The 65,774-nt window shown below is 49.2% G+C and overlaps 9 protein-coding genes, 1 long non-coding RNA gene and 2 other non-coding genes across 17 annotated transcripts in view; 7 read left to right on the top strand and 5 right to left on the bottom strand.

Annotated features, from left to right (window-relative positions):
* Positions 1 to 259: 259 nt before the first annotated feature.
* LOC112878183 (proline-rich receptor-like protein kinase PERK5) lies at positions 260 to 2,763 on the top strand. Its single transcript, XM_025942608.1, has 8 exons — positions 260 to 794; positions 880 to 1,371; positions 1,478 to 1,564; positions 1,686 to 1,756; positions 1,837 to 1,913; positions 2,004 to 2,148; positions 2,270 to 2,434; positions 2,519 to 2,763. The coding sequence occupies exons 1-8, from the start codon at positions 260 to 262 to the stop codon at positions 2,753 to 2,755; spliced, it is 1,809 nt and encodes a 602-aa protein (XP_025798393.1). The 3' UTR covers positions 2,756 to 2,763.
* Positions 2,764 to 3,599: 836 nt separating this feature from the next.
* Positions 3,600 to 11,766, top strand: LOC112878180 (coatomer subunit gamma-1). The gene is made up of 18 exons (XM_025942605.1): positions 3,600 to 3,830; positions 4,587 to 4,684; positions 4,814 to 4,864; positions 5,012 to 5,125; positions 5,210 to 5,410; positions 5,482 to 5,583; positions 7,373 to 7,480; positions 7,586 to 7,816; positions 7,900 to 8,150; positions 8,233 to 8,404; positions 9,010 to 9,165; positions 9,260 to 9,310; positions 9,484 to 9,624; positions 9,706 to 9,900; positions 9,969 to 10,100; positions 10,187 to 10,360; positions 10,629 to 10,868; positions 11,288 to 11,766. The coding sequence occupies exons 1-18, from the start codon at positions 3,746 to 3,748 to the stop codon at positions 11,480 to 11,482; spliced, it is 2,697 nt and encodes an 898-aa protein (XP_025798390.1). The 5' UTR covers positions 3,600 to 3,745; the 3' UTR covers positions 11,483 to 11,766.
* A 364-nt stretch (positions 11,767 to 12,130) lies between these two features.
* On the bottom strand, positions 12,131 to 12,204 carry TRNAE-UUC. Its single transcript has one exon. It is a non-coding gene; the product is annotated as a tRNA-Glu (tRNA).
* A 41-nt stretch (positions 12,205 to 12,245) lies between these two features.
* On the top strand, positions 12,246 to 19,585 carry LOC112878189 (DNA polymerase I). Of its 3 annotated transcripts, XR_003225649.1 has the most exons (16): positions 12,453 to 12,551; positions 12,964 to 13,195; positions 13,942 to 14,021; positions 14,477 to 14,515; positions 14,610 to 14,628; positions 15,125 to 15,181; positions 15,781 to 15,908; positions 16,281 to 16,349; positions 16,564 to 16,649; positions 16,730 to 16,839; positions 17,615 to 17,665; positions 18,048 to 18,106; positions 18,324 to 18,368; positions 18,463 to 18,537; positions 18,639 to 18,959; positions 19,111 to 19,585. XR_003225649.1 is itself a non-coding variant. In XM_025942616.1 (15 exons), exons 1-15 carry the CDS (start codon positions 12,453 to 12,455, stop codon positions 18,753 to 18,755), a joined length of 1,266 nt encoding a protein of 421 aa, XP_025798401.1. In that variant the 5' UTR covers positions 12,246 to 12,452; the 3' UTR covers positions 18,756 to 19,095. The 3 variants fall into 3 exon arrangements, 2 of the variants coding, with proteins under 2 accessions (XP_025798401.1, XP_025798402.1); XM_025942616.1 differs by lacking the exon at positions 19,111 to 19,585 and having other exon boundaries at positions 12,246 to 12,551; positions 18,639 to 19,095; XM_025942617.1 differs by lacking the exons at positions 15,125 to 15,181; positions 19,111 to 19,585 and having other exon boundaries at positions 12,246 to 12,551; positions 18,639 to 19,095.
* A 140-nt stretch (positions 19,586 to 19,725) lies between these two features.
* On the bottom strand, positions 19,726 to 23,420 carry LOC112878187 (glucan endo-1,3-beta-glucosidase 7-like). 2 transcript variants are annotated; one of them, XM_025942613.1, is made up of 4 exons: positions 22,868 to 23,420; positions 20,907 to 21,286; positions 20,154 to 20,783; positions 19,726 to 20,057 (listed from the first exon to the last, which is right to left on the bottom strand). In XM_025942613.1, exons 1-4 carry the CDS (start codon positions 22,938 to 22,940, stop codon positions 19,848 to 19,850), a joined length of 1,293 nt encoding a protein of 430 aa, XP_025798398.1. In that variant the 5' UTR covers positions 22,941 to 23,420; the 3' UTR covers positions 19,726 to 19,847. The 2 variants fall into 2 exon arrangements, with proteins under 2 accessions (XP_025798398.1, XP_025798397.1); XM_025942612.1 differs by lacking the exon at positions 22,868 to 23,420 and adding an exon at positions 21,447 to 22,825.
* A 1,630-nt stretch (positions 23,421 to 25,050) lies between these two features.
* LOC112873748 lies at positions 25,051 to 28,028 on the top strand. The gene is made up of 2 exons (XM_025936795.1): positions 25,051 to 25,313; positions 27,709 to 28,028. The coding sequence occupies exons 1-2, from the start codon at positions 25,201 to 25,203 to the stop codon at positions 27,914 to 27,916; spliced, it is 321 nt and encodes a 106-aa protein (XP_025792580.1). The 5' UTR covers positions 25,051 to 25,200; the 3' UTR covers positions 27,917 to 28,028.
* Positions 28,029 to 40,135: 12,107 nt separating this feature from the next.
* On the top strand, positions 40,136 to 45,984 carry LOC112875152 (cytochrome P450 90B2). Its single transcript, XM_025938885.1, has 8 exons — positions 40,136 to 40,660; positions 40,817 to 41,150; positions 41,300 to 41,452; positions 43,253 to 43,504; positions 43,652 to 43,744; positions 44,380 to 44,458; positions 44,574 to 44,680; positions 45,492 to 45,984. Exons 1-8 carry the CDS (start codon positions 40,407 to 40,409, stop codon positions 45,735 to 45,737), a joined length of 1,518 nt encoding a protein of 505 aa, XP_025794670.1. The 5' UTR covers positions 40,136 to 40,406; the 3' UTR covers positions 45,738 to 45,984.
* An 801-nt stretch (positions 45,985 to 46,785) lies between these two features.
* On the top strand, positions 46,786 to 49,542 carry LOC112875153. Of its 2 annotated transcripts, XR_003225130.1 has the most exons (3): positions 46,786 to 47,167; positions 47,264 to 49,296; positions 49,371 to 49,542. It is a non-coding gene; the product is annotated as an uncharacterized LOC112875153 (long non-coding RNA). The 2 variants fall into 2 exon arrangements; XR_003225129.1 differs by having other exon boundaries at positions 47,264 to 49,417.
* Positions 49,543 to 51,777: 2,235 nt separating this feature from the next.
* On the bottom strand, positions 51,778 to 55,246 carry LOC112873871 (probable receptor-like serine/threonine-protein kinase At4g34500). The gene is made up of 5 exons (XM_025936954.1): positions 54,547 to 55,246; positions 53,044 to 53,148; positions 52,812 to 52,934; positions 52,188 to 52,698; positions 51,778 to 52,115 (listed from the first exon to the last, which is right to left on the bottom strand). The coding sequence occupies exons 1-5, from the start codon at positions 55,143 to 55,145 to the stop codon at positions 52,005 to 52,007; spliced, it is 1,449 nt and encodes a 482-aa protein (XP_025792739.1). The 5' UTR covers positions 55,146 to 55,246; the 3' UTR covers positions 51,778 to 52,004.
* Positions 55,247 to 61,064: 5,818 nt separating this feature from the next.
* Positions 61,065 to 63,213, bottom strand: LOC112873872 (uncharacterized protein At1g01500-like). Of its 2 annotated transcripts, XM_025936956.1 has the most exons (4): positions 63,057 to 63,203; positions 62,717 to 62,952; positions 61,796 to 62,549; positions 61,065 to 61,612 (listed from the first exon to the last, which is right to left on the bottom strand). In XM_025936956.1, exons 3-4 carry the CDS (start codon positions 62,447 to 62,449, stop codon positions 61,352 to 61,354), a joined length of 915 nt encoding a protein of 304 aa, XP_025792741.1. In that variant the 5' UTR covers positions 62,450 to 62,549; positions 62,717 to 62,952; positions 63,057 to 63,203; the 3' UTR covers positions 61,065 to 61,351. The 2 variants fall into 2 exon arrangements, with proteins under 2 accessions (XP_025792741.1, XP_025792740.1); XM_025936955.1 differs by lacking the exon at positions 62,717 to 62,952 and having other exon boundaries at positions 63,057 to 63,213.
* Positions 63,214 to 64,585: 1,372 nt separating this feature from the next.
* Positions 64,586 to 64,658, bottom strand: TRNAR-CCU. Its single transcript has one exon. It is a non-coding gene; the product is annotated as a tRNA-Arg (tRNA).
* A 27-nt stretch (positions 64,659 to 64,685) lies between these two features.
* Positions 64,686 to 65,774, top strand: part of LOC112873874 (AP-3 complex subunit sigma) — a 3,347-nt gene continuing 2,258 nt past the window's right edge. The window contains exons 1-4 of the mRNA XM_025936959.1: positions 64,686 to 64,855; positions 65,061 to 65,103; positions 65,184 to 65,245; positions 65,556 to 65,652. Of these exons, the coding sequence (XP_025792744.1) occupies positions 64,787 to 64,855; positions 65,061 to 65,103; positions 65,184 to 65,245; positions 65,556 to 65,652 (271 nt within the window). The 5' untranslated portion in view covers positions 64,686 to 64,786. The remainder of the gene's footprint in view (positions 64,856 to 65,060; positions 65,104 to 65,183; positions 65,246 to 65,555; positions 65,653 to 65,774) is intronic.

Raw genomic sequence — 65,774 nt, forward strand, 5'->3', positions numbered from 1 at the left:
CGTCTCCGCGGTTCGGTTTCAACCCCTTCTCTTCTTCCGCGGAAGAACACGGAGAAAAGGAAGGTACAAACGCCAGGACGACCCCATTTCTTCGCGTTTTGACGCCTTTTGATCTTGCGTCATTTGCTTTGCAGGGGTTCATCACGGCGGCGGCGGCGAGGAGGGGCGCCATTGCAATCCGATCCCGGGCCACCCTCTCGAGGGTGGGGTGATCATCCTCGCCGGGAGAGAACTCCATCCTCGTTAAACATTAATAATCATGGCGTCGCCGCTAGACAACATGCTCGGCGCGTCGGCAGGCTCGGACGATTCCTCGGGGTCACCGTCACCACCGAGCGACGACACGTCGTCGCCGCCACCCTCCAGCTCCCCGCCATCCACGCCGTCGGCGCCACCGTCCAACTCCTCCGGGTCGGGCTCGCCACCGCCTTCACCGCCCTCACCGTCGCAACCCGCGGCGTCGCTGTCGCCTCCAACGGCGACGCCGCAGAATAGCAGCGCGTTGTCACCTCCGGCGCCAGCGGACAGAGGCTTGCCAGCAGCGCCGTCAAGGGACTCCCCGTCCACGCCTGCTGCCAAGCGCGGCGGCGGCGACTCCGACAAGAGTGGCCACAGCAAGAGCGGGAGCAGCAGAAACGGGGCACCGCCGGTGGCCGCCATCGTGGCCGGCGTGGTGATCGGGGTCCTGGCCTTCGGCCTGCTGATGTGCATCGCCGCGTGCGTGTGCTGCGCGAGGAGGAGGAAGAGGAAGAAACCCCCGCACATGAACATGCCCTACTACACCGACCAGCACGGTACACACACCCCTTGCCGTACGCTGGCACGCCGACGGCGAGGGTGAAGTTGGCTAACATGGCGGTGCCGCGCGTGTGCGTGCAGGGAACGTGTTCTACGCGAACAGCATGCCCAAGTGGAAGAACAGCACCGCGATGATGGACCACGGCGGGGGCTGGCACGCGCCGTACTCGCCGGGGAGCGGGAACACGACGAGCGGCTCGCACGGGCCGGGGCAGATGCCGTCGTCGTCGTCCCCGGGCATGCCGTCGCTGGGGTTCTCCAAGAGCTCGTTCTCGTACGACGAGCTGGCGTCCGCGACGGGCGGGTTCGCGTCGGGGAACGTGCTGGGGCAGGGCGGGTTCGGGTACGTGTACAAGGGCGTGCTCCCGGGCAGCGGCAAGGAGGTGGCGGTGAAGCAGCTCAAGGCCGGTAGCGGGCAGGGCGAGCGCGAGTTCCAGGCCGAGGTGGAGATCATCAGCCGCGTCCACCACCGCCACCTCGTCTCCCTCGTCGGCTACTGCATCGCCGGGTCCTCCCAGCGCCTGCTCGTCTACGAGTTCGTGCCCAACAAAACCCTCGAGTACCACCTCCACGGTCAGCACGCGGCGCGTTAAGCTCAGGCGCATTCTGACACGCTGCTCCTGCGATTCGTCCCCTGACCTGATTAGTCGTTGTGATGCTTGCGCGCTGCTGGGTGCAGGGAAGGGTGTGCCGGTGATGAACTGGCCGACGAGGCTCGCCATCGCGCTCGGCTCCGCCAAGGGCCTGGCTTACCTGCACGAAGACTGTAAGCTCCAGAAAGATTGCTCCCTGGTCTTTTCTGATCTTTGACGATTTTATGCGGTATCTGTCTATGTTCATCTCTGACGGTTTTGCTTGCTAATGTGCACGGTGAAACACGAATTAAGGCCACCCCAGGATCATCCACCGAGACATCAAGGCCGCCAACATCCTTTTGGACGAGAATTTCGAGGCTAAGGTAAGCGTTTTACTGAATAAATCAAGACTTGTCGGGGTGAAACTGTAAGAGCTCGCTCGCATTGGTCACCCCAACCCCAGGTCGCGGATTTCGGACTGGCCAAGCTGACCACGGACACCAACACGCACGTCTCCACGCGCGTCATGGGAACATTCGGGTGAGCAGAGTACTGCAGAGAGTTCGGTGTCATGAAGGTTGCGGCAAAGAGCACGGGATGACTGACCGTGATCTGCTCGCGTGCGTGCAGGTACCTGGCCCCGGAGTACGCGTCGAGCGGCAAGCTCACAGACAAGTCGGACGTGTTCTCCTTCGGCGTCATGCTCTTGGAGCTCATCACTGGCAAGCGCCCGGTTGATCCCACCAACTACATGGAGGACAGCCTCGTTGATTGGGTAAGCTAGCCGGTCGCCCTCTCCAAAGCCACCATCTCTGTGTTGCCTCGCCGCTGCCGCGTCATTGCAATGGCGATCGCACGCTCGATCTCACACGTTCGCGGTGGCGATCGATGCACAGGCGAGGCCCCTCCTGGCGCGCGCCTTGTCCGAGGGAGGCACCTTCGACGAGCTGCTGGACCCGCGGCTGGAGAACAACGTCGACCGGCTGGAGCTGGAGCGCATGTGCGCCGCCGCCGCCGCCGCCGTCCGCCACTCCGCCAAGCGGCGCCCCAAGATGAAACAGGTGAGCTGCAGCCTCAACTTCGTATACAGCGCAAGTGATTTTTTTTTTCTCTCTCACATTTTGCCCATGTCGCTGTACGTCCAGATTGTTCGTGCCCTTGAGGGCGACGCGTTGCTGGACGACCTGAACGAGGGGGTGAAGCCGGGGCAGAGCATGATGTTCAGCTCCAGCTCGGAGTACGACGCCGGCGGCGGCAACTACACCTCGGACATGAGCAGGTTCAGGAAGGTGGCCTTCGAGAGCGGCGAGTACAGCAACGAGTACGGCGCGACGAGCGAGTCCGGGGAGGCGGTGGCGACCCGCCGGCAGCAGCATCACTGATCGTCTCGAGCGGCAGCGCGTGAGAGCTCGTCGAGATGCTAGCTTGTGGTGTAACATACCAAAAGTAACCGGCAAGTCGATTGTTGGGTAGTATGAGATGCACCCCCATGTTCGTGACAGCGTGTAATATACGAACCTGTACGTGTGCTTCTATGATGGTCGTACTCCCTGGACGTGAAGACTTGAGGACACACAGAGGCTCGAGGTTCCGAATTTGGAAGGCACTTTTTGGCACCTCCGTGATCGAATCCACGTTCCACCTCTCGCACAATTTGGACTTGAGCATCTCGAACCAAATACAAAGCACCCTTGCTCTTGCTTGAGTCTTGACTTACGGATTATGAATTGACCATTCGTGCAATGCATTCTTCTGGCATTAAATGGATAAGATATATCAGATCGGCGTTGATGAGAGTTGCCGGCTTGTTCATCCGAGGGGCTCGTGACAGTAAGACTGGATTAGTTTTTTTTTAAGGTAGTGTTTGGTTGCATGTATCGAATGATATATGGATGAAAATGGTTAAGGTTGGATGACCATCTGCACATTTGGTTTAGTGACTAATGCATCCAGAATATTCTTTCAACCTAAGAGTACTTGGACGGATCGAGATGGTGTGCCATCCGGTCGGAGGAAAATTGCTGAACCATACCATCTAAGTTCCATAGAGGATATTCCAATTGTTATAAGAAACTAATAAAAATGAAAAAAAAGACAGAAATCAGGCCTAGTTTCTGACAACACGTCCCACCGCCAGTATCACACTCGCCTACTCGATGGACAAGGTCCCAAGTGCAAAAAGGGCGCGCAACCGCCAACCAGCATCCGTGTCCAGCGTCGCGTCGCGTCCCGTCCCGAGTCCCCCCCGGATCGGCGACCCCCACCGCACCGGCGCACGCACCGCGGGGTCACCCTCCTCCCGGGCAAAACGATCTCGGCCCATCGTCCTTCCCCGCCCGAGCCAATACCACCCCGCCACCCGCCAGCAGCCCATGCCTCGATCCCTCGTCGGCGGTGACCTGGCCGCACCGGAGATGGCGCAGCCGTACATGAAGAAGGACGACGACGACGAAGAAGGTGATCCACCTCTCCTCCCTCCTCCTCCACATAAACCCTACCCCCGTGCTTCCTGCTGCCTTCGCCCGGCCACGATCCGCGAGCAGCTGCCTGCGCTAGCGTGCCGGATCTGGCGCGATCTCGCGTCGCGTCGCGTCTCCCTGCGCAATCCGATGCTGCATCGTCAGGGGTGCGGATTATGACGACGCTTTGCTGGTCGGGGAGGGGAGATCGTTCGCGGGATTTGGCTGGGAATTGGGGCGGGGAGGGCTCGGAGTTACCTGGATCTGGAGTGCCTCCCTTCGCGGCATTGCGCCACCTTGGTGCATCTGATCGGGCGGGCGGTTCTGCTTCGCGTTGCTGTTTCCTAGTCCCACTTGCGAGAGGGAGATGCTCTAACCCATTCATCGGAAGTTCGGAACCATTTTTGTTTCAGCATTGGAGCTTCACGCGCAATATTTTCCTTTAGATCCTTAGTCTGTTGGCCTCCTTGTGAATTCCGTGGCACCAGTATAGTCAGGTTCCTAACCAGAAAGCCCCAGTGCTTGATGAAATCAACCTTTTGCTTCCCTTTTTAATACTATAGAATGTTACCTTATAATGGTAAAATATTTATTTAGTAATATCATGTGGGTTTTGCCCCCCCCCCCCCCCAACCTTTGGAGGTCCTAAAACTAATTTTATCCTTCTCTTTTTCTAGATTCAATTCAATTCAGATTGTTACAAAATGCTTTCAACTTGTTTCATCTTTATTAACTGTGCGCATGGTTTTTGCAGTCGAGTATTCGCCATTCTTTGGGATCGAGAAGGGGGCTGTTCTGCAGGAGGCGAGGGCTTTCCACGATCCACAACTTGATGTCAGACGGTGCTCACAAGTAAGAAGTGCTTGCACTTTCTCCCATTTTGTCTCTCTTTACAGCTGAGTATATGAGATATATATTTTGACCATCTTGTCCTAATGACTTTGTTCTTTGCTTCCTGTCGTATTTTGAACTTTGTTACAGGTCATTACCAAGCTATTATATTTGCTTAATCAAGGAGAGACATTCACAAAGGTATGATACACAACAGCTGCATTGTAATGAGTTGTGTAGTTTGTGTGCGCGTGCACATTTGTTTGTTCAAAGAAGCCAAACTGTTTGAATGGGGAGGAGACATATTGAACTACACAATAAATTGAATTGTGCATGTTTCTATTACAGGTTGAGGCCACCGAAGTCTTCTTTGCAGTAACAAAGTTGTTCCAGTCTAGTGATGCTGGTCTTAGGAGGCTGGTGTATTTAATGATCAAAGAGCTTTCTCCATCATCAGATGAGGTTAAATAAATGATGTTTTTCTGATGGATACAACCTTATTTTATGCCTTGTGATTCTAAGATGTTTGAGCTCTATGTTTAACAGGTCATCATAGTCACAAGCTCATTGATGAAAGATATGAACAGCAAAACAGATATGTACCGTGCCAATGCTATTAGAGTTCTTTGTAGAATAATTGATGGCACCCTACTAACACAAATCGAGAGATATTTGAAGCAAGCTATTGTTGACAAAAATCCAGTGGTTGCTAGTGCTGCTCTTGTTAGTGGCATCCACCTTGCTCAGGTACTGGTATAATTCTACTGCATTTATCCATCTCTTGTTTAAGGTTATCTAATAGCATCTTTTATTTACAGGCAAACCCAGAAATTGTGAAAAGATGGAGCAACGAAGTCCAGGAAGCTGTTCAATCAAGAGCTCCCCTTGTCCAATTTCATGGTCTTGCTCTTCTTCACCAGGTATGATCTTATTCTGTGGTTCCAGTTAAATTTAGAAGCAAGTGCAAAGAAAGAGAATACAAAATGCCTATTCTGCATTAAGGGCTGTTCGTGGAATTTATCCTCTTTATCCAAGTGAAGGGTGAATTACATCATGGTATACCTCTCTAGTCTTCGGACGAACGATGGTTTGCCAGATGGAACTGTCGATTGAGTTTGTGTAGTATCAAATATTTTTCTCTGCATATCATACATTTACACACTCACACCCACAAAAAAGGGCAACCTTGTCGTTTTTACTAAACCAGGCATGTTAAAGATGCAACAAAAAATTATAGTTTTGTATCTTCCATTTGCTTGTTAATGTCCTAGGAAGGCATTTTCCTTTTATTCCAATTGAGGCCTTCTCCCTGATGCCTTCTCCCTCTCCTCTCTCTTTCCATCACCGGTCGCCGCCCTGCCCCTACCGGCTCACCCCACGCCCGCTCACGCCTTCCTCGCTCGCCCGCGGCGGCGGGAATCGCCACCACCGCCAAAACTCCTTTCGCCGTGCGCCATGGCCGGCGAAGTCAGCGCCGTCGAGGACAGCGCGCCCCCTCGTCGACGACGGCTTCCTCCGGTTCCTCATCCTGGCGCCCAAGCTGCGCCGCCCGCCGCCGTCGCGCGCTTCGTGCTGCCGCACCGCCTTGTCGCGCTGCTCCGAGTGCCCCTGCCTCTAGTGAGCACTCTTCTCGCCCCCCCCATCTTGTGCGCGCGCCGGAGCTCTCGAGCTCCCTGCCGGAGGCCGGCGGATTCGGGGAAAGGTTGGCGCGGCTCGATTTCGCCGGCAGCAACCCATGCTCAAGCTCGGGGTGGCTAAGAATGAGGTGCCGGGGCTCGATTTGGCCGCCGGTGGACCACGCGTCGAGGATCGGGGCTCGGGCGGCGGGGATGGAGGACTGGAGGAGCGGGGGCACCTCGCCAGCCGCGCGGATGGAGGTGCAGAGGTGCTGCGGCCGGCCCGCGTGACGTCGCAAGGAGGAGTAGGTGCGACGCGGAGGATCTTGATGGCCGCGATGACAGGATGGAGACGGCGATTGAGAGATGGCCGTCAGCATCGGGAGAGGAGAGGAGATAGAGAGAGAGGAGAGAGGTACTGACAGCCCATTGCCACGTGGCGTCCACATCAGCAAACCACCCACCAAAACAGCCTAATGGCCAAATTTGAACGGTTTAAATAGTTGGATGGCCAAATATTTCTGTTTTTGCGGTTCGATGGCCAAAACCAAACCGAGACGATAGTTGGATGGTCAAAAATAGACTTTACTCTAGATTTGGTGATGGTGGGCGCGATCACCGCATGCCATATGCTTTGTAGCATACCTGTCAGAAATAGGTTGTGGTTGCTTTAGCAGAGTGGGTCAGGCATTGCAGGCTACTAACCTGTACGCTACTTGCTGCTGTTAGCAATATCAGTGTTCTGATGCTCAGCTTTTTGAGAAATTTTCTTTTGGAGTTTGGAAGCTGTGCCTGTGGCTGTTTTGTTAATCTTGGTAATGTGGTATGGTAGTTCACACTGATATTTCCCGTAGGTGGTAGCCAATATTCTTTTCAGGTGATCCACTTTACTTGAGTTTTACTCATAACCTATTGCTGGATTTTGTATGTTTGGTTCCATTTTACTGTATGTGGTAAATTATTTGATGTTCCAATTTTTTGGCAAATGGTTAGGTTTTAGTAGGGTGCTTGCATTGTGGAAAACTTGTATTATGATGTAATTTCTCCTAGGTTGAGACACTTATTATTCAGTTGATTCCTCTCCAACTTGCAGATCAGACAGAATGATCGTTTAGCTGTTAGCAAGCTAGTTTCTAGTTTGACAAGGGGATCCGTGCGTTCTCCTCTTGCACAATGTCTCCTGATTCGTTACACAAGTCAGGTAACCCAATAACCTATATCTTGCATTATTTTTGACTGCATATCTTGCATTATTGAAAACCATGCAAAATACTTAAATTACTGAAATACAAAGGGCAATTTGCAGGTTATGCGTGAGTCAAACATAAACAGCCAAACTGGCGACCGTCCACTTTTTGATTTTCTGGAATCATCCCTCAGACATAAATCAGAAATGGTGATTTTAGAAGCTGCACGGAAGATAACTGAGATGGATGTTACAAGTCGTGAATTGGCACCAGCAATTACAGTGTTGCAGTTATTTTTGAGTTCATCCAAGCCTGTGCTTCGCTTTGCTGCTGTCCGGACTCTCAATAAGGTTATCCATATATGTTCCTCAAGCTTAGCTGTTCAAAGATATTTCCGCACTATATGTTTCTTGATTTGCTCATTGTATTGCAGGTTGCCATGACACGCCCTCTGGCGGTGACAACCTGCAACGTGGACTTGGAGGGTTTGATGTCAGACACGAACAGGAGTATAGCAACCCTGGCAATCACTACTCTTCTTAAAACTGGCAATGAATCAAGTGTGGATCGCCTCATAAAACAGATTACCAATTTCATGTCTGACATAGCAGATGAATTCAAGATAGTTGTTGTCGAAGCTATCCGGTCTCTGTGCCTGAAGTTCCCGCTCAAATATCGCTCAATGTATGTGAGCAATTGAAAGAGTGTTGATACAATTTCTTTCTTTTTAAAATTCTTCTGCCTTGACTATTTCTTTTTCTTCTAGGTTGAACTTTTTGAGCAACAGTTTGAGAGAAGAAGGGGGCTTCGAGTATAAAAAGGCCATAGTGGATTCCATAATTACTCTGATAAGTGAGATACCAGATGCCAAAGAAATTGGACTGCTACATCTCTGTGAATTCATTGAAGACTGCGAATTCACGTATCTTTCTAGTCAGGTAACTACAATTATTATGTTATTGCTGTTGATAAAGAATTATTCATTAGCTTCCAGCTATCATAAGCAATCTTCATTTTCTGTGGTTATTCGATATTCTTTAAATGCTTATGCTTAGAAAATACTTCATAGTTGGAAGTTAATTTTCATGTTGTGATTTCTCAATTTGATTACAAAATATTGCACATGAAGAAACTTATCCTGATATACTGATAACTAGTAGAACAATAAAAATGTGCAGCACCGGTAGTGTGTATCTAAAAGCGGACGTCTAGACGAGCATAAGATGTTTTTGCACCAAATGACTTTGGGTGTTTTTCTAATTCATATTGTTGTGGAACTCGTCCGTTTATGGTGCAACAACAGCACTGGGTAAGACAGTTTTTGTTGGAGTCAATTTTGTTAAGGAATCTGTTATCCTCATTTTGGTTGACTTTTTGAAAAGCTAGTTTCTCTATTGTTTAGTGAGAGTAATATTCTATTATGTATGTTAGCAATATGAAAATATGGATGCGGAGCATGTAGCAATTCAATTGCTTAGTGTTGTGTTCATTCGCTGTGATAGTGAGAGGTAAGATGAACTGTTTGGGGATTTTTTTCATGTAGATATTGCATTTTCTGGGAAATGAAGGGCCAAGGACATCAGATCCAAGCAGATATATTCGCTACATCTACAACCGTGTGATATTGGAAAATGCCACTGTTCGTGCTAGTGCTGTCAGCACGCTGGCCAAGTTTGGTGCCCTAGTTGATACACTCAAGGTATGTGACGTCTTAGATTATTTACTGTATTTTTATACCATTGTAATTCCTGTGTATTTCTAGCTCATTTAGGATTTCTGTATTTATGTTTCAGCCTCGGATCTTTGTTCTCTTGCGACGATGCCTGTTTGATACTGAAGATGAGGTATGTGTGGAAATTGACTTGTTTTAATATTCTTTAGAGCGCATGACAAACTTTGAAGAATGCCTGATGTGGTAGTCTTACTCAGCAGAGTACCTGATAAATGGACTCTACAGCATAAAAAAACCCAGAATTCCCATGTGTTGTAAAAGTGCCATTGGTCTTTGTTGTTGTAGGTTCGTGATCGGGCTACACTCTATCTCCAAACTCTTGGTGGTGAAGTTGCCATTGGTAACAATGAGAAGGATGCGAAGGACTTCCTATTTGGATCTTTTGATGTGCCACTTGCCAACTTAGAAGCAAGCCTAAGAACCTATGTATGTTTTGGACGAGCATTAAAATTCTGCATGTTTCAACTGAATGCATACCTTTTGCTTATGTCTTCAAGAACTTGACAGGAACCTTCGGAGGAGCCTTTTGACATTTCATTGGTGTCGAGAGAAGTCAGGTCACTACCACTTCAAGAGAAGAAGGCCCCTGGAAAGAAGGCACCTGCTGCTGCTGCGACCCCTGCACCTGTTTCAGCTGTTGATGCTTATCAGAAGATGCTTTCATCCATTCCTGAGTTCGCTGGGTTTGGAAGGCTGTTCAAGGTTTGCATACTTTTCCATGTATTTTGAATTTCGACAAGAACATATGCTGATTTTCTCAATTTCTGCAGTCCTCTGAACCGGTGGAGCTGACAGAGGCAGAAACTGAATATGCTGTTAATGTGGTTAAGCACATTTATGACAGCTATGTTGTATTGCAGTACAATTGTACAAACACTATAGAGGAACAACTGCTAGAAGATGTAAGCAGTTACATTTCAAGTATTTTTGTCAAGTTGTAAATGTTAACTCAAACTGAACGCCCAGTAAATGTCTTTGCTTCTTTCAGGTCACTGTTTGTGTCGACGCCTCAGATGCTGAGGAGTTTTCAGAAATTTGTTCAAAGCCTCTGGCAAGCTTGCCTTATAATTCTACTGGGCAAATTTTTGTTGCTTTTGAAAAGCCGGAGCATGTACCTGCTATTGGGAAAATTTTAAATTTGCTGAAGTTTACTGTTAAAGAGGTAAATGTAATGTTTCATGTATATAATCTTCTCCCAATATCAAACATTAATCATATCATCTTGTGTTTTCCAATGATTTCTGTATCATATGAATTAGCTCATCTGAAAACCCTCTCAGCAATCAGTAACATTTTAATTTTACCTCCTTTATTTCTATAAGGCCTTTTAATTTAGATGAGATCTGAGATATGGGCTTTAATATAATGTTAAGCCACTGTCTGGGTTGTTCTATAACTATAAAATACTAAATACCTTCCCACTTTGTCAGGTTGACACATCTACAGGGGAAGCTGATGAGGATGGTGTGGAGGATGAATACCAGTTAGAGGAGTTTGAAGTTGCTGCTGCTGATTATATGCTGAGGGTCCCTGTCTCCAACTTCAGGAATGCCTGGGAAAATATGGACCCAGAGAGTGAGCGTGTCGATGAGTATGGTCTTGGGGTTAGAGAGAGCTTGGCTGAGGCCGTCAGTGCTGTCATTAACATCCTTGGGATGCAGCCGTGTGAGGTCAGCTTCCAATTCTCTATACTTATCTGAGAAAAGCAACTATCAACTTCCATGTGCATCATTACATACTTCTTGAGCATCACTAATAAAGCTCAACACAAGAATTTAGAAGCACGCTGCATGTCAAATGGCACCTTATTCATCTACACTTATGTTGGACCTTGATATTCTTATGCTTTGTGGGGGTTGGGACGGTTGTCTGATAGTTGGCTGGTTGATGTTCGTGGGCTATGCCATTTGATCTGTGTGCATTTATTTGGAATATCAGGACACTAAACTTGGCATAGTGAATTAGTGATACTAGATGACTACAATGCCATTACAGTCCAGTGTGGACTAGAGCACATGTCCAAAGCTTGGTTCTCTTGAAATGGGTAATGAAAGGTTGCTAAGTGTGCCAGTAAATCTTTGTTTTTCAGGGCACCGAGGTTGTACCAAAAAATGCAAGATCGCACTCCTGCCTGCTTTCTGGCGTGTTTATCGGTGATGTGAAGGTTCTAGTCAGGTTGTCATTTGGACTCAGTGGGCCTAACGAAGTGGCAATGAAGCTGGCTGTCAGATCAGATGACCCTGAAGTCAGTGACAAGATTCACGAGATTGTTGCCAGTGGATAGATCACAAGACTCGCATCTTCGGCCAGAACAATGTAGAACCGGTAGATAGCCTTCACCTACACTCGTTTGTGCTAGAAATAGTGTTAATATTTCGATGCTTACTGACTCCTCGCCGCTTCGTGAATATTCTCAGATAGCATACTCTGTAATCGTTTCATCTTTTGCTTTCATCTTTTGCTGTACAAATAACTTCTCAGATGGTGGTTTGCGACACTGTTGATTGAAGTACTGATTTCATGGAACATTGGGAACGGAAATGTATACTTATGTCGTCGTTTGCTTTCGATGCTTGCTGAACTGCTGGTGAACTGGAACTCCGTAAGGTGTGTCTATTCCGAGTTTTTAGCTCATGCTGTGTGCTCTTTTGACTTATGCTGTGAATGGTGGTTTGCTTGAACTGGGCCTGTTGGGAGGGCCGTTTTGAGTTTTGACCGGAGGCCGTTGTGAATTACGTGCCTGGGATTTTCTTGGACTTAACGAAGACAAAAGTGTTGCTAATGGTAGGCAAAACAAATAAAAATTGCGACCGAAAATAAATAATGTACTCGACAAGTATCGTGCTCTGGTTTCCAAAAGAACCCCCCCAAAAAAAAACAGAGAGAGAAACGTATCCAGCTTGGCGCACATGGATAATTCTAAAAAAGAACATTCCATTGCCGGGATTTGAACCCGGGTCGCCTGGGTGAAAGCCAGGTATCCTAACCGGACTAGACGACAATGGATTTGTGTTAGGTTTCCTGTAGTACTCTTTGTGGCTCAAACATAGGCTCTCCTCTGCGACTGCCGCTGCAGCTCCTCTTTCCACTCCGCCCGCGCATTCCGTCGAACACCTCTTCCTGTACGGTTCTACCTCAATCTCATCCTCATCTCCGCCTTCCCAATCTCCATCACGTAAACCCTAGCCCTTCTCCCCGCCACTGCCAACCCTCCACCATCTGCGCGGGAGATGCGGAAGAGGTAGCCTCCGCCGATGGCCTGCTGCTTCCTCCGCGCCGCCGCGGCGCCCCGCCTCCTCTACCGCACCGCCGCCTCCAGGCATCTCCCGTCGCCACTCACCGTACTCAGAAAGGTAAATGCTACGCTAAACCCCCTTCCTCCTCTCACTGGCGTGACGACTTGGGGGTTAGGAGGGAGTGAGACAAATTTGCGGGATGCCCATTAGCCCTAGTAGCACCAGGAAGGTCATGAGCCATCTCCTGGCACTTGGATTGTATTGGCATGGTTTACTTGTACTCAAAAGTTCTTCGATGTACAAAATCGGAATTATATAGTTTGATTACTGTGAAGTTAAGGGCAACAAATAGATACTCCACCATTTCCTCCGCACCCCCCCCCCCCCCCCCTAAAAGGGTTGCAGTTGCGTGTTGGGTTGGTCAAACGTTTTACCCGTTCAAAATGATTTTCAAAGGTACATCACCACAATAATTTCAAGGATGTTAGTATCAATTATATGTTGATATAAATTTTCTTTTAAATATCAGGGTTTTTCAGAGCAGTCAGTTCTGCCAATCACAGACTCAGTTGGGAGTTTTCAAGGACCGTCAGTGCAGAACACTCCACGCATTCCACTGTATGATGACAACTTATCCTCAGGCATATTGGACACATTGTCGAACCCGACAGAGGGTGTCCCTCTTGCCGATCCTTCAAATGGCAGAATAATGCTAGTTGATGGAACGTCAGTGATGTACAGATCCTACTACAAGATATTAGGTTAGTACTTTCCTGATTTTTTCTTCACTGCTCCTCTTTGTTGATATGTGTTGTTGCCTTTTGCTTCCTGTTTCTAGTAAACATCTAGAGAGCCTTGATGTCTGCATTTTCATATGTATATATATACTATGCCGATAAATGATATAACTTAACTATATTACAGAACTGTTGGCCTTAGTTTTTTATGATGTTGAAGCCATAAAAGAATGAAATAAGTGACATAGAAACAAAAATGTAATGGACAAAAAGAAAAGGAGAACCTTCACATGTCAACACACTTTTAATTTCATAACATATATCCATTTCTCTTATATCATTTACCCAAAAGATGTGCATTGTCTTTGTATGCTGACAGTTTAGCTGCTGGAATTCCTAGCCTAAGCTACATAAATCTGTTATCCTGAAAATTATATTTCTGGATATAATTTGTGCTGTGCTGTTTAAAGCTTTTGAGTACCAAAATTTGATACTTGATGCCTACCATCTTGTTCTTCTGTAGTTATGTTAGTGTAATCAACTAATCATGTCAAAGTTGTGTCCAATTAATGAAACCGCCTTTAGCTAAACCACCTGAGCTTCCTCCTCCATAATATTGAAATTCACAAAAAAAGGCCACCAAAAGCAACTGCTGGACGTATGTTTTCTATTAGCTTTTTGCCATCATCCTCATTTTCTCTGCATTCTTTTTGCACTTTTTTAAATTACTGGAATCTGCAGCTCATCTATATTTGTTTCTATTGGTGTAGCACAGCTGCAGCATGGCCAGTTGGAGCATGCTGATGGAAATGGGGATTGGGTTTTAACTATATTCAAAGCTCTATCCCTGGTGAGTAGGATTGTTCCATAGTCAAACAGAGTACTTGATCCTAAGAAGTTCAAAACTATACCCTTAGACTTCTATAAATTTTACAGCTTATCTCCTAATTCATTTGTCAATAGAGTAAATGGACTGTGAGCATCAACCCAGTCCACTCTTGCTGTAGCAAAACTCTTATGATGTTATGGAATTTTGGAATAGATAAAGTGTTTACGAAGTCTACTAGCATGGATCTAGATGGCCATTCCATTGCAATTTTGGACTTGCTTGTAAGACTAAAAGTCTAAAAGTAAAATTTGCTGTGCGTAGCTGCCTGTTTTAGGATTAATCTGTTTTGTATGTTCTGTTTTAGCCACAAATCTTTTTAGTAGTGTGGTGCCAAACTACATATTAACATGTTACAACTTTATACTTTGCTTTGTGTGTTATTCATCTTTGTAATTGTTTTAATTTTTTTTCTGCAGCTTCTTGACATGCTGGAGTTCATTCCATCTCATGCTGCGGTATGTTCAGTTCTAGCATGGTTTCTACTGGCATCAAGAGCTGTTTGTTTTCTCATAGCCTTCACCCCTTATGATTTTGTTAACTCATTTGTAGGTCGTGTTTGACCATGATGGTGAGCTGTGCCCAGGATAATTCTTTTATTGAGTATACGCATTCTGTTTAATGTTTTAATATCCATGCAGTGTCTCTTGTTGATCACTCTCCGCAGCAGACACTTGCCACATTTTTTAACTCAATAAGCACTGAAGCCTTGTCATAATATGATGTTTGCATTGTTCAGCTTATAAAGCTTCATAATTGCACTAGACCAGCATATTGATCTGCTGGAAGCTTTACCTTGCTATCTGATTTCTCGTCACCATTCGCTGATAGTTTTTATTCAATATTGTTTTCATCAAAGATGATTGACTAAATTTGAAACAATATATATGTTTTATAGCTTTTTGGGGGGATCTTGTTTTTGTTTTTTCTCCTTGAATTCTTCTCAAAGCTGAACATCCCTGGAGGATTAGATTCAGAGATGGACCTAGTATCTGTGCAAATTTAAAGTGATGTATTTCCTTCAACTTCTGAAAGCAACAAATAAGTTACCAAACTTTTCTTTTCAGGAGTTCCATATGGTCATTATACTGCCATGCCATCCAAAGAATGTCACATGGCAAAAGGTAAGGGTGTGAGATGTCTCAAATTGATGGGATCATGGGAGAATGTAATTTGTGGCTGTCAATTAGCATCTTGGGGCATCAAAGATCTTGGACTGATCCGCGATCCATGTATTGTGTTCACGATGGCCTGGAGCCCTGACTTGGGGACTTGCACATAACCCATGTTTTGCTATACTTCATTCCTTGGCCAAGAAAGTGTCAGGTGGAGAGCCAGTAGGAATGTTTGGGTAAAAACAGATTTTGAATGTTGCATAGCACTGACAACTTTTACTTTCTGTGACTTATGTGGTGCTTAGTTTCTTGATTCTGAATTCCCATTCTCTTTCCAATCGTCCTTTTCTCTACCAAAACTGCGGAGTAGTATATTTGAAGCAACAGAGAGGTCAAGGCCTCAGGGGTTCTTGATGCTTAAATGTTGGAAAGACAACGTGTCAAAACATAATCGTTGATGTTTGCATGAGCGACTTGTCAGAAGATATCTTTGCTTTTGGAGGGTTCGGTGCCAATGAGTGCTTTTCAGTTGCAGCTATTGTATCATGTTTCCTCCCATCTTTTGAACTCCACAAAGAGACAATACCATTATCTGTTTTTCCACGTAGGAATGACCTTTCGCCATATGTTGTACCCTGCTTACAAGAGTAACCGCACCCCAACACCGGACACCGTTGTCCAGGGCATGCAATACTTGAAGGCATCCATTAAGGCGATGTCAATCAAAGTAATTGAGGTAAAAATATATCAGTATGCATTTGCTTACAATCTGGATAGTTATTTACTCCCTCCATCCCATGAAAAATGCAATCCTGCATTTGAAAAAAATCCCACAAAGAGTGCAATCCTAGAAATTGGATCTCAACTACCTGCCTAATTAAGTGGTCAGATTTGATTTGCATGCCAAAACTAACTCCATATGGCAAATAAATGAGGGCATGAGAGTCTTTTCACGTCACCACTAATCTATCTGAAAAAACTAGAATTGCACTCTTCATGGGACGGAGGGAGTACTATTTAGTATGTTGGAAAACACGCAGGAGAGCTCCATCTCTGTTAAATGGGATAGCTGTTGATATTTGGCATTGTCAAATAATTGATGCTGCAGGTTCCAGGTGTTGAAGCTGATGATGTTATTGGTACCCTGGCTGTAAACAGTGTGTCGGCTGGTTACAAGGTAAATACTTGTACCATTTATCTTTTTCAGTTATTTTATCCATCAACTGTTCATCATTGATATGCTTTGAATTGCTTATCCTCTATTCAAACATCAAATCTTGAAAAGAATTGACTAGAAAGTTTGGCACATATGCACAGGATAATTCTCATGTACTTTGGTACTTATTTATGACTAATACCTTTCTGTCTTAAAATGCCCCTGTCATCTGAAGGTACGGATTGTCTCTCCTGATAAAGACTTCTTCCAAATTTTGTCACCTTCTTTGCGTTTGCTCAGGGTTGCTCCACGTGGTTCAGGGTCAGTTTAAATCTTTTGTTACATTTCAAGTGTTTAACCGAACGATTCAAAGAGTTAATTTTCATGATTTTGATGTGCAGGATGGTTTCATTTGGAGTTGAAGATTTCGTTAAAAGATATGGAGCACTGAAACCCTCGCAGTTTGTTGATGTTGTCGCACTTTCAGGAGACAAAGCTGACAATATACCTGGTAGTCTTTTGCTACTCTTTTTTCCTATGATGCATGCCTCGTCTAGCAATTGATCTCCTTTTCCCTCTTCTTTTAATTCCTTACATCCACTGATAAAGAAAGAATTAAGTGTATGAAACATACTTTGGGTTGTTTGGTCTGTTTGCTGCATGAACCTGAGCTATTGTCTTTTCTGATTAATATTGATGAGAAACAAGGAGATCTCATTCTCTTTTGCACGAAGCTAGGCACCAAGCACACTGGTGGCTATTGCCATATAGATACTGCCTTGTGCTTGATTACCTTTATTTTTCTTGTCTACTGTCATCATCTGTAACTGAATTCAGGAGTCCCACTCAGTTAAGGGAAGTGTTTGTAAGAAGTTATTGTGAAGATGGTAAAAAAATTGAAAAGCAAATACAGACATCCAGCATCATGTGCTCTTTTCTGTTGCTGTTCTTTGTTGAGGAGAGGATAATTTATTGATCTTCTATAAATATTGTTTTGTGCTTCTTCTACTTGTTTAGTTATTGCTTCATTTATTCTGTATTGTGTGATTAACTTTACCTGTTGCATAAAGGCCTTCACTGACCTATCAAATGCAAATCCTTCTGTGCCAAAAATTATCTTCTGATTATAACTGTTACCATCCCCCCCCCCCAAAAAAAAAAAAATGTTACCAGTGAGTATTCATCATTCCTTGCCCCAATGCATCTCTCTGATATGAATTTTTCTTTGCTGAAACCCATTGACCGTGAGATGCTTATGATGTGACTGGAAACACTTCCTTTTGCAGGAGTTGAGGGGATTGGAGATGTTAATGCTGTGAAGCTGATAACTAAGTTTGGTAAGTTTCTTACTTTATTTAGAAAAAAACTGCACTTGAAGACTAATATTAAATCTTGATTAATTAGTTTAAGATTTCTATGCTGTAGCAGAGTTTAATTTTTTGGATTTAGCGTTGGTGCAAACTGATTGATCTAAGTACACATGCTGTAAAAGGTGGATAGATTTTAGAACATCTTGCGCGCGCACCACTGTGCCATAGTGAAAAAGATTACCAAGGTCCCTTCATGAATCCACCTGAGTCTTTTATAGATCATTCACCTGTTTAGTCTTGTTTGTCAACCTTTTCTTAGGGAGCATTCAGCATATCTGTCACCCTGACTATTTTGGGAGGTTTTAAAAGGACAACAATGATGTTTCTTATTTTTAAAAATTTTAAATAGGTTCCTTAGAGAATCTACTGAAATCTGTGGATGAAGTTGAGGATGAACGAATTAAACAGGTAAGGTGTACATGATAACTCCTCTCCTTTGTCTGCATGTATGCATCCACGTGTCTTTACACAGAACTCTAGCAAAAATGCTGATATGATTTCACTTCATTTGGTTATATGGTGCCCTTTTTTTCAGCAATGGATTTTTCAACCACCTGAAACGCTAAATACAATTTGTGTTCGTACACTTGAAATCATTGAACTGAGTTTATGTGGCTCTTCTCAGGTTCTGATATCTCAAGCGGAACAGGCAATCCTTTGCAAAAGCCTGGTATTGTTTATTGTTATTTCTGTGAAAAATTCTTGCTTCCTTTCTAATTGTTAAGAGACCACCTATCAACCAAACTCTTTTCATCCAACTGTAGGCCACACTGCGTTCTGATCTTCCTTCTTATATGGTTCCTTTCAAGACAGCTGACCTTGTATTTCAGAAGCCGCAGGTGACTTACAACTTAGCACCATATCTTTTTAGTAACTACAGCTAAAAGTGCGCTCATTTGATGCTTCTCCCTGCATAAATTCCTGTCACTTACTGCTTCAGGATGATGGGACCAAATTCATAAAGCTTTTACGAGCTTTGGAAGCATACGCAGAAGGTTCCTCAGCAGACCCAATCATCAGAAGAGCAACCTATATTTGGAACAAGCTTAAATCGTGATGACGCTGATGTTTCCAGCAGTGATTATAAAGGAATTTTTGCCAAGGTTAAGGTTCGGATTAGAAGATCGGAAGCCCAGCCGGCGCCATTCTGGTTCCAAAATATTCGATGCCTTCGACTTCATGCGGACTCTGCGCTGAGCCATATCCAGATTGCAAAAAATCAAATTGTTGGCATAGGAGTGCCGAAGTGCATAAATCCAAGGTACCGCTGCTTAGGCAAGCAGCTCAAGTGTTCATATCACGAAACTGACTTTAGTTAGCTCTGTAGATAAAATGCACAACATTGCCCATGTATCTTTTTTTTAAGAGGAAGGCTCACGCAATCCATCTTATCTTTATGTCTACTTGCAAAGGGTTGCCGTGCAGATGGAGCCGTCGAGGCAAAGGCAAGGCAACAGATCGGCCCAACGTTTCGGGGGTGTGTCTATTCATCCCTTTCAGCGATTTTCGCCACCCCCGTCGCAGAAGGCCGCGGGTGCTGTTCCCCCCCTCCCACGCCTCCCCCGGCTGGCGCCTCCACTGCTGCTAACCACTCTCGCCGCTGCATTGCCTGTCCACCACCGTTGCCTTCTTGCTCCCGCCGCCAGCCACCGCCCACTGGATGTCCGGCCTGGCTGGCCAAGCGCCATCTTGCCTCCGCCGCCGGCCCAACTGCCACCACCGCCGGGTCGCCGCCAACCTCTTCCTCTAGGGCTGATGGATATTGGAGCTCCAGGACCTCAAATTCTAAGCTCCGTCGGCTCGACTATCACCCTAGCCGCCGGCGACCTCGCCGGTGGCCGCTCCTCTCACCTCCCACCCCTCGTCGGCGGCCGCTCCACCCCCTCCCCCTCCCCTAGCTCACCAGCGGCCGCTCTTCCCTCCCCTGGCTCGGGGAAAAGGATGAACAGGGCCTCCAGCCCTTGTAGCATCGCGCGCAGCAACTCGCGTGATGAATAGATTTTCTCACGTTCTGTGTCACCGTATGCAGTAGTTTTGGTGAAATCTACTAATATGGTGGTGAATCCGTATGCACAGCTGTGGTAGCGAGTGGGTAGCGAAAAAGCCTGTACTGTACTGTACTTGTTCCGTCACGTTACAAACGCTGTTACTACATGCCTGCTACCATTGCCATGCACAGCAAAACACCAAACCAAACAAGCTGCCAAGTGCCAGCGTCAGCTCGCCGCGGCACGGCTCCGGCCGGGATGTAGCACGAGCTGCTCAGCGGCACCTGCCGGCCTTGCGTGCTGCCCGGCACGGCGGCCGTCGTCTGACAGAACCCCGTCGGCGTCGCCCCCCTGCTCGGCTGCAGCGTGCTCTGCAAAGTCAGATGGCATAGATCAGTAACGCCTCGTTCCATCGATCAGACGCAGCAGATAGATAGAATTGGCGAGCAGCAATCTCGTAGAAGAACCTGCGGTGGAGATGGAGTCAAAATGGTCGGAGCCGCGGTGCTGCCACTCTTGGACAGCCCGGCGTCGTAGTTCGCCGTGAGGTCCGTCTTGTACAGCCCGAAGGAGCGCTCCGACTCCGGCCCTCCCTTGAGGTCCTCGTCGTAGAGCGCGAAGATGTAGGTGTCCACCGACTTGCCGGGCGTCCGCGGCGTGCCGGCCTGGGACCTGAGGTGCGCCACGAGGTTGCTGGTGTAGGCCTTGGCGTTGTCCACGGTGGCGCCGGCCTCGTCGGCGTCCCCCTTGTACGGCCACCCGGTCTCGGCGATGACGATGTCCACGTCGCCGTAGCCCTTGGCGTCCAGCGCCGCGCGGATGGCGTCCAGCTGCGCGTCGAACATGTTGGTGTAGGTGAGCCCGGACACGGCGTCAACGCGGCCGGCGTTGGGCTGGAAGAGGCAGAACGCCAGCGTCTCCGGCCGCGTGTCGGAGGCGTAGGCGAAGTAGGGGTACGGGTTGATCATGAAGGGCGCGCCGTTCTGGTGGAGGAAGTCCAGCACCGGGTCCAGGCTGCCGGCGAGGTCCGGGTGGAATGCGCCGGACGACGGCGGGTCCGACGCCGACAGCACGGCCATGGAGTGCACGGTGGAGATCTGTTCGTAGGTGCCAACTTGACACGCTCAACAACCGTCCGGCCAACCACGCGTAGTATATGTTCTGCTTTAGTTAAGGCATTGTGCCACCCATGGGTGACGAGAGGCGATACCGATACGTGCCTTGGTGGTCGAGCCGGCCGGGAGCGCGGCGAGGAGGTTCTGCATGGCGGGGAGGAGCTGGGGCGCGAGGGTGGGGTCTCCGGAGTTGAGCAGCTCGTTGCCGACGGAGATGGCGGAGACGGGCACCGTGGTGGGGATGTTGGCGGCGGCCCAGGACGCCGCGGCGGCGGGGGAGGACGCGAGGTTCGGCACGTCGCCGTTGGGGATGCCCAGCAGGATGGAGATGTTGGAGCCCGCGAGCGCGGCGACCAGCTCCGGCTGGGGCTCGTAGAGGCGGAGCTTGCCGATGGACGTGGACATGAGCAGGCTGGCCGTCGACGCCGGCGGCGGGAGGTTGTCCGCGATCGTCCCGTAGTTGACGCCGATGAACGACTGCGACGCTGTAAACAGTTCATGTTCAGTTCAGTTCATGAGTTCAGCTGTTGCAGAAAATCAGCTTAAAAACTGGAGCCGTTGCAGAAAGCTTTGCCATGACCTCCAGAACTGATGATGACACGAACCAGACTTTAAAGTTTCAGAGAAAAAAGTATCAGTTCTTGCCTTCTTGGGATGGAGCCAAATGGAAGTGATCATGAATGCATGAACGCATGATTTGTGGGGGACGACGGGTGACGCGTTTGTTCACATGCAAATGTACCATAGGAGCGAGCGGTGGTTAGATGGCAACGATACGCACAGTTGTATAGCCGTGGGCGCCATCATCTGGCACGCACGTACGCCACGCCGCGACATGGTGGATCATCTCTGCTTCGGCGGCCTTAGCTAGCACTGGTTGCTGCTGCAACTACTCTTGGCCTTGGGTTTTGTCCACGAGCCGTTGATTTATTTGTTTATTTTGATCAGAAGAGTTGTTGATTTCCTACGCGTTGATGATTGGGCAATATAATTAGCATGCCCCTGCTAGATTCCCTGACCAACCGGTTTGGTGGACTCGATGTGTGATCCACGGGTCAAAGTCACCTTCATGCCAGTCCACTCTGAGCATGACCCCATTCCAGAGCCAATCAACAGTTCGCGTGAAGTTGCTTAGCAACTACTACCTTCATAACTCAGTCCTGTAATAATGCACGGTTGCTGCTGGTCACACAACAGAACATGCTACTACTCTGTTCTACCGCGCAGAGATGCAGCATTCAGTTAGAGTCATGCACGCAGGGGGCTTGGTAAGAACTTCTCCCCCGATTCGACATGGTTTGGCTTTGTGTGGTTCGTCAGCACCGCCTTTCAGAGCAATTCCAACTTGACATGATCCCTTTCTTTATCCAGGCGTTAAGAATAGGACTACGACACATGGAAAAAGAGGAGAAGCTTCACTTCTCAGCAGTTATTTTTCTTAATTATTTTTGTTGCTGGAGGAATTTCATTTTCATAGGGAGCAAAAGCAAAGATCTCAGCAAATCCGTCCCACCTTCAGAATAGCGAAAAATTGTACCATCAGTCGCCATCGGCTTTACGCGCCACCTGCATTGGGGAGCTAGCTAGCAGCAAAGCCCGGCAACGAAACCACCCGCACTGATGAGTCAGCTGCGTACGTATGCGTAACGTCTGAAGTATAACGAACTTTGTCGCTGCAGAAATGACAAAGTGATGTACTACAGTAGTACTACGCTCGTTGGAGAAACGAAGCAGCAGCATACCGAAAGTGAAGCCACGCACTCTCCAAAGCGAACTAAATTGAGTACGCAAACGCAACTAGGCTAGAAGTAGAGATTTCAGCGAATAATCTTTACTACTCCAAAGGGGGAAAAGAGCTACTGATGTGGTTCAGTGGTAGCCTGTATGCATGCCAATGTTAACCCCTTTAGGAGACAACTCCTGTAGCCTAAAGAATCAAAGGAGATGACAAGTAGAAGCATAGCAAATATGCATGCTCGACAACACAAATTCCAGGCTCATGAGGACGAGCTCTGAACTCTGAAGTATGCTTATTAGCAGGGGAAGTGATGGCAGCATGAACTTACTCGCGGAGTGGAAGAGGACCTGCAGGAGGCCCAGGATCGTAGCAGCAGCTTCCTGCCGCCTCCTGATCCCCATGCTACCGCTGCTCACCGCAGCCGGCCTACGGCGTCTCCAATGGCAGGTCGAGGAAGACGAAGGCGCGCGCTGAGGAAAGCGAGCGAGGCGAGGTAGGCGGGGGGCGGGAGACGCACGCAACGCAGGGGCTCGCGCCGTCGCTGGCTGCGGGGAGTCTTTCCGCCTACCGCGCGCGCGTAAAAGAACACCGTGGGGGTGGGGCGCGGCAGGACGCCGTGCGCTGTACGCGCAGTAGAAAGAGGAGCCCCCCCGGTCACCGTCCCCGTCCGCCCCTTTTGCGCGCGCGTATCTGAAATTCCGATTCCGCCTGCACGAGCTGTGCCTCGCAGCCCTGCTGGCCTCCACGTCCGGAATCTTTTTATCGGTGCTCGGCGCTGCTCACCGTAGGCAAGAGGCCGGCCGGGGTTGCTTCAGGTGTACGTGTGGTGCTCTTGAGACGAGAAAGGAGGAGGAGGGGAATGGGACCGGACGACAGAGGGTCGCTTGCGTCGGACAGTGGCAGCGCATTGCAGGCTTTGCTGCCGCGACCGGACTTTCTCGTCTTCGCGGAAATTTTGGGGAATCATTCGCCCGTCCGGCCGTCCAGGGAAGATGTGGCTGCGCCCTGTGTTGCGTGCCTGTCCGTGTCCCGTCGGGCGAAATCAGCAGGCTCGTCGCGAGGTCGTGGTGATGGCGATCTGCTCTTATAGCCATGGACCTCGTCCAAGTTTTGCAGTCGAGTGCCGTGCCATACAGCTAGCTATAGGCCGGCGTGTCATGAGCAGGATTTGAGTGGATCCTATGCGCGATCACGGTGTGGCGTCGGAGCGGCCACACGTGGTGTTAATATGGCGCTAATTATCAGTCGAGGCGGGGACAGGAGGGAGTGCCTCAATGATCAAACGAACCCGCGCGCTGAGGTCAGGTGAGAGGGAGAAGGGTTGGGTGACGTGCGTCAGGGCAGCAGCGCGAGAGGGCGACGGAGACCGCGTCGCCCGCTGGCCACTCCGCTGCAGCCATGACCATGATGAGCCGGCCCGAGAACCCGTGGATCATCATCGCTGCCCATGGAGGTGAGAAGCTGCAGAAAAGCACAGTGACAAGGTTACCGAATGTACTTCCCGAGCTGGTCTCTCAGCTTTGGTCTAGCTGGGGCTGGTCCACGCAAGCGTCCAAAAAATCGCAGGTTATATGCATACTCCATCAGGCCGACATGCCAAGTATGGCGAACTTGCCACGATCGTGGTAGGTGACAGCGAGCAAGTCCAAGAGGGACCACGGACGACTTGCAAAGTGTGGCCCATCCAGTTCAAACAAGAAAAGAAGCCAGCCCATCATCACCTGCGGGCGCCGGGCTGCAGCAGCTTAGGTGAAGCCCGTGGCCCATGGGCTCCGCCGCGCCTAGCAGCGCGCCGTGGAAAGGAAACTTCCTCGGTCGATCTTCTTTGACGAGCTCGATGATGAGTTGATGATCGGGGTTTGTTTCCATTATTTTGATCGGAATGCTGTTCGGAGAAGAGAGTCAGAGACAGACAGCTTGGAAAGGCTGGTTGGTTGGTGCCGTCACGTGCAGATGCAGGGCCGTCCCAAACACAAACCGTGTAACCGTTCCTTTCGCAAATAGATTTGCTGGGCTCGATTCCAAACTATTGATCGTTTTAGATTTTTTTAATTAATAGATTTTGCCGTGCAGAATAGACGTAATATATATGCAGCTGCGTAGCAAAAATTATGAATCTACAAAATTTAAAGCGACTAATAATTTAAGACGAATGGAGTATTTTATAATCCCTTCCAATTTTCACAAATGGGATGTTCAAGTTCGGCGATTTTTTTTCTTTTTTGCTTGGGAGATTGATCCGTTGACATGCTGATCGCAAACAATCCTCATCTCAACAGGTGAAAATGTTTGCGATGTAGCATAAATTTTGCATAAAATATTATAATTTGTTCAGGGACCTTACGAGCTCCAGATGTGATATCAGGTGTCAAAGAGACATGATAACCCCAAACTGAGCCTCCAAACTGCATGTTTCTTGCAGACGAGATCAGGAGCGTTCATCTCCGATCCAACGGTGGTACGCGCGCAACAGTAGGAGGGAGGATACGAGCTCCTCTTCTTCCTCCAAGGCTCCAACCAATCCCTCCTCTTCCCCTCCTGGCTCCCGCGGTTCCTCCTCCTCGTCTCCGGCAATTCGAGGATACTTCTCGCCGTGGTGGGACCAAGAGATCAGCCGTCAGGTGAGTCGGGAGGAGCGGCTGCCCGCGGGCGGGAGAGGAGATGATCACGCGAGCCAAGCTCGTGGAGCAGCTGCGGGAGCACCAGATCCGGTCGGCCCAGTCCTACTCCTCCGCGCTCGCCGTCTTTTCGCCCAGCCCCCACATCGCCTCCAGGTCAGCCTCCCATCAACCTGCTCACGTCCGATTTCCAATTCGGTGCGCTTGACTGTTAACGGGACGCGTAGGAAGTAGGGATCGCCCAGATGGCCAGATTCGCGCGGTATAGACTGCGCCTTAATCTTGTGCAGACATGATCTTGTGGATCTTGGCTGGTCTGTATGAGCCTTAGTTGCATCCTTTTTGCTTTGTTAGTTAAGGATAGGAGCCAGCAGGGATGCACGAGATGATAATGAGCAGTTAGAGATTTGATTCAAGAAAACTGTCAAATTTATGGCCTCATTGGAGAGACGGAATATGTTTACTTACAGGCATAACATCGTGCAAAATGTTACTAAAAGACCTATGCTTGGAGTTAATAGAAAACTGTACTTTTGAAGATAGTAATTCTTGAGAAGTGTTGGCGTGGAACTCGTTTTTTCTCCAAGTATTAAATTTTTCATCACGCTAGATTGTTTGCTGGAACTCTGGAAGCATGATACGTGGGTGTAAGTTAAAAGACAGGGGTTGCTTTTTGTGTGAAGACAATAGCTTAACTACTGTGCTTGGTTGGCATTTGGGTGGAACATATGGATTTCTTTTTTAGTGCAACTCTGACCAACTGAAACACTGTTAAACCATGGACCTTTCTCTGATGGATTCGCCAGTTACTGAAGAAATGAATTCTTGAACGTAAAAGGAGTTAGGAACAAAATGGATGCCACCACCACCACTTTATTAAACTTGTGAGTGGAGCTCTTTTCAGGCTTGCTTCTGGCCAGATTCTTGTTGAGCCAGTTGACATTATTCAGGTAAACAGGTATAGCCCAAAGGCCAGCTGAGTTAGCCAACTGCCTTGCCTCTGACCCTAGCTCCTGGCTTGCCTCTGACCCTAGCTCCTGGCTTAAGCCTGAGCCAAGCCTGTTGATGTCGGGTGAGTGTTTAATTTGCTCGGGTCTAAGTTGTGCCGTTGCTTCGCTTAGATCCAGATACTCAGATTATGCCTAGTATGTTGGTAATCTTGTATAGGGCTAGCTCTTGGCACTAATAATCCATATCCTGCTTAAGTAATGTAACGGAATTTACAAAGATTTAATAGGATGCCATGTTGGAAGCTTGAAGCGAAATTTAAAGGAAATTGTTGTACTCCATTTTGTTGGAAGGGCAGAACATCATTGTTCCTGCAACTTGGCAGCATTTGATAGTTTGACAGCTTGTTTTGTTGGGTGCCATTCCTTTTTCTATCCATGCAAATATGCGCAGAATATTGACCAGCATAGTCTATTGATGATCTAGATGGACATAAGTGGGCATGATGCCACATGGCTCATCGAGGTTGAATGCAAAAACACCAGTCATGTTTGCACGGCTCCCAGTGAACACTCTCAGTTGAGTTTTTTTAGTAAACAAGTAGTGGTTAACCAATTTTTAATTGTGTATTACTTATCAAGCTTGCCCCAACTTGTGTGGAACTAAAAGGCTCTGTTGTTATTGTTGTATTTCTTATCAGTTTTTAATATTTTAAATTGAACTTTAACACAAACTCATGCCCTCTAGTATTAGAAAACATTTGGCTCACTCTTGAATATCTCCACACAACTGAAGGAACAAATTCATGGCCTGCAACATTTCAGTGGGTCTTACAAGTTACTACAATATAATATCTACATGAATGAGAATAACTGCTGTCTTTGCAACTTGAAGTAAAAGCTTGTTCATTTCAACCTATGTAACAACCATATGATCTGCATTTCGATGCATTTTAGGGTGTTGCATTTGTTGATGTCCTCAAGTGCTAGACTGCTAGTATATTCTAATAACATCAATACTTCATGTACATGAAATGAGAATAACTGCCAACCTTCTAATTTCAACCAGTCACTGAAAGTAAACTATATTTTTAGTGTCATAAATAACTGCTACACTGATCTGCACACTAATTTGGTACTATAAAATATAGATCCCTGTAGCTACTGGAACTAGCTTATTTGACTGACAATAAATGCCTTTGTATTTATTATAATAAAGGAATATCATTTTATCATTAGCTCCCATCCTGAACCTAATTAGTTAAGGCAGTTTCTGAAAAAAATGTCTGAACTTTGTTCAGATATGCATCGGCTTCCTAGTGCCAGCAATTTTTTTGTGTGGTAGTGGAATGTGACTATCATCAAAGGGATTCATTATGCGTCAAGCCACTGTCACAGCAAATGTAGTATATAGTTGGTGCAAATGAGCAATAAAATTACAAATTTGTAAATCCCAACTGATATTTTGGTTAGTGTAAAAGCTATGTATGTTGCTTATGTTATATCCTGTTTGTGCCTAAGTTGTGAGACCAGTGTGATTGCTCTTGCATTTAGTCGGTTTTTAATAAGTTATGCTTAAATTATTTTATGTTTTTGTTTTGCAGAAAGGATCTCAAGGTTGCTCTCATCTATGCAGTCTTGTTTTGTTTTCTCATGGTGACCTGCTATGTTGCCCTTTACTTGAAATGGTTCAAACTTTCAGCCATGTTTGTAATTTTCGGAATTCTGCTTCCAGTGAGTCTCAAAATCTCTAGGCATAGAAGGCTCAAGAGGAAAAGAGAAAGGAGATTACTGTTACCACTGTCCATGTGAATATGTTTCTATATCATGTAACATTTCAGTAAAGTTGCTCAACTACAGATAGGAAATTCCCGGCAGATTAACTCAATTCACAGCCCCAGGTTACACTTTCCAGTTTCCAGAATGTTGTATGTCTCCTGTTTTTGCTGTTATGCGCATCCACACATATGTGCCGACACATGGGGTTTTGCCTTTTTCCCCCTTTTTTTTTCTCTCAAACCCCATCCTTTGAAAGTTAATGCACATTGTTGAAGTTTCTGAGGGCAAATCTTGGGCAAATCCCGTAGCTTGTTTGTCCAGTGCATTTGCTGGTGGCTGCAATCATGCGAAAAATTTCTGGTCAATTGTGGCGTCAGTTGGAATCAGTTCTTGTTCAGTGTACTCGGTTAAGCCGCTTTGCCAGTTCTATCCTCCCCGTGTGTGAATACGGTGTCAAATGATCAGAGTCCATGCTGCTAATTTCCGTTCTTGTAGATTTTGTTTTGCAGGACTAAAGCATATGAAGTCCCAAAAACTTGAGACTGTATGCTTCCAAAGTATCCAGTGCTCCTGATGTCTGGTTTTAAGTTGTATTGAGCGTTGTCGGCCTGACGTCCACTGTTGTGCGTTCCCGCAACCGCAGTCTTTCCAGACACTGTTTTGTGCAGGGTGTCTTGCTTGCTGTGTGTCGAGCCCGGAGGACCTGGTAAAGGCAGCTCCAGGAACCAGGATAACTTATATTTCACTAGCTGATCAGGCCAGCAAAAGTTCAGTCCGGAGTCCAGACGCATTGTTGCTGCTTACGTAGTAGATTGGAGCTAGCTCACCGTGCCTGCCAAGCTGCCACCCGCCAGGATAAGAGATCTTTATCGCTGGTTCGGCACAGCACCACTGACACTGTCTGTCTGTCTTGTAAACTCATAAACTGTTACCCCGGGATGCGATCGGAGTGATGATATAGTATGATGCAACGAAGGATTCGGGTTATCCGCAGCAGCGACACTCACACACGGCCGGACGAGCTGGTTCCCTTCCCGGCCACGCTGCCGCTCGATCGCACGTTCAGATGCGCAACCCACACGGCTGGGGCACGAAGAAGAAGAAGGTGCGTGGCCGTGTGGGCGGCCATGTTGGAGCTGAACGCGGGCCGCGCGGGATTCCATTCCCATCCATCCCACGCACGGTCCAGGCGGCGGCCCACGCCCCACAACTCGGGCTGAGCCTGAGAGCACGAAACGAACACGCCCGGTCCAGGGTACTTGCTTGGCTGTGACGCCGCCGCATCCGTGCATGCGTCTGCCGCCGGCAGGATCGACCAGACGACCAGGGCGGTACCGCACGGGCACGCCGCACGCCTGTGCCTGTGCGTGCGCCCACCAAGTTGGGGCCATCCGCCATCATCCCCTTCCCGGCGAATCTCCCTCCATCGTGGCCCGGCGGACGTTGATCTGCACTGCTCGCGCGGCAGCCTTTTGTTTTGACCCCCATCCCCATCCGGCATCCGCTGTGCACTGCCGATACCCGGGAGCGCCCTTCCCCAGTGGCATCCCATTTCTTACCACAAGTGTCAAGTGGGCGCCCTTCCCCAGCAAACGCAGAGATCATGTCGACCGCACTTGCACGCGCGCACAGCCACAGCCATTCATTCCGCTGCACGCCCCTTACCGGCCGGAGTTCCAGAACCCAGGCTCGCCGGGGACGACGACGACGAGCACGACCGAAATATCCGAGCCGCTTCTCCTACTCCAATTCCCGCACGTGCACGCACAGGGCGCCCCGCTGGGTGGTTGCGTATTTGACCTGCAGCCTCGCGTGCACTACCGCCGCGCGCGCGCGCACTGGCCGCCCACGGCCCGGTCCGGCCGGCCGGCCGGCCGGCATGTTACCTGAGCCTACTCATTGTGTACGCACCACCGGGGCTCTAGTTTAAGCGGCGGCTTTGCACTCCCGCGCACGCTCCATTCGCCACGCTTTTCTGCCACTACCGGCGAGAGGCTGCTTTGGACCTCCCGGCGGTGTCCAAGTTGGGCAACAAGGTGGTGGTGGGCCGCAAAGCCAGCAGCCTCGCTCTTCTTTTCGAGCAGAGGGGGAAAAATAACAGGCCAGCCCCTTGCGGCTGCCACGTCCGTTGCGGCGTCGCTCGGGCGCACGAGCCCGACGTTTTTTAGTAGGTAGGTCACCAGATCGCAGGCCAGTTCGTCTCTCTCTTCTATGCTCCTCCAATCCAGTAAGTGTGCCATTGACTACCAACTAGCCAGTCGTCTCGCTTGGCACCATCTTCTGCCGCTCACGATGGAATTGTTGCCCCGGCGCCCCCAACCTGGGCGGCTACGTGTCCGTCGCTGTCCGAAGACGGAGTACCACGGGCACGGAGGAGTATCTCGCGCCGGATTAGCGAAAAGGCAGAGCCCCATCAGAATCGTGCCGCACGAGCGAGTGCCCAATGGGGACGACGACCGAACGAGCCCTCGACAGGTGCCCGCGGCGAATGATGGCCCGCGCTTTCGATGAGTTCGCCGCCGCCCGCCGGCGACGCAACCCCGCACGCCTCGGCGAGAGCACTAGCTGCTCCGTCCGTCGACCCGCCTGGGTCACATCACATCCTGCGCGCGCGCGGGCGGGCGCAATAAACTAAGCCCAATGGCGAGCTCATCGAGTTGCCCGTTGATCCCGGGCGCCATCTGTCTCTCCAGCAGTCGACACATCTTCGTGCACTCGGGGCTAGTATAGTTGCGTTTTTAGGTAAAAGGCTAGGAGCAGAGTTGGAGAGGCCGGCCTCCTTTTCGTCCGTCGACGCCCGGCCGGCGTCATCTTTTTCTCACTCACGGCACATTCATGGTGTCGACGGACATCGAAATGTCTTTCCGGGGTCCTGCTGCCGCCGCAGTTCTAACAGAAATATTATAATTCAGACCGAATGTTGAGGTGGAGAAAAGAGCAGAGGAGAGAGGAGAAAGAGCATAGGAGAGAGGAGAAATAGGTTGTAATCTTATAACCGGGTTCGACATAAAAAATTAAAAAAATTATAACAGTGATAAGTGGGCCATATTTTAATGGTAAAGAGCTGACTATTATGCGGATGGACTGAGAGATAAACTGCAAACATCTAGCAACCGCCGGCTATTATTATCCTTGCTCTAACATTTTCCCTTCGGACTTTTTAACCTGTTTGTGTATAGTTGCCAGGAACAGGGCTGCCGACATGTCATCCAGTAAACTCGCATCAGATCAACGTTAAATCAGACATGATCAGGCACTGTGGTATATAGTTTGCACTCTGCAGAAAGTAGGTCGGCCCGAAACAGAACAGGCCGAAGAAGAACTGTTTTTAGGAGGGGCAAGAAAACAGTTCGGTATTTGCTGAAACCTTTTCCTGATACTACGAGCTAGCTAGGCACTCGCAGGCCTTTTTTCCCCTGATTTTTTACGGGATAGGAGGGATCGGAGATAGGTATTGTTGCTTGCAAGGGCCAATGCAAGGACGACCGCAGGGCACTCATGGGCGTCTCTAGTCATAAGAAATGATGCAAAATGTGTGTAATCCATATCCACGCAACGGCACGGCAGGGCCTCCTTTTCCCGGTCAAAGGCTTTCGTTCGTCGCCGGCCCCATCCCTACGCATGGCGCTGTGCGACCTGCTTTCTCGATGTCCATGCACATTTGTAGCCCCAATAGTACGAGCACTGGAACCATGCTGCCACGGCCATGTATCGTCTCTGGCATGTAAAAGGGAGGAAGATGTTGAAAAGAAGACGAGGCCAACGGACAACGGTGCAGGCGCGGAAGGGCCGCCGCTGTGCTAGGATCAAACTTTGGATCTGCAATTCAATGGTCAGAGACCGGAACAAAGACTATTGATATCTGTACTAGAGACTAAGAGCTGTCAGCCATTGTACTGGAGATTAGAGTCGTCAGCATTTGGATCTTTCGTGGAGAAACAACCATGGATTGGATTAGCAGCACATTTGTGGGTCGGAGAAAATGACCAGCTAGCCTTCTAATAATTCAGTGGAACAGTGCACTTGTATCATCCAGGTAACCAAATCAAGAACAAAAAGAGCGACAGCAGAGTCGTACCAGCAGCCAGCATCTGCTTGGGTAGAATTAGTACGATTAACATGGACCTTGCGGTGGTTGAATTTAAGGAACCAGCTACCCTGCGACCTCAACCAGCGCGTTCATTCTGCAGCCATAATTAGTCTCTAGTCCTTGCTGACTGACCTGCTTTGCTTTCATCAGGATATGTAATGTAATGTGATGTAGCACCATGCGTGTGTCGTCGTCATGTACGTTCAGTGGGTACCTAGCTCCTTCCGATCTCATCATCTCGAGCTCCGCCCGTCGCCGCTCACCGAAACCTCGTGGAAACCTTCGTGCACACGTATAAAGTTCTGAACGCGTGTGAACAGGAGAAAAAATGCGTGCATGTCAGGAGCATGCATGATCAGCTGAGATGAGGTCGGCGATCGCCCTCCGATGGAACAATGAACAGTGTCGGTGAACAAAACTGGCGCTAGGTAGGACGACCCGGCACAGTCCGTTCCTGTAGATGGCGGACGCCATCGCTCGCGTACGGGATCATCAGGCAACGCGTGCACTGTACGTGCATGCACCCAATCAGTCGGAACATCTGATCCGATCCGTCCTCGTCCATCGTTGGGCGATCACGCGAGTTCTTGGTACACTGTCCGGTCATAATTGTCGACGGAGCTTGCGCAGACACCGAGATGGGCGCCCCGGCTCCACTTCGCCGAGCGGGGGCAGCCCCAATGATAGGCAGGACCGGTAGCTCTCGGGCTCATGAATGGCCCCCGCGCCGCGCGAACGGCCGGCCAGCTAGGCTGGAGAGTGGAGGCCTCCCCGCCATGCCATGCCATGGCTCCGCGAGATCTGCGGCCTGATACCCTGGCGTGGCCCGGGAGAGCGACGTCGCGAGCCGTACGGCATCGCGCGGTCTGGTCTCCGACCCGATGATACCCGCCGCGGGCGGGGAGACGGAGGAGGCTGGCGCGTCGCTCTCGCGCCCCCGCCCCGCGCGTCGGGGTCGCCGCGCCTGCCCATTCGGTCGCTGGCACGGGCTGGCTGGTGGATCCCCGCGCGGCGCGGGATCGGCTCCGCCCGACCTCACGTGCGTCACCGAGTGCGTGCGCGCGCGACGGCGACGCGCCCGGCGGCGAGAGCGACGCGGGTACGGGGAGGAGCCACGCCCATGCGCGACCGACGCGTCGCGGCAACATAAACTAGTGCTCTCCCCGGCCACCACGCGGGCGCAACTTGCGTCGGCCGAGGAGGCCGTGTCCGTGTCCGCGTCCATGCACCGGTGGCGGTGGGTCGCCGTGAGGTTCCATTCCACCCGGGGCGGCCCGACTCCGTCGTCCTCCTGCCACCTCTCGGGATATAGATAGATCGATCGGATAAGGCCATCTTCAGGTCGCGGCTGGAGCAGTAATGGCAGGTCACGGTGGCCGCCGCTAGACCAGAGGATGCGCGCATGGGCGGGTGATCGAGGAACGAGCACGGAACTCTCTCGTGCGCGTGGAGCGTGGTGCGTAGTGTGTTGACTCCAAGCAGATCAATGATCACCTCCATGCTTGCACAGGCCGAGCCAGAGCAGCAACTGTGCCATGCACCACGGTGCCGTACGTACAGTGGCTGCCTCCCCTGCACCCGCATGCCCCCGAGCTGTTCACACAACTGCATTCTATCTCCGCCGGATGGGCGGCTGCCGCGTGCAGAGGAGCAGCGATCGCGTGGGAAAAGTTGTGCGCGTGAAAATGTCCGTCACGGGCGGTGGCCTGCGCTGCAGCCCTGTACTGCCACGGACCACAGCAGCTCGCAGCTGTGTATTGTTGACCGTGCCGGTCACTCGTCCTGCTGTGCTGCAAGATCCGCAGTGTGTCAGTGCACATGTGGTCGCGGCGCATGGGAAACCTGGCTCGCACGCTTTTGCACGTTCGACCACCATCTTTTCGATCAACAAAATAACACAATGTCTTGATTGTAGGTGCCTTGCTTAAGAAGATACCATTACTAGAAACCGACACTGTGAGCCTAACTCCCCAACTTATGAGGTCTTAGTTTACATAAACACACAGCCAGGGAGGGACTATGATTATATCCTGAAAGGACTCTGAATAAGCAGCCAACAGATCGACCTCTTTGGCCCAGGTGAACAACAAAGGAAGTCACATCATCCACCATCTTGTCGATCAACAAACAGCCACACCCCTCGGCTCTATTCTCCCCACGTAACCTTGCTATCCTTCACTTGCGTTGCATGTATAGGAGTTTTCCCAATGCCAAAAGCAACACCCGAGAACAGCAATAGTGGTGTTGGCCCGACGCTAGGACCGGGACTGTTCCGGCCGTTTTCAGCTGTAGCCTGTAGGCATGCACGGCTACGGCTTAGCAACGCCGGCGCTTTCCGCCGTGGCTTGGCCGGAGCCGGCAGACTCGGAGCTCGTCGTGTTGCAGCTGCCCACGTAAAGAGACAGCACCCTTATCTGCCGAGCCGAGCGAGACGCGGCCGGCCCCGTATCTGCGTGGAACGTGAAGCCGGGGCTGAGCCAGGTCTCTTTACTGCTCGGCTCTCGCCGGCTGTGGGTGGAAAAGGAAACGAGAGCGTACAGCGCGGGAGGGAGATAGAACGCTATCAGCTATCTCCCATGTGGCCGTGTGTGAGCCGACGACTAGCCGCTGCACGATGACGCGACGTCCCTTTCGGTTCGGGCGCTGTCTCGTCGCGACCAGCTTGGCGCTATTGGGGGCGCAGTGCATGCGCCACAGGAGATGGCGCCAAGACCAAGGCCTCTGTTTTGTTTGTACCTGCCAGTGCGACTAGGGAGCAGTGGCGAAGATGATCGAGGAGGCATCGAGCCCGTGTGCTTCAATGGAGGAGCTGTAGGAGCAGGTATCTGGAAGTTTCTCTGCCTAGGACTGTGTAGATATTAGTGATATTTTCTTGCTTAGGATTAACTCGCTATAGCTGACACGACCTGCGGATTGGCTCGGTTTCGGACGGTGGAATGGTCGGATTGGACGGCATGCTTCCGATCAAAGTTTCGTCGCCGCCGATCTTGCCAGGGCGTCGATCCGGGCCTGCGTGAAATCATGGGGGCAGCAGCGGCATCATTGCACGTAGCAGCGAGAGCAATCGATGGATGGACGTGATGCGCGGGGTGAGAGATCAGTCGGGTCACGCACCCACTGATTGGTACGACCGCGTGCCGGCGTGCGGGCTGCGACGGCGGAGAGCCGGAGAGGCGAGGCGCCGGTTTTGTTCGGACGCGCTCCAAGGGTGGTACGGTTGACCGGGATAGCGACCTGACGGCGCGCCCCCGGAAAAAGGAGATTCGTTCTGATGGGTGGATGCCCTGCCATGTGGTCGCCCAAGTACCCTTACTTATCCGTTGTTTATGCAGAGCTATAAGGCTGTCTCCAGCGATATCCTCCAAATCCCATCCTCTACATCCTTCATTTACAGAATTCTCTACAAGATTCTCTCCTCTATATCTCATTTCTCTTCAACAACGTTCTCTAAATCTCGTTCTCTATACATTAAACCCTATATTAGAAACATATTTTGTTCTAAATTTTTGTACGTACGTATTTATCATACCTCAAACGCTATGGACATATTTTATTTTTATTTAATTCAGTGTTTGAAACGTAAAGAAAAAATAGAGAAGAGGAGAGAGAATCTCTATATATAGAGGAAACCTGTAGTGTTCTCTATTTTAGAGGACCATTTAGAGAACGCTGCTGGAACAATAGAGAACGGAATCTTTCTCTATATATAGAGTACAGAACGCTGCTGGAGACAGCCTAAGCTTGTGAGTTTCGAATTTGGTGTCCTGATTGAGATTTTTTTTATTCACTTGCATCTCGGAGAGAGCACTTTTAAATCCGTTACGAAGGGTGTTGGGGGGAGAGAGAGAGAGAGAGTATTTGCATGGACGCTTTGATACGAATTACGAAACAAGTCTAAGGATTTTTTTAAGAAAAAAGTATAGAAAATACTGCAGTTCGTAGTAAAACGAAGAAAAAATCTAGCAATTTTGGCGTCAAACGGCGTCGTTGCTTAACTGTATGACGGAGCAAGTTGTCTTTGTTAATAGCCTTGCAAGCGGTGGGGATTACCGAAGTCCGAACCTGGAGGGCTCCTCCACCGGATGAGATTAGAGGCGGTGTCAGTCATCAGTGTGTGAGGGGGAAAAAAAAGCTACCAGTGGGGGATCCATCCACCACCCGGCCCGGTCCTTTTGATGATTCCACGGCACGACCAGCTGACATCCCCACACGTGTGGTCGTCCCGCGGGGCCCGCCACGTCGCGTCACCGGCTTTACACGTGTCGAGGCGTGACTGGGCTGGGGGCGCCCGCACGGGTGCCTGGTCGCGTCCTGGCCCGTCGCTCGCCGGAGGTGCGCATCAGCACTGCCGCTTTCGTCCCGCCCTTGTTTCTAGCGCGCCGGGCGGGTCGACGATGATGGATCATCCCCCCCGGCGATGATAATCTGAGGATCGTTTTCGCGACTAACGGCAAGAAACAAAAAAGTGGTCGCGGATCGTGTAGGATGCCCAATCCTGATTATCGGGATGGATTGGATGGTAATCGATCGTCGCGACCGCGTCGGCGCCGGCAAGGTTTCTAGAACGAGGTCACTGCTTTGCCATGGTTTGTATTATTAGGGCTTCTTGGTAAGTTTGCAGCACGAGAGTCATCGTTCAGTTCACGGGCAACAATTATATCACCCAGAGATTCCGGTACTCCTGCAGTTCCGAATTATATGTCGTTTTGAGTTTTCTAAATTTATAGTTAGAAAAAACAAACAATTTATATTTGGGACCAAAAGAGTAATTCTTATGCCCACAAGAACTAAGCAAAATGTTAACTCCTTTGCTTACCTGAGATTCAGATTAATGCTTTGCTTACTAGTATTATCGGACAACGACGTTCGTCATGATTTGAGGTCAGCTAAATTAGGATTTGTCACATTGTACGTCCCAATCTTAACAGGATATAAGGGTGGCAATAGCACAAGAACACTATATTTGGGCAGCAAGTAATAAGAAGGCAATATGTGCCGACATGACAAGGCAACTGACCAATGGGATAAGCGAGGTTGGTGCCAACTAGAGGAATGATGGTGGCAGAAACAACAGGATACGAGACTGAAGATGGCTAGCTATAAAGACGGCATCAATGGCGTACAAGATGAAGAAATTGGATTCAATTAAGTACATACTAGAAAAAAAAATTGAGAATAGTTGTTTAGGAGTGCTCATCTCCTGGGTTGTTGCATAATCTCGATTCTATATTCTAAATAAAGTGAACAAGATGCCTCACCTAAACAACCTAGTTCTGCCCCCAAGTCTTGCTTCGTGGCATGTTTTTTTCTTGTGAGCTGTATCTCTTTCGAACAAGACCTCAAGGTGTTTGTTTATTGTCATGGTTATCGTTGCTGGAGAATGTTGGTAGGAGAGACTAAAGGCAATCTATAGATTTGTGAATATAAAAATTCATTCTCTGAAAATTGATCTAATGGTACTAAGGATTTTTTTTTTTACAAAATCCATTTGCTTCCCATGATTGACTTCTGTTAGTCTCAGCCTGCGCAACAAATGCTATTTTGCAACTCTGTCAATCCTAAAAGGTACACCACCACACCATTATTAGATGGGACCACAGCACCAGCCACTGAATTATGCACACGATTTAAAAAATTGTCGGTAAACATCACCCTAATCATCTACCCATGGCCCCAGATTAACAATGATGCTGGCCTATCTGGAAATCTGGGTCCAGACCCCTCCTTTTGATGATTTCATTTCCATGCTCCCTCACGCCAGGGGCCATCTCCGCCATTCATCCACCGGAAAGACTATCAATGCTGCATGAACATGACCGATCAATCAGCTCCAGAGCCACTCGATTTCGTTATTGAGCTGGAACCAATAGAAAGGTGGCGGTATTTAATTCAAATACTATTAGTATCGAACATATTCCAAAAGCACAACTGCTCGAGCCCCCCTGACAGAGCAGCAGCTTATGATATTCAAGTTCCACAATGCATCTTTACTGTTATGCTTCTCATCGATGCGGCCTGCGGGAATCTCTTTTAGTGAAGGTGTATTATTTTGCTTAACTAGTCTTGCTTTGTTAAACGTCATTTACTATTTCCATTCTCTGCTTAGAATGCGTTCGAGTAATATTTTGGAACCTTGTTTATATTATATACTTGAAAATATTTGAAATCGGAGTTTTTTATTATTAGTACTTTGACACTTAAAATAGAATTTATATTTTTTCCTAAAATTAAATAAATGAAAAATGGGATTATATATATTTTTTGGCGGGTAGGATGGAGACATTTTTTTCTTGCGGCTCATGCCTCGTACAGCTAATCTGTCAACGTCTGATAAAATCTAGTTCCAAGTAAACTATTTGTGTGTCAGATGACACAGAGATATGTCTCTGTAGGGTTTAGATTGATAATAAGATCCTGTTTGGTTCCATGGACTAAAAATAAGTCTTCGGATGTTTGGATACCAATCAGAAGTATTAAATATAGTCTAATCACAAAACCTATTGCATAAATGGATGCTAATTCGCGAGACGAATTTATTAAGCCTAATTAGTCCATGATTTGATAATATTGTGCTACAGTATATATGTGCTAATGATGGATTAATTAGGCTTCATAGATTCATCTCATGAATTAGTCTCCATTTATGCAATTAGTTTTATAGTTTAATCATATTTAGTCCCTCTAATTAGCATCCAAACATCTAATACGACACGGACCGAAAATAAGTCACGGCATCCGGATATCCCCTAGCTCCAGAGCTCTGCCAGGAGATGTGATATAAACCGTTCCTCGGTAAACGTATCGTCCAAAAACCTTTGGGCTTTGGTCTTTTCCGTCAATACTGAACATCATCAAGTAATTAGACTGATCAGGCGATACTGTTCTGACCGGCTGGATCATTCCTTTTGCAGCCATCCATGCGGACAGCAGAAATTGTATGCAATGATAAATATAGGTCATCGTTCATTATTGAATAGGACTGTATGTTTCTGTGTATACCTAAATTAAACTTGTACGGATTATTAGTCGTCCTTGAGTCCCAAAATGAATAATAGTTTTAGACTTGGTGCATAGGAATTCTGCAGGCGCTAGGCGTACCCGTGTTAGGATACCAGTTTCATGTTTCTGCGTGAATAAGTAGAAATGATTTTCTATTCACTTAAATATGCATACATCTTTTACAATAGATGATTTTTTTTGTTTTATTTCTCTAGCAACTAAAACATAAGGGCACACATTCACTCACACCATAATGTTGTATGCCACCCTTTGAAGGATTTATAGAGTAAAAAGGTATTAACACCAATATCTTGTCAGAAATCTAGCCGATCCCGCTAGGTGTTTGATGGTATATGAGGAATTAATTTAATTAACCTAGAAAAATAAAGAGTGGCACTATAGCCCTATTTGGAACCGCATTTGCAGCAAGGTGTGAAGAAAACGTGAGAGAATCCCACCGAAGGGTACACGTCTAGAGTGGTCTCCATGTGTGAAAAAGTAAGATTTCAGCGTGTCGTGCCACGCGCAAATATGAGAAACGATTCTGGACCATATCTAGCTTCCCCGTGACTGCAGGGAGACATTATTCCAAATAGAACCTAAATTGATGCTATGAGTTGAGCTTCCTTGTACCTCCTACTATCTTGTACAAACATTTGCACCTCTATCACCTAACTCTCCCGCGTCGCTGCTCCTCTCCTATCTTCGGCGACGGATGTGCTACCGAATCCACAACCATTGCCTCTACCATATTAGTTTCTTTGTTTTGCTGTCCACTCCCTTTCCTAGCAATCAATGGCTTAACGAGGAATTATCGTTCAGTAGTGTTCCCGTATCATCGCCCTTGCCTCTTCCTCACTCGGTAGTCGGTTTTGCTATGGGATTTCTTAAAAACCCTAAACTCTCAACCTTCCGTGAGTAGCTAAGCTGGTCGGTCACCGAAATGGTGTGCTCACGCACATTCAAAACTGTGATTTCAGTCGACCTAAGCTTGGGAAGCAAGAGAAATTAAACACTGGAGATGCACTGTACCGACCACCCTGCTCCGTGCGCCGCACCAAAAAAAGAAAAAAAACTCTGGCTAAAGAGCGCCCCCCCCCCCCCCACCCCAACCACCTCTCCCCCGTCGCACGTCTCAAAAACTTATATAAGAACACCACAGCACAGAAGAGCCGAGAGAGAGGGGGCGAAGTGGTCGGGCGCGTAGCTTCCTACCAATTTTTTCCTTGCGCAAAGCTTGCACTTGCAGAGAGAGAAATCCAGAGCTAAAAGCGCCCCTTTAATTTAGCTCGCCCCTCTCCTGCTTTCTCTCTCTAACCCATCCCCTCCAACGCACACACAAAAACCAACAAAGCGGGCGTGTGATCGGGCAGGGCAAGCGGCAGGAAATAAATTTCATCAAAGCTAGAGGGCCTCCGATCAGTAGGAGCGCTCATGGGTGCCATGATGGCCTCCATAACCAGCGAGCTCCTCTTCTTCCTCCCCTTCATCCTGCTGGCCCTCCTCACCTTCTACACCACCACCGTCGCCCAATGCCACGGCGCCCGGCGGTGGCGCCCGACGAAGAAGAAGCGGCCGAACCTGCCGCCGGGCGCCCCCGGGTGGCCCTTTGTCGGCGAGACCTTCGGCTACCTCCGCCCCCACCCGGCCACCTCCGTCGGCCGCTTCATGGAGCAGCACGTCGCACGGTGCGTCGCCGTCGTCGCCGCCGTCGGTAGCAGCAGCACACGTGCACGATATACCAGCAGCTAGCCACCACGCGTGCATAGTAGAATTGTTAGGTGGCCTGATGAGCTGAGACTGAGAGAGCTTGTTGCTAACGGCGGCGATCGACGGCCATGCAGGTACGGGAAGATATACCGGTCGAGCCTGTTCGGGGAGCGGACGGTGGTGTCGGCGGACGCGGGTCTGAACCGGTACATCCTGCAGAACGAGGGGCGGCTGTTCGAGTGCAGCTACCCGCGCAGCATCGGCGGCATCCTGGGCAAGTGGTCGATGCTGGTGCTAGTCGGCGACGCGCACCGCGAGATGCGCGCCATCTCGCTCAACTTCCTCAGCTCCGTCCGCCTCCGCGCCGTGCTCCTCCCGGAGGTCGAGCGGCACATCCTGCTGGTCCTCCGCTCCTGGCCGCCCTCCGGCGGCGGCGCCTGCTTCTCCGCCCAGCACGAGGCCAAGAAGGTACCTCTCCGACCCCCGTCGCTGGCGACAGCAATCTTTCTGACGCTTTGCGTCCACGCATGCCATCCATCCATGCAAGCGAACAAGGATCGCCGCCGCGCTAACCACCGTGCCGCCGCGCGCGTGCGTGCGGATGATGACGCGTGCAGTTCACGTTTAACCTGATGGCGAGGAACATAATGAGCATGGACCCCGGCGAGGAGGAGACGGAGCGGCTGCGGCTGGAGTACATCACCTTCATGAAGGGCGTCGTGTCCGCGCCGCTCAACTTCCCGGGCACGGCCTACTGGAAGGCGCTCAAGGTGCGTGGGCCGTCTCGTCTCGTCTCGTCTCACCCTCTCCCCCCTCTCGTGCGTGCCCCCCGTGCGCCCTAGCACCCTCGCGCTGCCTGCGCACGGTTTTTTGTTTCCTTGTTTCCAAAAATAGGCGGCAGCTAACGTTTCAGCAGAGGCCGCTGCACGCGACGACAGCCACTACGGCGATCCATACATCCGTCTGAACATATATGATGCACACGAGCGGGAGCTACAGGAACTAGCAGCAGGGATCGGAGATGCATAGATGTATTCACATTAATTTATAGACGATCCCTAGCTAGCCTGTCGACGTTTTGTTTGGTGCCCTCGCTCTCAGGAAAACAGAAAAAAAAAATACGAAAACTAGCCAGTAGAGAGAGATAGGTTGTTAAGTTTTCGTTTGGTAGTTTGTGTGTAGGCGCCGCCCGCATGGTCCATCGAGCAGCTGAGTGTGGGTTTCAGATTGGTGTGGATGGTCCAAGCAAGGATCGCTGTATGTGTTGCTATGCACACGTCCTAGTAAAGAGACCAGCCGCGGATCATCCCTTTCCTGCTACAGGCACGCACTTGGCCTCGTGTGTTCTTTTCTGCACAGCGGGTTTATGCATCCACAGAACGGGAAAAACAAAACAGCAGTGGTAGATAATTGCTACGCGTTTATGCGTTGCAGCTTATTTTCTTTAGTTTCCATTCCCTACTAGCTAGCTACATCTATCATACTTTCTCCCCACACCACTCGTGGCCCCATAAAAATGCTGCCCGCTTTTCACTGCCTGGGAGGTCACCCTCAAACGATCTTTAGCTAGTGACTGCTCCCGGCTGCAGCGTGCATGCTAGCTTGCTTTATTCACTGGATCTTTGCATCATACAATTGCATTGCGGGGATTTCTACTCTTTTTTTGAGGCGATTCTAGACTATTCAGAGGGGAATTGAAAAAAAACTAATGATCAATCTCCACAGCTAGCTTCACATGATTATGTGTTGGGAGGATCCATCATTTCGCATGATTCGATTGCTGACCAACACTTGACACGCTAGAGCCGCATGCATTCATTTGGTTAAGCGGGCGTTTAGCGACTTCATAATTTGCTCTTAGCAGTTAATGAAATAGCGCTGGCTGTTTCGTTAGCTGAAGTCAATCATGGCCATGCATCCTCCATATATACCTGAAAAAGCAAAACTTTCTTAGCCCTCTTTTTTTAATTAAATGGATGAACACGAGAGAAGGAACGTGTAGAATTATGAAAAATCCATTCTACACACGCTTGTAGCTACTCCTACATTTGCATCTCATGACGTAGGGCGTATCTGACCCGACTAAAGGTACATACGAGGTGTACGTGATCATATTAGATCATCTGTGATGGTATATACTTTAAGTACATGATCATTCTAAGGTACTGTATCTTAGAATTAGTATATGAATATACTCAAAGTGATAAATGAGTATGCGGATATACGCATGGCGGTATACTGATGATCAGAGTAGCTACACGCGAGTTTAGAAAAAAATCATCCTACATATGTACATACATACTGAACCCTCTCTATCCATATTTGGCGGTGGTTACATGTCATTTTTACTTCCAAATGCAAAAGGACACAGTTTTCTCCGAAACGGGCAACAGCTATGAGAAGAGACATTGCCCTAGACCAATAGGCAGTTAGGCAACACCTAAATGATAGTACCGACGTCCAATATTTTCTTCAAAATTAAACTAGAGGGACTTTGTACAAAAAAAATAAAGCTTGCTTTCATTGATCTCAAATTCACATCATGCAATTGCTGTGTTTTTTTTTTGCAGTCACGCGCGTCCATACTTGGTGTAATAGAGAGGAAAATGGAAGATAGGCTTCAGAAGATGAGCAAGGAGAACTCAAGTGTAGAGGAAGACGATCTTCTTGGATGGGCGCTGAAGCAATCCAATCTCTCAAAGGAACAGATCCTGGACCTCCTGCTGAGCCTGCTCTTTGCCGGACATGAGACGTCGTCAATGGCGCTGGCCCTCGCCATCTTCTTCCTTGAAGGATGCCCTAAGGCCGTCCAAGAACTCCGGGTACAAATCCAAAGCCAACTATCATACACCCACCTAGCTAGCTTCACTGATCATTTTCAAACTTTCCACAGTAAACTAGATGTTGGTCAAAAAAAGAATATAAATCATGGAATTATATACACAGTTACACTGACATACGAGTTGCAGGAAGAGCATCTCGAGATTGCTAGGAGACAAAGGCTACGCGGGGCGTCCAGATTGAGCTGGGAAGACTACAAGGAGATGGTTTTCACGCAATGTGTAAGGCCCCTTGTTCTGATCGTTCATTCCACTGCAATGCTAGTGCGAGATCGCTGTACGCTCTGCTGTTTGCTACCTGGCCTGCTCCCGTCCAACTCGGACAGGCACAAACCGCCTCGTCTAGTTGCGTGGTGCACGATAGCAACTTCCCGAAATTGTCATGTACGAACGGGGACCCGAGGCTCGGCAGAATAATTGGCTGGCCAATTTTGGAGTGCTTGGCGTCCGCTTGCTCTCCGACCAGAGTTTTTTTTCTTCTTCTGTTTTTTTTTTTGTTTTGTTTTGGAGGCTTTTAGAGGGTGAGGCCAGGCAGTCCAGATGCGTTGAGAAGTACACATTGTTCTCGCATAGCATACAACAAGAAGGTATCTGTGTCGTATCTCGCTGTTCAAACGGGACAAGCTGAACTCGCATGCATGTCAAGCATCGCTCAGCAAATTATCAACTGATCAGGGGGTTAAGAACTGGTCAGGTCTAAACAAAACAGAGCGCCAAAGATGCTGAAAGCTTGTCGCTAACCCTGAAACGTAGTGGTAGATGCCAAATGCCTTGTCAGATGGCTGCTAGAAGCACTTCGAAACCGTAGAAAATGGAAGGTGCGTTTTCGTTTAACAGTTTCGTTTTGTTTCTTGCAGGTCATAAATGAGACATTGCGGCTTGGCAACGTTGTCAGGTTCCTGCACCGGAAGGTCATCCGAGATGTGCACTACAATGGTAGCTAGCTTCAACTTTAGCCTAATAAGCTCCCAGTTCTGAATTCGATCGCACAGGCAGCAACAGCATGTACTGAGCATTTCTCTCCTTGCATACTGTCTCCGTCAAAATGAAGGGTACGACATACCAAAGGGATGGAAAATTCTGCCGGTGTTAGCGGCGGTTCATCTGGATTCGTCGTTGTACGAGGACCCCAATCAGTTCAACCCTTGGAGATGGAAGGTCAGTGCCTCCCCCCTGCAGTTCTGCAAACTAAGTTTTAGTCTGCACAAATGAACTGAAACCAATTAGTAGATGTCACATGAACACTGATCGCAAACCCATCATGGAGAGAAAATATCTGAGCATGCGGATGCAGTCTCGATCCGGCTCTATGTGAAGTGAATCCTACGCTAACCTTCACGTCTGGCACATCAGAATCTGGAAAAGGAGCATGCATGAGATAAATGTGCCACCTCTGAGGATTGAAGAATATCCAGCACGACACCTATTCTTCTGACATCCATTATTGATAAGAGCATGGACCTTACATGAAAGGGAATGTTCGGCACCCACGCGTGTGCCCGATCTCGTCGTGGTCCGATCGACGGCGACGCGCTAGATTGATAGATTGACAGCTGCACTCTCCCTCCGGCGGCGAGAGGCGGCCGGGCTTCGCGGCGAGCGAGACTGCAAGAGCATGGTCCAAATGGAAAACGAACGGCACCTTGGAAGCATGGAACCCAGCCGTCGCCAACACATCTTTCTTATCCGTCGCAAACCGGTAGGGAAGTCCATTGTAAATTCTTGGATGCGACGCGCCGTAGGCTCAGAAGACGGCGCCGTCTTCAGTAACCCTAAGACTAGCGATCGTGGCAGTACGATCTCCATTCACTGATGAACCAAGAAGACAGATGAACCATAGGATAGATGATCTAGATTCTCTGAACAATGGAGCCTGTGCTTCTCTAGTAGCCTTGTTTTTTTCGGCGACTTTTGTGTCATTGACCATGCTCGCCGGTGTCTAACTCTGCTGCTGCTGCTGCTGTTGCAGAGCAACGCGCCGAGCAGCTTCATGCCGTACGGCGGCGGGCCGCGGCTGTGCGCCGGGTCGGAGCTGGCCAAGCTGGAGATCGCCATCTTCCTGCACCACCTGGTGCTCAACTTCCGGTGGGAGCTGGCGGAGCCGGACCAGGCCTTCGTCTACCCCTTCGTGGACTTCCCCAAGGGCCTGCCGATCAGGGTCCAGAGGATCGCCAGCGAGCACAGCGTTTTGACCAACGAGAGCACAGCAATGTAGCGGCACGGTACGTGTCTCGCAGGGAGTACAGAGGATCGTACAATTTTCCGTTGCATTTTGGGGCTTGGTGGTTCGTGTTCATGTAGATGCATGTGATAGTAAAGAAGAAGATAGGAGGAGGATATGTGTACAGACAGAGTAAAGAAGAGGGGGATGATGATGGTTGCAAAATGTAGTAGGTTGTAATAAGGCCGGCCCACGGCCCATTCAAGTAATAATAGAGATATAGGCCCTGTTCGTTTCCTAACTTCTAAACTTTAGACCCATCACATCAAAGAGAATCTTGCTATTTAAAAGTATTAAATAAAATCTGTTTATAAAACTTTTTGCACAGCTGGGTGCTAATTCGCGAGACAAATTTAATGAGCCTAATTAATCCATAATTTGCCACAGTGATGCTACAGTAATCATCCGCTAATCATGGACTAATATACCTCATTAGATTCGTCTCGCGAATTAGCACTGGGATTCTAAAATTAGTTTTGTAATTAGACTTTATTTAATACTTCTAAATGACAAGATTCTCTTTGATGTGACCCCTCTAAACTTTAGGCTGTAGCAAACGAACAGCGTAGGATGTCGCAAAGTCTCGTCTCGAACATAATTCTCTTTTTCCGAGGTCGCATGTAGAAATCTTGCCACATCGCATCAAAGATCTATCTTTTATGATGTTATAAAAGCAACTTCTGTCAATTGATTTCATCTCGATGCACACATCTTGTGCATGATTTATCAGACCGCGGCCATAACCGGAGGCCCAAAAGCCCAGTTTGAGGGTTGGTGGCAACTGGCAACCGCCACGAACCAACCAATCAGGACCATTGACCACGGTAACCACAACAAGGTTTCCGTCCGCAATGGATCCTGGAAGAACCGTGACGCATGCACTGACGCTAATTCCCCGCAAGTTGCGGTCGGCCGGTCGCCCACGCAATCGACGTGGCACCGCCAATGATCTTCCGACACGTGCCCACCATAGTGCCCGTCCGATTCGAACCGCCTCATCTCTGCCGTCAGATCCCTCCAACCGGACAATAAATACATTGGATTCCTCTGCTAATCCTCCCGCAGCGCCCGCCAGCCCTAGCCTTGTTTGCCTACCCGCCTCGCCTTTCCTTTCCATGGTCCTGAAGTTGCCGCGCTCCCATGCCGGAAATCCCCTTCTCGTCTAGATCTTTGATCAAACTACTTTCCTTTTTCCATGCTGATCTCGTCTAGATCTATATTGTTCCGATCGAGGAGACGGGGAACGGTGAATCTCTCTCTCTTGGTATATATATGTTCGAAACACATGGATTTGTTTTGTGATGTGCAGTTTCCATCTAATTAATTGATGAGCGCGTGCGCCGACTCGGATCGAGATGAGGCTGCGTCCATATGGGCACGGTGGCGTCTGAACCTCGTGTTTGGGCGCGTCGGTTCTGATGTTGGTTAGTCCTTTGCTCAAGGAAACCTCCTGGTGATTCAGTTCGTTTTGGTTGGTCGTGTGGTGCTGATCCGTGGATTTGTTTTCTGCTGACCTTCAGAGCTGGGACGTTTCGGATAGGTTGGATGTTCTCGGCGGATTCGGAGGCATCGAAACGTCGCTGCGGCGTGGTCGGATCCTGGATCTGCTCCAACTCGCGTGATGATGTCTCTTTGTATTGATAATTATTGGATGAAACTTCGATAATTATTAGATCCGAGAGATGTTGCTCGGAGCGATCCGTGCCCAACTGAAGCCGAGGTAAGCTACACACATGTAACCTCCGAGTTGCTCGCGTGTGGAGTGGGAAGGAGGGAAAAAAGATGTGAAAAGAAGAGAAAAGATGTGAAAAAAAGAGAGATGTGACATCTTGAAGGCCTTTGCCATGATGGGTGCGCTCGCATGGCAGGCCACCGTAATAAAGATTTTGATTTTGTGCCTTGGGTGGGAGATCGCACGGGGGAGCTTTTATTTCAATCCCCCCGGGTTCTCCCTCCCTTTTGTGTCCCTGTGCCCTGCTTCCTATTGTTGGCGCACGTCTTTCCGATACACCTCTTGGCATGCTACAAATTGGCAAGGAGCTACAGCGCAACACGCAAGGTACACTTGGTAATTCGAAATTTACAGTCTGAAGTAATTTTAGTACAGAACTAAATTTATTGTCGTCCATAACTCCTACAATTGGTAATTCGAAATTTACAGGCTGAAATTGCAATTTATAGTACAGACTAGCTAAATATTTTTATTGTCGTCCATAACTCCGCGCAAAGTCATGCTTGCTAATTTTAACCCGTGCATAGTTATGCTACCATCCATGCGTAAAGTTGCACCGCACTATGCTTGGCCATGCGCAGGAAGGTGTATAACGTTTCCAATTGCTTACAGTATAACGTTTCCAATTGCTTACAGTATAACGTTTCCAATTGCTTACAATATAACGTTTCCCATATAAAAGCTTTTGCGATGGATATTTTCTGTAGTTGGTGTACATTTAGATATCACACACTCTTGTGAGAATGAAGTAAATGAAATGGTCAGCTTTGCATCCCTTTAGATTGCAGAAGAACAGCCCGAACTCACGACTGTTCAAATGTACATCTGATGAAATTTCTAGCAATTTCGACTTCGCACCCCATGAAAATAAACTATGAAAACCGTGCTGATTTGTTCAATTTCCAACTGCTGATCCACAGATTTATCTTCTTTGTTTCAACTGTTATGCTTTTATTATCAATCGTTATCTGCTACATGTTTGATATTACAAGTTAATTATCTGGTATTTTGTTCTAGTGGTTATTTTCCAAATTAAGATGTATTTATTATTATTTTATCTGAGAACGACCAAATGTTGCAAGGTACTGAGGTAGCTGTACTGTTTCCTCATGTATCCTTTCTTACACAGGTTGCCTCATGGCAACTATTAGTTCTTTGTAATCAGCCTGTGTAAGTGCGGATTGTCTCACTTGTATGCTGTATGAAGATCTAGTCTCAACCTACATGGTGGTATTGAATTGAACAAGGATGTGGGGAAGGTCTTGAGCTCTGCGCCTGTTATTGCTGAAGCTTCTCCTGTGCTGAAGGTTCCTGCTGTTCTTGCTCCCGGAATTTGGCAGTTCACGCATGCTGTTTGATGGCGATCACCATGATGATGGGTAATATGTAGTTTGTCCTCGGTTCATTGCTGAAGATTACTGTTTTCCCACGGAGGATGCCGTTTACATGTGTAGTTTCTCCTGAAGGTTGCTGCTGTTCTTCTCCCAGCATTCTGCAGTTAAAACATGCTGGTTGAGCGCGAGATACACTTCATTGCCGTGGCAGGCTCATTGGCTGCATGGCAGGCTTCAACATGGCTATGTTAACTCAAGTCTAGCGGTTGAGACCCAATATTAAGTTAATTTCATTGTTAGTATGGCTTTACCTTATTTGGATACTTAATTATGAGGTGGTTGAGCTGTAACAACTGTTATCTGGAGACTATTCTGTTATCTATGGTTCGGATAAGTTGCCAGCTTCGTGTCGGCTGCAAATATTGGAGCTGTCTGCAAATTATGGAGGCTGGATACAAATTATGGAGCAGAACGACGCTTTATGAAGGTATATATGATTAGAACCTCATTTCCACTGTTTCTTCTTATGACTGGGGCCATTGTAATTTGTTGCAACTGCAGCTCACCAAATGTACGAAGTCGTTTATGGCGAAGCTATAGTTTCAAAACCTAAGCTCTTAACTTCGTACTCGTTGAGGCCATGGGGGCAATCGATCTGTCCACGTTGCTAGGTTGGAGAAACCCATATCTTATTGAGTAATTAATCTTTCTAAAGTGCACCAAAAATTAAGCATCAGAAGTGTCGCGTAGTGTTCCGTATATTCCGTGGAGTGTGCCCTAACTGTGGATCTTATCTCGACACGGTGAGGTCCTCCGTGGACTGTCAAGCTTTACAGTCCCGGACGGAAGGTGGTTCGACTCCACCAAGATCCTGTAGTTTGTGTTATTTTGTAATTTCGTCGGTCGGGTATACTTTTCGTCCAGCACCTAGCGGATTTTTAATAAGCTGGAGCAACTTCATTATTAATATGCATGCTAACTTCCAGATTAAAATTAGTTTACTAATTTTCTAAATTAGAGTAATTTATAAACGCCTCTGATTTCTTAAATAAAATGAATGTTAAGTTGCACGATTATCCAAAACAATTTTTTTAGTTTAGTTAGTTTCATCCAGTAGCTATATTACAGACTTACTGTTCTTTATTTCACTTACAGTAAGTCATTTTGGATTTTTCTTTTCAAAACTTTAACATCATTTATAGGTTTTAAAATTTAAATAATCTCCAATTTTTAAGTCGAACCAATTAACTTGTCCTATTTTCGGAGGCAAGTCATGTCACCCAAGACTACTCTCGATATGAGTAAAGGTTTAAAAGTGAACGATTTGTGCTGGTTTGTTAGTCCAGAGTCAAAAGGTGAACGGAGTATAGGATAGGATTAGTGTTTTAAAAAAATAGTGGTAGTATGGTAGCGGTTTCATGGAGCTGCTACAGTAAAAAAAGTATGTTACAGTGATGCTATTAGCGGTTTCTTGGACACTTAAATTTTCTTATGGATGATGTATTCGAAATTGAAATTCTTACTCTGAAAGTGGCTACCGAGAAAAGCACGAGACTTCTGTTTGTAATATATGACTACCTATTTCTTATGTGATATACCCTGATCAGCTGCGCTAATCCTACGTATCTGACCGTGACCTTCACGATCTGTACCGCCACTGAGGTACTCCCTCATTTCTAAAACAAATGCGACTCTTCACTTTCTGAGAACTTAAATATTTTTAAATTTAATCAAATTTATAAAAAAAAATTATTAATATTTATATCCTAAATAGATTTAGTATGAAAATATATTACATGATTGATCTAATAATACTTATTTTGTAATATAAATACTAATAATATTTTTATAATTTTGATGGAAGTTGAAATTATTTGACTATTCTTTTATGAGATGTGGGAGCATGCAGGAGGGCTTTTGTGCGGGAGAAGAGAGGTTTTCCTTCTGTTCAAATGTGCGTTGAGAAGCATTGGAAAAGTCAGGTTTTGCACCAGGATGTGCAAGGGGACGCTTGTTTTGGTAGCGAGAAGCGGTCAACAGATGGAACATTTTGTCCCCCGCAAGCAGAAGCCAGGGAAACGAGTGGCCAACGGAGCATGGCAGTACGCGTCCAGCCAAAAGAGCCGTCTCCACGGACCAAAGGTCCTGGTCCTCTGCAATGGTGAAGGTGAAACCAATGCTCTGGCTGTACCGGCCGCTGCAGTGTGTCTGCATGAACAAGCCTCTGCAGTGCGCCATTGCTCTGGTTTCATTGCACTGCCTAGCATCTACTGTTCACCGGCGCTGATCCAAGCCATCCGAGTCTGACTGCTCGCCGCGCCTCTTGCTTTTCTGCATTTCCTTCCTTCTTCCCTGCAAAGCATCGTGGCCAACTGTGAGTGATAGCCAAGCGGACGGACCAGGAAGCCCGCTTCGGTCGACGGCCTTCTCCTCCCTGTCGCCCGTTTTATGCGCTGACGGCTGGCCACAGCAGCCCATCCTCGCTCGAGTACAGGCAGGCCTACTGGGCACATGAGACGTGGAACCTGGTTACCAGCGGCCCAAACATTTGCCCGTTCGGTATGAGTCGTACGTATTGTTCACGTGAACCCACAGGCCGGATCAGGCTCAGGGCCTGGCCTGACCGCTCTGGGCATTACTGATGCTTGAATGCTCGGAGCTCATCCGGGCTGCCTCCTCGCCGCCGCGCGCACCGCCCTGCTCCATGTCGTCCTGCGGCGCGGACCGAACGCCGAACGCGTGATCTCTCTCACGCCCCCGTTCGCTCGACCACGGCAGCGGCCGGGCAGGGGATCGACCGCTGGGCGGAGGAATAATTGCCCGCGGTGGGGTTGAAGCCAGACCACGCGTGCGCGCGTGATGGCGGAGCAGAGCCGCGACAGAAACAATTCAAACCATCATCTGCCTATGGCCTTATGGCTACCATGATCGTGGCGCCTGGCATGGTAACAAGAGCACGAAAAAAAAATTATCAACCCCGTGGCAAACCATACATTACGGCAAACGCCATCAAACCTACCGAAGCGGGCGGCATCACGAATTCAACATTTAAACCCCCCGCATCCCCGCCGCGAATAAACAACAAAAATTTACACCCGGTGAAAAAAAAGGTCAGTGCAGCTCCAGCTCCAGCTCCAGCTCCTCGCACGATCGTGTCAGGTGCGTGCGCGGTTGCTTGCAGCTCCGATCGGTCGCTCATCTCCACATCGACTTGTCCGAGTCGTCGGCGCCCCCGACGTTCTCCGACAGGAGCGACGGCCGCGTCCCCGTCGACGTCCGCTGCGACGCCCGCGGCGACCGGTGCTCCTGCATCGCCAAGGACCAGCCGTGCGTCAAGTCACTGCCGCCAGTTACCACCGAAGGGGAACTCGTACGTACCGTGCGGAAGGGGAACTCGTCGCCCTCGAGCATGTGCACGATCTGCCCCATCCGGGGCCGCTTGTGCGCGTCGGCGTCGATGCAGCGGAGGCACACCAGCAGCACCCGGTTGAGCACCCGCGGCGGCGGCGGCGCGGCCACGCGCGGGTCCACCAGGTCCTCCACGCGCCGGCTGCCCACCATGCCCCGGAACCACTCCACCAGGTTCACCTCGCCGGCGGGGCGGTTGTAGTCCACGGGGCTGCGCCCGGAGATGAGCTCCATCAGCAGCACGCCGAAGCTGTACACGTCGCTGCTCTCGTTCAGCATCCCCGTCGACGCGTACTCGGGGGCCACGTACCCGAACGTGCCCATCACCCGGGTCGTCACGTAGCTGGACCCGGACCCCAGCACCTTGGCCATCCCGAAGTCCGACACCTTGGGGTTCCACTTCTTGTCCAGCAGGATGTTGCTCGACTTGATGTCGCGGTGAACCACCTTGGGCTCGAGCCCTTCGTGCAGGTACGCGATGCTGCATCGAGTTCGTCGAGGGTACAGGAGCAGCGAAAAGTGGAGACATTAGCATTCACAATCGAAGATCAACAGTAAACTGTCTGCACTCTGCAGAAAAAAATAAAAAAATACCCTTTGGCTGTTCCGACGGCGATCTTCATCCGTATGTCCCATGTCAACGGGCTGACAGGCCCGACGTCGCCGTGGAGCCACTGCTCCAAGTTGCCGTTTTCGACGAACTCGTACAGGAGCATCCTGTGAACGCAAGTTTATGTCATTGCCATCGAGCATTAGTAGCAACCATCCGTCAGTGGCCGACAGTTATTCAGGTGAATTCAGAAGTAGTACTTGTGTTACCACTCACCTTTTAGGCCCTTCTGCGCAGTAACCGATGAGCCCGACAAGGTGCTTGTGCCTCACTTTGCCGATGGCTTCGACCTCCACCTTGAACTCCTTCTCGGCCTGGCCCCTAAAACAAATTGTAATCTCCGATTACTGAAGGTTATCAGACTGATTTTTTTTCTGCTCATCCGCCGTTTTTCATCTTGATCATTTGCCCTAACTGTCCTAGCATGGTATGGTGAGGGTAAAGAAACAGAAATAACTGTTGCTTCTGCGCCAACCATCAGGGATCCACGTGCATGCATTTGATTTGCTTGAAAGCAAACACTGCTCCAAAGTTCATGGCACTGCAAATTTTAGCTGGATATTTTGTCCATGAAACTGAAAAGGGAAAGTTTGGTCGTCGCTTTGCCTTTCCTCTGCTTTATCTTTTCTTGAAAGAAAGGATTTGATCGGTGGCGCATATGACTGCGGACGGAGCTCAACCAACAGGTAGATGGATACATACAGGCCATCACACAAAAGCACAAAAAGACCCACCTACCCATATCACAAACATACGTAGCCTTGGAAAGAAAATAAATTTATATCTTTTTTTTTAAAAAAAAGATCATTGACTCTAACCTGTGGACATTGTGGGCATGCACACGCTACATTAAATCCGTTCACAGGATCATCGAGACCAATAATATGAATGCAAGCAGATCGGTGAAGGTCAAGGTGTGGACATGTCTGCATTGTTTATGAATTTTCTCTCCAATAAAAATGTTTCCTTCAGCCACCTGTGGGTGTTCAGTCAGAACGACGACCGAAGATTGTGAACCCCACTACTAACTTTAAAGGTATCAGAGATCAACTCTTTTTTTTTATCTTTTGGCAAAGACGAAAAGGATTCAGCTATTAAACCTTTTCATCTTGTGATTGGAGAAACAAAAATGCACAGAACTCGTTGATCTTGTCGAAAGGAAATGCTGCTGTCGCGAATGGTTAGTCGCTGAGCAGTCGATTTGTTTAATCTGTGCAATTCACTTGTCCAGAAAACTGAAGGCGCACATTATATTGGTAATTATAAAGGCGGAAGCATTGCTTTTAAGCTAACAAAAACATGTTTTACAAGCTGTTTTACATGGCCATGATACTTGACAATCTTGAAGCCACATCAACAGCAAAACTACAACCACCCTGACGTAATGTGACAATTGACCAAGAAAGGCATTCAGTCTAGGAAAGCATCAAGTGTTTACCCCTTGTGCACATCTTAGTCCCCATGGAGTACCACTATGAATGAACAGGTACCCATTTTCAAGCATTTACACCAAAAAGAACAAGGGAACATAATTGTACTAGTCAGTACGACGGCGTTTAATATGTTTTACACACGTCCATTAAGTAGATGCACAGATAATGAGCAGCACATTTTTTTTATCCGAAAGTTAACGCATGAGTTCTATGCTTTTACCATGATCTGGGATAGAAAAAGCAACTAAGCAAGGTAGAAAAGGACAGAGGAGAACAGGGCACTCACTTGTGATCAAACAGGTCCTTGACGGCGACCACCTCGCCGCCGGCGAGCACGCCGCGGTACACCGTGCCGTAGCCTCCCTCCCCGACCACGTTCTCCGCGCAGAACCCTCCCGTGGCGACCTCGAGCTCTGCCAGATCGTACCACCTCCCCCACCCCATCTCCACCCCCGCCGCCTTCCTCTTCACCGGCGACTCGAGCGAGCTCGCGGCCGCGGACGAGCTGGCCGCGTCGGAGGTGCTGGCGCCCGCGCCCGCGGCGGCGCCGGTGACCCGGTCCGCGCCGGCCCCGGGCTTGTCCTTGCGCGCGGACGACGCCGGGCGGGAGGAGCCGGAGCCGGAGCCCGAGGCGGAGGATGGCGCGTGCTCGACGCGCGACAGCGCGGGCGCCCCGGCGCCCCGGCGGCGCGCGAGGTACCCGGCGGCGGCGGCCACTGCGGCGAGGACGACGAGCGCGGCCAGGGCCGCGGCGGCGCCCGCCGCGACGGGAACCGGCATGCCGAGGAGGAGGGAAGTCCTGGCGCCGCCGCCGCCGGCGTCGGCCGGGGCGCCGCTGCCGCTGCCGACGTCGGCGGAGGCCGATGCCGGCCCGGCGGCGTCCATTGGCGGTTGGAAGGAGCCCCGAGCTCAGGGCGGTGGGTCCGGCTCCGTCTCCTACCCGTTGGGCAGAGCGGAGCGGAGGGGGGTGGTGGTGGCGAGGGAGTGCGAGCTGAGCCTGAGAGAGGCGCGGGCGGCAGCCACCTCCGTTTTATGGCGCTGTGGGAGTTTTGTTTTCGTTAACGTTGGTGGACTCGGCGTCCCGTGGGCCCGGCCCGTCAACTTCGTTTTCGAGCCTCGCTTTCTTTTTCTACGATCATTTTCCTCTTTTCCTCGCACCGTTTTGCCTAGCATTTATAAAGTTTATTACCATATCTAAATTTGCACTCATGAAACAAAAAGCTCAGTTTCCCGTATACGACCCACTGTTGATGCGGATGCAGGGCGCGCGTTGATTGCTCTCGAGCGACGTCCAAACAGCAGCGATTGGAGGGACATCCAAACAGAAAGCACTCGATCTCGCCAAGGCAGATGATGGCGGCGGGCCAGGCCTTCCCGTGTTAGTCCCCGGCGGCCGTTCCACGGGCGGCGTGTGTGTTTTGTTCCGGTGCGGGCATGCGTGGAGCGGTCGTTGGGCGGAGGCCGTCCCGTGAGCGGCCGGCGAGGTTTAGTAGGGCCCCGTGAAGGCTCTGTAGCGCCCGTTGCGTTGGTTTCTGGTGGGCTTTCGATCATCGCCGGAGTCTGTTGCGTGCCCCCGCTGCTTTCTACGTACGAGAAGATGCTTACGCATGTACTGGTATACGCTGTACGTGCGTATTTATACGTCTACAGTATACAGCCGCTGGTAGTATCTACTGCAGACTACAGTGTGTTGCTGTTTTCATTACGGCAGCTGAGCTCTACGCTTTACTCTCCTTGGGTCATTACATTATCCGGGCAATCATGCCTACAACACAAAATGAAAAATTGATGATGGCAATGATGTATAGTACACACGCACTTCCCTGTTCATCCAAGAAGCAATACACGTCTCAGCCAGCAGTATTGCTTGTGTCTGCCGTATGCTAGCTCACCCGTTTATGTATCTTCCATATGACCATATACATATGCTCAAATTTTAGTTAAATTTTAGCCTAGATAATTTAAAAACCAGGGTGTTAAGGGCCGGACTCTAATCTTATACAACTTTGAGCTAAAACAAATTAAGGAAGTATTACCACCCGTGCTCCTAGCTTACGGTATACCAGGCCGCACGGGCAATTAAATTATACTACTAGCAATCGCTAGCAAAATAAATAAATAAATAATCTGCCCCGTTTTTTCTTTTAGAAAAAAACAAACGGCCCCGTCCCCTGATGAGCGAGCTACCGACAGTATCCGATGGATCACCGTCGTCCGAGACATTCCTGGTCCTAGCACACACCTCACGATCGACTTCTCCATGAACAGGTCAATCCATCCATTCATTTAATCTCACTTCTGTATCACGGTCTCCGTTTCATGCATGATGCATGGGTCCCACAACAAGGACATTTTAAATTTGGTAAACCCCACATCGATCAGAGATCCTGCAGGGCGTCTGCACTCTGCTCCAGCAGTTCTCCTCGCAGACAGACGATTAAACCCCGGGACGCCTAGCCTAATAAATAAAAGTAATCTTGGATTATGCTTTTGGATCAAGAGGCCTGGCCAGCAGCTGAGCAACGTTCAGGTTCGGTGAGGAAGGTTAAGGTTGCCGGGAAAGCGACGAGGCCACGCAGCGGATGCTGCTGCGGCTCTCGGGGTGTCTGCCGCCACAAGGTTGGTGGATAAAAAAAAACAGGCCCGTGGCTCTGGCAGCCTGCCCTGTCCGCCGCGCCGGTTGATTGGCTTGGAAACCAAGCGTGCAAAAGAGTCGGGGAGGTGCGTGTGCCCATGCTCTCCTCCGGACCTTTCTCTAGTTCAGTGTCATCAAATTAATTAATTAGCAGTAGCAGCCGGTTCAAAAAAAATGGGCGATCATGTGTTAACCAAAACGCTGTTTCATGTCTCACACTCTTCAGCGCCTCCCAGTGAACTTGTTTTTACCATGCATTGCCTCCCGGTAAAGCTGCTCACGGTCACGGGTAAACAAATGATTCAGGGTGGCCTAGCTGTGATTAGCTCGTCGGCATCCCTGGAGCACGTACCTGAAGATGCCTACAGGCTACCTCCAGCTTTAATCGGGAATGGGGAACGTGGCAGCGCCCCCCTGTCCAGAACGGTACGCGTTGCTCGCCACCAAATTAGAAAACCGAATCTACGATATGAGGTGGAAGACAAAAATGACACGCGTGCACGCGCCGTTAAACGGATCACGACTTCACGAGCGGGACTGGCATCGATCAGCCCCGCGCCACGCACGCGGGCATGAATGGTCACCGGCGCCGCCACCTCATCCAGTCATTCATTCTCATTCCTTCACTGTCAATTGCATCGCTTGCTGCTCACATGCGCGCGCCAATCATTGATCGATCATGCATCCCCGCACGGATTCACTATCATCTCTTCGCGATGACCACCATCCCGGAATGTGCAGCTCAGAACAAGCGTACCATGTAACAGGCGACGGAGAGTACACGAGCCTCTTCGCCGTAGCACGCTCGCAATGCTAACCTCCTAACGAAAGAGTGGCAGCAATGGCAGCCGGCCGGCGGGGCGCGCGGCGGGACACGTACGCCGGCGGCATGCGCGCGCGTGGCACAGGTGTCGATCGAGCGCCCGATGCCGGCGGCCGGGGGATTAATGGCCGAGCTCGGGGGGTAGCTCGATCCGGTCGGGGGTGTAGCGAAGTCGTCGTACGCCTTTTGCCCGGGGGCGACTGTTCACTGGACCCTCCGGGTCTCTCTTTCCCCGGGCTTGCAATTAGTCGGCGCTGTCCGGGGTCATATCAGATCACCAACGATCATGCGACGGCGTCGATGGGGAACGAGGCTAATTCGCTGGATAAATTTAAGTTATTAGGGGCCTCTAATCTTCCCGTTCCCGGCCCGGGAGTTACCGAGCATGGGCAATTCTACTGGCTTTCTTCTGAAACCACTTGTTCTCAACATGCGCGTTCAGTTGTTCAGAGCAGGCGTAGGTGTGCACCAAACGATGCAGAGACGCTTGAATTCAAGCGTCCGGCCACCGGCCTGTTGCTTTGTCGAGTAACTTGAAGGTAAAGACACGCAGTCGCAGTCGCAGTCGCGGAGAGATTCTTGGCAGTTGGCACCTTTGTCAGTTCCTTACCCCTTCCTTCGTAGTTTGTACATACCTGCACTGCACTGCAGTTGTCCTGGTTCCTGAGGGGCTGAGGGCCATCCATGTAAGAACGCATCCAAAGAGCTCAGCCTGCCTCTGACTGCTGGTTGTCGTGCAGAGACAAAGCTTTCGATCTGTTCCGCGAGAGGAAGATGGCAACAAAAAGTAGAAAGCACAAGAGTGTATGTTTTCAGCGAATCCCCAAAACTATTAGAAAAACCGGTTGTTGTAGATACTTACAGATCAAACTCCCACAGAAGAAGCAGCCTTTCCTGAGACGTGCTACTGCCAATTTATACAAGTCAGTACGAAGGACTACGCATCAAAATAATTGATGATGAACTGGACCGCTAGTATTTTAATCTGGTCAGCAAATAAACGTCACAATAAAAACGAAAAGAATTCAAAACCCTCGTTTTGATGCAAAACTAAGACTGATTGGAAACAAATTAGAACCAGCCATACAGTTGATGAATGAAGGCGGACACAGCCGTGGAACGTGAGCAAACGCATCTCCGATTGATCGGCTTTGAAACTGAAAGTTACGTGACGGCACTGTCGTTGCATCCCGCGCCATCCCGCAGTCCAATCGGTTGTTAGACCAACTTCAGCAGGGGTGCCCTTCCGGCCTCCCATATTGGGGGAAAAGAGCGCGGGCCCCATATTTATCCGCAAGAAGGCAGCCGAGCGTTTCCAGCGGTGGCTCGCATCCATCCCTCCATCCGGCTGGCGGCGCGGACGGCCGTTGGTTCCCGCGGTGGCTCGCATCCATCCCTCCTTCTCCAGCTCGCGGCAGATCCACGCCGGTGCGGCCAGTACCAGCAGGGGCAGGAGCTCCACACCGCCTCGGCCTCGAGCGCCGCCCCACCCGCTGCAGATCCACGCCGGTGCAGCCAGGAGCAGGGGGAAGAGCTCCACGCCGGCGCGGTTCCGCCTCGAGCTCGCCGCCATCGAGGAGATCTTCCACCTCTCCATTGATCTGACGCCCAAGGCGGAGGAGGAGCTCGCGCGCGCGGCTGACGCGGCCAGATCCGGCGACGGCCACGGCGGATCTCGCGGCCAGGGAAGCCGGCGTTCTCCACCTCGGCCACGGCGGCGCGGCTCCACGGAGGTCCACGCCTGCGGCCTCCTCGGCAGTTCCAACGGCCAGCGGGCCCACTGCCCCACGTGTCGCAAGGAGAGAGGCACGGCTCGGATAGGAGAGAGATGGTAATCCCGTAGCTACGGGCAATCGTGGGAGGCTCTCGGGAAATGGGGGTGGGATGGGGGAGTTGCTGGAGCCATAAATAGTAGTTAAAATCCCTCATTTTCCTTTTGGGAGGCTAGATGAGGAACTGCTGAAGTTGGTCTTACTAGATGGATTGGGCGGTTGCAGAGGGGGGAAAGCCTGGGATCCAGGCCAAGCGATGCTGGTGGGAGGTCGTCCTCGCCGGACGCCTGACGGGCTGGCTCCGAGGCTCATGATGATTGCGAACATCAGGAAGTTCAAGACGGACCGTCCCATCGGATTGCATTCCAGTAAGCAACGGGAGCTACATTATGTGCTGTCACCATTAGGTGGCCTTAAACCCCTCGGCTTCTTTCGGCGTCTGGATGGAATGATTGGTGAACAGGGCTCCTAGCTGATCGTAGAGGTCTGTGTGGATACCTGACGTCTCTGGATTCTTGACACCTGTTTGGGCACCTTGCCATTTCTTCCTCAGTTTCTGCCGTATCCCTGTGCTTGCTGGTGCTGCATTTGGGTTGTTAGTTTCAGTGGGACTCGGAGTGACAGGACATTAAGATATCACATAGTCTTATTATTCAAAATCGTATATCCAAATTAAAATTCGACTGCACCACTGTGTTCTTATGACGAAATCTTCAAAACAAGATTACATTTAGATGATTTTTTTAAATATTTTTTCTAAATATGAAACATTTATTTTTTAAGCTGGAATAATTATTCCAACAATATAAAAAATATTTCATGGTTTGACTGTCAGTCACGTAGGCGACTGCTAGTATTTCCAGCGCTTCACTCCGCAGCCCAGACAATTTCACCCAAGGCCCAACCAAATAAAAAATGGGCCGCCTACGACAGTCGAGACAGGCCCATAGAGGCCCTCTAGTTCAACCCTGCTCGCCTTATGCGAGTTGTTTTTTTTTGCGAAGCACACTCTACGCTGAAACTCTGAAAGGCAGTCTCACATTCACACACATCCCGCAATCCACGACGATCAAACGAGAGCTGAAGATAGAATATGTTTGTCGAAGAAGAGAGCACATCACCGGAGCTTTTCGGAATGGAAATCACAAATCAGATCATGGATGAACACAATATCACGGCGGGTGTTCAGCAGCAGCCTAGCATAGCATCTGCCCTGCGCCGGCCACGAGTCCACGACGACCGCCTCCCCTGTCCTCTCCCTCTTCGTCTCCGATAGCGAGCAGCGGCCGCGCAGCCTCGCCCGTCCGGGGCGCGGGTCCGGTCAGCACGCCCCAGAGCAGCGGCCTCGCATTTGCGCAACCAAGCTGAGATGACGACGACGGCGACGGGCGACCACGCGCCGCCGCACTCGCCGCAGCCGTCTCTGGCCGGGGACTGTCACCTGGCACGTGCTCGCCAGGCCCTGGTAGAGTGGTAGTTGGCAGCACCATGGCACGCACCTACATGACTCTCTGCCCGTGGGCCCCACCGGGCACCGCCGGAGTCAATCCCCAATCCCAATGCCCGCCGCCAGAAGCCAGAACCAACATGTCATACATGAAACGATCAGGGTTCAGGTCAGCGACGACTTGGAAAAAGTAGCTCCGCCGCCTGGCTGGCGTCGGAAGCGGCAGGACGGCAGCATCGCCATGGCACGCACACTGCCAATACGCCATACCAACTGCACGAGGATATACTACAATAGGGTGCGTCCGGCACAGCGCACAACGTTTCGTCATCTACATCCTTCTTTTTTTTCATCATCATCACTAAGAAAGTTTTAGGAGCCACCCAGATGGGCGCTCGAACTGCAGTGGGTTGTTCATCCGAGCAGGTTCGAGATGAGCCGCCGCTTGAGGGTCCTGGAGGTGGACTGGTACGAGCGGAACAGGAGGCCGGCCCCGATGCCGACGCCGAGGCAGATGCCCAGGCTGATGCCGACGCCGACCCGCACCCCGGCGGTGAACCACGACAGCTCGCTGTACTCTTCGTCTTCGTCGAGCCCCGCGGGTCTCTTGCAGAGGCTGTCCTCGTGATCGTCGTCCGCGTCCGGGTCGGGCTTGTAGCACCTGTACTCCGATTCCTGCACGAGACGCAGCAAGCAGTTCAGGCGTTTTCAGTTCAGAGTGGCTGCTAAAAGAAAGAAAGAAACTATTCTGAATTTCAACGGACTGACGGAATGAACGTAATGTGATCAGAATTCAGATTCTACAAAGAAATACTAATCGGCAGGCAAAGATTGCGACTTCTCTGATCTGATGACTACCTGCGGTTCTTGCTTCGGAGGCGTTTGGCTCATGTCCTCCGCCTGCTCGGCGCACTCAGGGATCGGGTCCATGAACGCCTTCACCTGGCGCCGCCTCCTGAACCGCAGCTGCATGGCCTTGGTGAACACGATCGGCGTGCCCCGGAATACGCCGGCCACGTACACCTCCACCGCCGGCGGCTTCATCTCCGTGTCCCTGCTGCACCTCAGGAACCCCGACCCGCGCTGCGTCGCGACCTGGCACTTCATCACCCAGCTCTTCTTGCCCTTGCCCTCCGCGTCGCACATCTCCAGGATCCCCACGAGGAGCCGCTCGTCCCTGTTGTGGACCTCGAACCGCACGCTGCCGGACATCCTGACGGTCCCCGTGCTGACGAAGGTGGCCTCCTCCGACTTCGCGTCGACGCGGTCGCGGCGGAGGGAGCACGACACGGTGCTGCCTGCTTTGCCGCTGCTGATGCTTGGCTTCTGACCGGCGCCGCTCACTTCCAGCTCGGTGTCAGGGGTGAGCGGGATGTGGGTGAGTGTGAGGGTGTCCAGCAAGGACTCGTCGACCTCGCACCTGCTCACCCTCAGGTAGAAGACTCGCAGGGTGAGGCAAGACGACGGCTCCGGCACGGCCATGGCAGCTTCCGGCTCGGGAATGTCACCCATGTTCAGAGAATTTGGGGCTAAGTTTTTCACATGAGACGATGGGATTGAATTGGATGTAGTTTCTGAACAATCAGGAATTGGGCATTACAGAGTATTCCATCTGCACAAAAAAATTGCAGTGGTTAGATTGGCAGGACAAATTACAGTCAGTGATCAGCCAAGAACTACAGTAAATTCTCTCTCAAACTCTTAAGGGATAAGGGATGAACGTCTACAAATTCGCAGGGAAACTGTCAGGAAATTTACATATTAGAGATGAAACTCTACCTGACTCTCTGACTTAAACCTAGTGGTCGGGGGTGCAGATTAAAGATTTCTTCGACCTTCTAACATGGAAGGTGCAAGAAAACGAAGATGAAATCAAGCTTGCCCGCAATATTAGGATCGGTGCCACCAATTCCGGATGATTTCATACAGAAACAACTCTTCATCCACAATTGCATAGACCAACAGCTCCCAGAGGAAGAAAGGACAAGAAACGGATTTTCGATTGTGTGCCAGAACTGTACCCACGGACGCAGCCGCAACCATATGAGAAGTTTGCAATAGCACTAGGAGAATTCAGCGGAGTAGAGACCAGAGGGGGATTGAGTCATGAACTGCTTACCTGATCGAGCTCCGAAATTGTGGGATGCCTCCCTCCTTCAGTCCCTCTCCCGTTCAGCTCTTCAGTGTGATGGTATGGTACAGGCCTGGCAGAGTGGCAGAGATTTTCTGTTCTGCTATATATCCTAGGGACTTTTTTTTTTTGGAGCTGAGGACCCGGAAATCCCTCAACTGACACCTCACACAATGCACACCAGAGTCCAAAACCACCGCTTCATGCATGACAGCATGAAGTCCTATTGCAACCTAGGAGAAAAATATATAAAAACGCCATGACGACAAAGCGAGCATTCTTCCGTTCCTATTTTTGTAGCTCATAATGAAGCAGCGAATAAATTGTCTAACGTAACTAATTATCAAAATTTAATGTGAATTCAATTCATACTAATGTTGCATATATTTTTTTGAAAGGTGATAATGTTGTAAATTACAGGCTTTTAATTGGGGCAAAAAATGAACGAGCCCTATTCTCCTGAGATTCAAAATTTCTGCCGATGTGTCATTGTTTTAGAAGTGTCAGGAGAATGCCGTCGATAGTTATCCACGCAACCAAAAAAAGAAAGAGCGATGAATTTTGGTGGTTGGCAGCAAAAGAGTATCTACTGACTCCTCCTACCTTGTGACCAGGATCTCAAACTAGGTAATGGCAGTCCCACTAGTCCACATCAAATATCTCTCACCACAAGGAATTAGTGATGGAAAATTATGCTTGCAAATTTCCACGACCTGCGGGCTAGAGTGTTCAGCAAGTCAATATCAAACTTGTTAAAATCTGCAACAGGCAAGCTGTTTGTCCTAATAAAATCGGACCCAATCTTTATACCTTCCACAAAAAATGAAACAAGAGTTTGTTGTAATGAGTTTGCTGTAACATTTAGAGTGGCAAATTAAAAAACCGTGAAAGATGTTTCGGACATATATATATATATACACATATATATAGAGCCTATGTTTTATGTTCGAGATACAGAGCCTCGCTGGCACGTACGTGCATGTTCTTTAGGATTTTACAGAAAAATCATCATATTATGCTAGTTCTGGTATTTGATTCACTATCATAAACGAAACACATCTAATCGACAACATGTTGCCATCGTTAGTTACAAAATTTGAAAGTGAAATAAACATTTTGTAAGCGTACTTATAGCAAAAAAATGTTGCTAATTTGATATGAACATGTTAGAGTAAAAATAATTTACCCAGCAGGAACTCTACAAAAAATTATCCAGCAGACCGTTAGAGTACAAAACTGCTACTAAATCAGTACAGAGGATCAAAATCGATATAATGTTGCTGTCTGTGTAGGAAGCTGAAAGTGAAACAAAACACTAATCAAGCAACAAGAGTTTTAGCCTTTACTAAATTGATCCAAACAACTTGAAATAAAACATTTTATCTGCCACACCAAGAATCTAAAAAATGCTACTAAAATGGTATCAACATTTCTAAAAACTTTTAAAAAATGAGACCTCCAGCTACATGGGAGACTAAAACAATTGAACGACAAGTTATCAAAACCCAAAAAATATACGCGCCAGGTAGGGGTCGAACCTACGGCCTTCTGCTTAGGAAACAGACGCTCTATCCACTGAGCTACAGGCGCCTTTGGTGTTAGATTTTCTCACTATCATTTCACTATCCTCATTACATCGTCGGCTTCCTCTGCTGACTAGCACTCGCGATCTGATCGTTACCCTTCCAGCCACCTCCGCCGCCTCCTCGTCGCCGGCCATGATTCAAGCGGTGATGGTGATAAGCACCCAGGCCAAGCCCCGCCTCCTCAAGTTCTACAATTTCCAGGTTCCAAACCCTCTTATCTCTTCTCTACAGTCACCCCTTACTCCCCCTCTCCCCTCTTCACCCACCCAACAAGTGCTCGGTCGATTTCCCCACCCAGATCAAGCACCGCTTCATCCATGGATCCTTCGGTTCTCGAAAAATTATGCCTAGTGAAGCAAATTCGTCTCAACCTTTATTCACTTCCACCTCCGTTTCATGACTGCAGCCACCGGAGAAGCATCAGGACCTCGTCCGCAGTGTCTTCCAATGTATGCACGGTTCGCTTCCTCATTTCTTCCCCAATTTTGTATGGATGATGTACTTAGAACTATTGAGTCTCTTGTTTCAGTACTCTCTGCAAGGCCCGACAGCGTGAGCAATTTCGTTGAGGTGGACTCGATCTTTGGCCCGGTAAGGACTGATCTAGGAGTAAATCTTATGCAAAAGGGACGGGGTATGCAAATGCTAGCAATGGAAAAAAGGAAAGGATTTAATTACTATGCCAATTGATTTCTGTGGCTTTAGATATACAGATTGATATCATAAGTCATCTGCATGTAGCCTAACTGTGCTAACTGCCCAGTGGTATGCAAATGTTGTAAATTAAGTTTTCCTTGGTAGGTTTACGATTTCTGTTCCATCAAGGTTAAATCTGGCCACATTATCGACAACAAGTCGATGAAAGTCAGAAATGTTTGATTTTCTTCTTTGTGCTTTGCAGGGAACAAAAATGGTCTACAAGCATTTGGCCACACTATACTTTGTTTTTGTCTTTGATAGCTCTGAGAATGAACTCGCCATGCTTGATCTCATACAAGGTAACCTAATGGCTTATTGGTGCTGATGTTTTTCTTTCAGTTATTAGAATTGATAGGTACATGAGTTGTGCGTAAATAAAAGAGGAAGGCAGTCACATTATATTAACCTATTTGACTTGTAC

The sequence above is a fragment of the Panicum hallii genome, chromosome 9 (genome assembly GCF_002211085.1).
Source record: "Panicum hallii strain FIL2 chromosome 9, PHallii_v3.1, whole genome shotgun sequence".
Classification (NCBI taxonomy): domain Eukaryota; kingdom Viridiplantae; phylum Streptophyta; class Magnoliopsida; order Poales; family Poaceae; genus Panicum; species Panicum hallii.

What these genes read in the sequence shown, in the direction of transcription:
- LOC112878183 (XM_025942608.1), top strand. Translation starts at nt 260, where the DNA reads ATGGCGTCGCCGCTAGACAACATGCTCGGCGCGTCGGCAGGCTCGGAC. An exon ending in CGCGTCATGGGAACATTCGG is followed by an intron (nt 1,914 to 2,003) that starts GTGAGCAGAGTA and finishes GCGTGCGTGCAG; the next exon opens with GTACCTGGCCCCGGAGTACG. An exon ending in GGCGCCCCAAGATGAAACAG is followed by an intron (nt 2,435 to 2,518) that starts GTGAGCTGCAGC and finishes CTGTACGTCCAG; the next exon opens with ATTGTTCGTGCCCTTGAGGG.
- LOC112878180 (XM_025942605.1), top strand. Translation starts at nt 3,746, where the DNA reads ATGCCTCGATCCCTCGTCGGCGGTGACCTGGCCGCACCGGAGATGGCG. An exon ending in GGTTTGGAAGGCTGTTCAAG is followed by an intron (nt 9,901 to 9,968) that starts GTTTGCATACTT and finishes CAATTTCTGCAG; the next exon opens with TCCTCTGAACCGGTGGAGCT. An exon ending in TGAAGTTTACTGTTAAAGAG is followed by an intron (nt 10,361 to 10,628) that starts GTAAATGTAATG and finishes CCACTTTGTCAG; the next exon opens with GTTGACACATCTACAGGGGA.
- LOC112878189 (XM_025942616.1), top strand. Translation starts at nt 12,453, where the DNA reads ATGGCCTGCTGCTTCCTCCGCGCCGCCGCGGCGCCCCGCCTCCTCTAC. An exon ending in AGAATGTCACATGGCAAAAG is followed by an intron (nt 15,182 to 15,780) that starts GTAAGGGTGTGA and finishes TTTTCCACGTAG; the next exon opens with GAATGACCTTTCGCCATATG. An exon ending in GTTGCTCCACGTGGTTCAGG is followed by an intron (nt 16,650 to 16,729) that starts GTCAGTTTAAAT and finishes TTTGATGTGCAG; the next exon opens with GATGGTTTCATTTGGAGTTG.
- LOC112878187 (XM_025942612.1), bottom strand. Translation starts at nt 21,546, where the DNA reads ATGGTACATTTGCATGTGAACAAACGCGTCACCCGTCGTCCCCCACAA. An exon ending in TTTGGCTCCATCCCAAGAAG is followed by an intron (nt 21,287 to 21,446) that starts GCAAGAACTGAT and finishes AACTGTTTACAG; the next exon opens with CGTCGCAGTCGTTCATCGGC. An exon ending in CGGCCGGCTCGACCACCAAG is followed by an intron (nt 20,784 to 20,906) that starts GCACGTATCGGT and finishes ACCTACGAACAG; the next exon opens with ATCTCCACCGTGCACTCCAT.
- LOC112873748 (XM_025936795.1), top strand. Translation starts at nt 25,201, where the DNA reads ATGATCACGCGAGCCAAGCTCGTGGAGCAGCTGCGGGAGCACCAGATC. An exon ending in AGCCCCCACATCGCCTCCAG is followed by an intron (nt 25,314 to 27,708) that starts GTCAGCCTCCCA and finishes TTTGTTTTGCAG; the next exon opens with AAAGGATCTCAAGGTTGCTC.
- LOC112875152 (XM_025938885.1), top strand. Translation starts at nt 40,407, where the DNA reads ATGGGTGCCATGATGGCCTCCATAACCAGCGAGCTCCTCTTCTTCCTC. An exon ending in ATGGAGCAGCACGTCGCACG is followed by an intron (nt 40,661 to 40,816) that starts GTGCGTCGCCGT and finishes ACGGCCATGCAG; the next exon opens with GTACGGGAAGATATACCGGT. An exon ending in CCCAGCACGAGGCCAAGAAG is followed by an intron (nt 41,151 to 41,299) that starts GTACCTCTCCGA and finishes TGACGCGTGCAG; the next exon opens with TTCACGTTTAACCTGATGGC.
- LOC112873871 (XM_025936954.1), bottom strand. Translation starts at nt 55,145, where the DNA reads ATGGACGCCGCCGGGCCGGCATCGGCCTCCGCCGACGTCGGCAGCGGC. An exon ending in TGCGCAGAAGGGCCTAAAAG is followed by an intron (nt 52,935 to 53,043) that starts GTGAGTGGTAAC and finishes TTGCGTTCACAG; the next exon opens with GATGCTCCTGTACGAGTTCG. An exon ending in ACGAGTTCCCCTTCCGCACG is followed by an intron (nt 52,116 to 52,187) that starts GTACGTACGAGT and finishes TTGGCGATGCAG; the next exon opens with GAGCACCGGTCGCCGCGGGC.
- LOC112873872 (XM_025936955.1), bottom strand. Translation starts at nt 62,449, where the DNA reads ATGGGTGACATTCCCGAGCCGGAAGCTGCCATGGCCGTGCCGGAGCCG. An exon ending in CTCCGAAGCAAGAACCGCAG is followed by an intron (nt 61,613 to 61,795) that starts GTAGTCATCAGA and finishes CGTCTCGTGCAG; the next exon opens with GAATCGGAGTACAGGTGCTA.